The sequence below is a fragment of the Lipophrys pholis genome (assembly GCF_963383615.2).
Source record: "Lipophrys pholis genome assembly, chromosome: 10".
Taxonomy (NCBI): Eukaryota; Metazoa; Chordata; class Actinopteri; order Blenniiformes; family Blenniidae; genus Lipophrys; species Lipophrys pholis.
In genome coordinates this window covers 24,640,804-24,703,027 of record NC_137640.1, presented here as the reverse complement: position 1 = coordinate 24,703,027, position 62,224 = coordinate 24,640,804, and the positions used below count along the sequence as shown (strand labels likewise).

The window sequence follows — 62,224 nt, the reverse complement described above, 5'->3', positions numbered from 1 at the left end:
CTGCTGCCTACCCAAACCAGGGCTTGAATCTCTACCGCCTACCTGAACCATGGTTTGAATTCCTAACCCACACCCAAACCAGGGGTTGAATCCCTACATCCTACCCGAACCACGGTTTGAATCCCTACCCACCATCTGTCTGTCTGCCCTGTTTAGCCCATATTTCTTTATGTTCTCTAACCCCAACTGGAGGAGCACAAACTCTCCACCTCATCTGGTTCTGCAAAAAGCCTCTACCTCTTGGTCTGGTTGTTCTTCCTGTGATAAAAGTGAGCTTTCCCTTATGACCTTCACTTTTGCTTGGTCATGTGGAGTTGTTGGGTTCTTCTCTGTAAAGGTGCCTTGAAATGACTCTATTGTATTTGACGCTTTATTAATACAACTGAATTGAATTGGTGACTCTAATTTGCAACAAGGTGTGAATATGAGTATGTGTTACTGACTTATGAGATTACTGGGTAAACTGTTCAAGATGCCCCTTATTTTTCCGAAGGTTCGGCCTTCTGCGACTCCAGGCTGGATAACACTAACAATAATTTATTAGACCTTAATTTTACCAAGCAGTTGACAGAGGTGTAATTATCTCATTTACAAGCAAAACCTGGCCATGATGAATAGAAAAAATCCCCTAAATACTTAAATACATAAGTGATACATTAAAAAGAATTAAAAAGAATTTCGTTGGAATAAAATGTGATCATATCTAAAGCTTAAGGGTGCATTTAGCTATTCATAGACATAATGGAAATTAGAAGAGTGTCTAGGTCATCACAGCTGATACGAAATGATTCACTTGCCAAAATATGAGGAGGTTAACAATTCATTGTCTACAGTGCACACAAAGCCAACAAACTAGCTTTAACACAGAGGCATGCCTTCAGTGTTTTCAGCTGAGCAACATTCCAAATAAATCAAAACAATCAGATGAGGAGTGTCTGAATATTCATCCTTTAAGAATAGACAACAAGTACTTGAACACCTGAACAATACAAAAAGACAAGTGATTCTCAGCAGAGACAGATCCAGCCTTCAGGAAGACTCTGCTGTAAACTCCTGATCATCATGATGAAGCTGATCCTCTCTTTCGCTCTCCTGTGGGCATTCTCCAGCACAGGTAACCAAACTTGTTTTACAATACAACTACAATACAACTCTCTCTACAAGAAGGGCCAGAGCAGACTTCATCTGCTGCGGAGACTGAGGTCCTTTGGAGTGCAGGGAGCACTCCTGAGGACCTTTTATGACTCTGTGGTGGCATCAGCCATTTTCTATGGAGTGGTCTGCTGGAGCAGCAGCACTACGGCTGCAGACAGGAACAAACTGAACAAACTGGTGAGGAAGGCCAGCTCTGTCCTGGGCTGCCCCCTGGACCCTGTGGAGGTGGTGGGAGACAGGAGGATGTTGAAGAAGCTTTCATCCCTAATGGAGACCGTCTCCCACCCCCTACATGGTACCGTCACATCACTGGGCAGCTCCTTCAGTGACAGGCTTCGCCTGTCTGAAGCTGTCTGAAGGAGAGATACCGTCGGTCCTTCCTCCCTGCTGCAGTCAGACTCTTCAACCAAGCCTGCTCCCAGTAGACCACTGCACACCACCACCGGACAATATCACTCCACTCCAACTGTGCAATAAGTGGTGCTATAACTATAATAATGTATAAGAACGTATTTACTATGTAAAATACATCCACCCCCATATTCTGTACATGTCCACATTTATAGGCATATTTTTCGATTATATTGTATTTTTATCTGCTTTTTTTTTTAGTTCCTGCTATGTGTGCTTCTTTCTCTTTACTATCCTGTTGTACCACTGCAAATTTCTCCACATGCGAGATAAATAAAGGGATATCTTATATCTTATCTTATCTTATGCAGGTACAACACAACCTTATTTAATATTAACACAAAAATGCAATTTAGAAATTGTAAAAGAAAGTTTAATGATAATAATAATATTATAACATGTATCCATTAGTAAATCTGCTGAAGCTGTTAAGTTTTACTTTGATTTCTGGAATTAATGACGGATCAAAATAATAGATGAAACATAATTAGTTATTAATTCCTCTGAGAGATATTGAAATGTGACAGCACAGGGAAAAACCTCTGGAGATAGGAATTCAAGAACAAAAAGCTAAAATAAAACTGTGAAAGTAGTTATGTACATATGTATAAACCAGGATTAAAGCTCAATGTTAAATCTAAATGATATTCTGACAAAGGCTTCAGACATTCAGGATCTTCCGACATTTCACCGTTCACACATTTCTTTTCATAAAATATTATTTTTCTATGTTTGTTCCCATTACAGCTGGAGAAATCCAGTGTCACGTATGTACAGATGTCAATGATCTGAGCTGTACTTTCGGAGGGACAGTTGAATGTGCACCTGGAGAAATGTGTTTGAATGCCTTCATCACAGGTATTCTTTTCTTCATATCATCTTTTCCTTTTCACTGAACTATTGAAAAATTCAACATGTGTTCCATGAAATTCACAATGCTCTTTTTTTGACAACAGAAACCGATGGAACAGAGAGAATCTACAGGGACTGTGCAGGTCCCGCTGTTTGTCCAACCACAGGCACACAGACTATTGCAGCCAACCTGGGTGGGATACACACAGTTGCAAATGCTGATTGCTGTGATGATGAGAATGGATGCAACTTGAGGACCCTAAGCTGTAAGTATATTTGGATCAGAAGAATTGTGATGAAAAGAACAAACAACAAATATTTCAAAATACTTTTAAAGTTAAAAGGCTTAAATATTCACTCTGTGGTTTCATCTCTTTGGTTTCAGTCCCTGCTATTCCTGCAGTAAATGGAATACAATGCAATGGTTGTGATCCCAGCACTGATCAGTGTGACGCAGTAGTGAGTTGTAGAGGAGAGGAGGACACCTGCTTTCAGTCACAGAGTGAGTACTTTTATTGTACATTTAAAAAAAATCTCTGAATCATTTTTACTTCTGTTTAAACTTGTTTCATGAGTGTAAGGACTTAAAATCACTGCATGCCTTTGAACAGGAGAAAGATTGATATATATATTTCAAAGTCATCAAGAGGCAGTAAATACACTTTTTGTGACTCCTTCATACCACATAAATTGACAATATAAATTTGTAAGTGAAATTTAAATGATTTCAGCTTTCAAATGATTCTAAAAGACCTGCTCAAACAAGTTTTAAAATCCTGAGACAGCCTTTGCTCTCAGGATGTGGGCAGGTGATTGATAGCCATGCTGTAGCCATAACCAAAAATACAGTGACATTTTCATTGTCAGCAATGAATCATCACACTAACTTAGTAACGACAGTTATAATGTGTACACATACAACCATTGTTGATCAGCATGAGATTGTAGACATGTAATGATGGAAAAACAGTTTTTGCTACAGCTGCAGTATTCAGATCACTGTCTTTTCCCAACAGAAGCATTCGGTCTCTACAGATACAAAAGACTCTGAATCTGTTTTCTTCGTACTTTAATCATCGACATATATTTGTCTGTCATGACTAATGAAGAAGAAATTGTTTGACTCAAATTCAATCTTTTCATCCCCAGTCTTGAGAGATCGCCAACAGATCTCTGTTGCTGGATGTGGAACTTCAAATGTGTGTGACATCGCTGATGACATCAGAATTCTGCTTTTCATGGAAGAAGTGGGAACAGTTATTTTTACACCAACCTGTTTCCTTTTTACCACAACAACTACACCTGCCCCAACCACAACCACAACAACAACCACTCCTGAGCCGACTACAACTACAACGACTAGGGTGCCTACTACTGTTACTGAGGCAACAACAGTTTACACTCCGTCACAACAACTGATTTTCCACCAAGTACAAGGACTGCTGCATGGCCACCACCATCATCTGCTGCCCCACTACTACAGTTACCTGCTGCACCACCACGCCACATCTGTACAGTAGACATCCTTATGGAGTTTCACAGAAACTTGCCTTGTGTAATTAGTCTCACTTTTCCATTTTAATCAACTTTCTTTTACTATCTGATTTCTCATCTCGGGAAAAATTAATCAAATTATTGCCAATTACTTCAAATGGGTACAAATCAAGTTCAATGAATCAAGTTCAATCAGTCTTTTCTTAATGTTTTGATTTAGTCATCTATATGCTGCTGTCATTTCCTCAATCAATCAATAAATCTAAATTTGCAATTTGATGTGATTTCACTTTTTTCTGTTTCTCACTTTCACAAAGGCATGATCAAGGCCTTTTTTGTCCATCCATCCATCCATCCATCCATTTTCCTCCGCTTATCCGGGGCCGGGTCGCGGGGGCAGCAGTCTAAGCAAGGAAACCCAGACTTCCCTCACCCCAGACACTTCCTCCAGCTCTTCCGGTGGGACCCCAAGGCGTTCCCAGGCCAGCCGAAAGACATAGTCTCTCCAGCGTATCCTAGGTCTGCCCCGAGGCCTCCTACCGGAAGGACATGCCCGGAACACCTCCCGAGGGAGGCGTCCGGGGGTATCCGAAACAGATGCCCGAGCCACCTCAGCTGGCTCCTATCGATGCGGAGGAGCAGCGGCTCTACTCCGAGCTCCTCCCTGGTGACTGAGCTCCTCACCCTATCTCTAAGGGTGCGCCCAGCCACTCTACGGAGGAAACTCATTTCAGCCGCTTGTATCCGGGATCTCGTTCTTTGCTCATGACCATAGGTGAGGGTAGGAACGAAGATCGACTGGTAAATCGAGAGCCTCGCCTTTTGGCTTAGCTCCTTCTTCACCACGACGGACCGATACAGCGACCGCATAACTGCACCGATCCGCTGCACCGATCCGCTGCACCGATCCGCTGCACCGATCCGCTGCACCGATCCGCCTGTCGATCTCACGCTCCATCTTCCCCCGACTCGTGAACAAGACCCTGAGATACTTGAACTCTTCCACTTGGGACAAGGGCTCTCCACCGACCTGAAGGGGGCAAGCCACCTTTTTCCGGTCGAGAGCCATGGCCTCGGATTTGGAGGTGCTGATCCTCATCCCAGTTGCGTCACACTCGGCTGCGAACCGCGCCAGTGCACGCCGAAGGTCCAGGTTTGATGAAGCCACCAGGACCACATCGTCTGCAAAAAGCAGAGACGAGATCCTGTGGTCCCCAAACCGGACCCCCTCCGGTCCCTGGCTGTGCCTAGAAACTCTGTCCATAAAAGTTATGAACAGAACCGGTTACAAAGGACAGCCCTGCCGGGGGCCAACGTGCACTGGGAACAGGTCCGACTTACTGCCGGCAATGCAAACCAAACTCCTGCTCTGGGCTTACAGGGACCAGACAGCCCTTAGCAAAGGGTCCCGGACTCCATACTCCCGGAGCACCCCCCACAGGACGTCCCGAGGGACACAGTCGAACGCCTTCTCCAGGTCCACAAAACACATGTGGACTGATTGGGCGAACTCCCATGAACCCTCGAGTACCCGGTTGAGAGTATAGAGCTGGTCCAGTGTTCCGCGACCTGGACGAAAACTGCATTGTTCCTCTTGGATCCGAGGTTCGACTACCGGCCGGATCCTCCTCTCCAGTACCCTGGAATAAACTTTCCCAGGGAGGCTGAGGAGTGTGATCCCCCTGTAGTTGGAACACACCCTCCGATTCCCCTTCTTAAAAAGAGGGACCACCACCCCGGTCTGCCACTCCAGAGGCACTGTCCCCGACCCCCACGCAATGTTGCAGAGACGTGTCAGCCACGACAGTCCCTGCACATCCAGAGACTTAAGGAACTCAGGGCGAATCTCATCCACTCCCGGTGCCTTGCCACCGAGGAGCTTAGCAACTATCTCGGTGACTTCAGCCTGGGTAATGGACGAGTCTACCTCTGAGAACCCAGCCTCTGCTTCCTCAGCGGAAGACGTGATGGTGGGATTGAGGAGGTTCTCGAAGCATTCCTTCCACCGCCCGACGACATCTCCAGTTGAGGTGTGGAGGTGGGGAGCTGTTGCGCTGGACGGTTTGCCAGAATTTCCTCGGGGCCGACCGATAGTCCTCCTCCATGGCCTCCCCGAACTCCTCCCAGGCCCGAGTTTTTGCCTCCACCACGGCCCGGGCTGCGGCCCGCCTGGCCTGCCGGTACCCGTCAGCTGCCTCAGGAGTCCTATGAGCTAACAGCGCCCGATAGGACTCCTCCTTCAGCTTGACGACATCCCTTACTTCCGGTGTCCACCACCGGGTTCGGGGGTTGCCCCCACGACAGGCACCAGAGACCCTGCGACCACAGCTCCGAGTAGCAGCTTCAACAATGGAGGTGGAGAACATAGTCCACTCGGACTCAATGTCTCCAACCTCCCCCGGAATCCGTGAGAAGCTCTCCCGGAGGCGGGAGTTGAAGACTGCGCGGACAGAGGGCTCGACCAGGCGTTCCCAACAGACACTCGTGACACGTTTGGGCCTGCCGAGTCTGTCCGCCTTTCTCCCCGTCCAGCGCATCCAACTCACCACCAGGTGGTGATCAGTTGACAGCTCTGCCCCTCTCTTCACCCGAGTGTCCAAGACACGTGGCCGGAGATCAGATGACACGACCACAAAGTCTATCATCGACCTCCAGCCTAGGGTGTCCTGGTGCCAAGTGCACTTATGGACACCCCTGTGCTCGAACATGGTGTTCGTTATGGCCAAACTGTGACTAGCACAGAAGTCCAATAACAGAACACCGCTCGGGTTCAGATGGGGGAGGCCGTTCCTCCCAATCACCCCTTTCCAAGTCTCACTGTCGTTGCCCACGTGGGCATTGAAGTCCCCCAATAGAACAACGGAGTCCCCAGTTGGAGCACTATCCAGCACCCCTCCCAAGGACTCCAAGAAGGTCGGGTACTCTGTACTGCTGTTCGGTCCGTAGGCCGAGACAACAGTCAGGTTACGTTCCATGTCCCAAAAGCTAGGTTCCGTGTCCGGGGATCAGGTCGTGGCCCCTGCCGTCGACTGCCAACCCACCCAATCCACACTGCACCCAACCCCTACGGTCTGTGGGTGGTGGGCTCACAGGAGGAAGAGGAGGGACCCGCGTCATCCCTTCGGGCTGGGCCCGGCCGGGTCCCGCGGGCAAAGGCCCGGCCACCAGGCGCTCGCATGCGGGCCCCAACCCCAGGCTTGGCTCCAGGGTGAGGCCCGGGCTGCGCCTCGCCGGGCGACGTCACTTTCCTCTTTTGTTGTTTTGTCATAGAGGCTTGTTGAACAAGCCTCTATAAGCCTTTTTTGTGAAGAAAAAAAAAAAAGTTATTTATATGAGGACACAATGGATTATAGGTGGCAACAAATTTTAGACCAAGATTTGATGTGAAATTGAAGTTTCTTGATTTGAATTGTGGTTTGCTACCAGAGAATTTCAAACATAGTGAAATATTGGAAAGCAGAAAACTATGGTGCCCAAACTAGGAGCCAAAAGAAAATTTGCTGCCTCTGAGAAATTTTATTGATCTTAATCAATACATGAGACACTGATGATGCTGTGTTTTGTGTGTACAGTTGACAACATACCCTTTCAATTCTGTCAATAAGTGATACTTTAACAAAGATGTGGACAACAACAACAAAACAAACAGTATTGTCACTAACATGCACTGTAGAGAGTTCCCTTGGGAGATAGAAGGGTCTGCATCTTCTCAAAAATAGAAAAGAAACTATGCGTCTGGGCAGCAATGTCTCTCAATGACCACAGTCCGTGTGCACCAGCTGTTGTTTAGATACATACGCCAAGATACCTCGACTCATCCTACCAGAGTGTGATGTGCGGTCTGCCCAGTAGATGGCGTGGCCTGCTTGCTCCATGGCTGAATCTGAGACGCTCTCATGCAGCCATGTATCGGTTATCACATTTACACAGCTGTCAATGTAGTGGTTGGCAATCTGCAGCTTGATATCATCCATTTTGTTGATGAGAAAGTGGGCATTTGCAGGCTTTTGCTGGTGTGCTCATCTCCGGGATGGAGCTCCACCCTTCTGATACACGTTCAGAGCAGCATTCTCTCAGGTTGCGAAGCCCCAACACTAATTGTGCTAGAGCACCTAGCCACTGGTTCTGTACGTGCTGCCATCTTGGATAAAGCTTTGCGAGCATTTCAGCATTAACCAAAAATTTGAAGGGTTGGGTCAATGAGTTTCTATTAGGGCCAGTGGAACTTGAACCCAAAAGCTGACCCAGAAACAAAGTAGGTGAATGAAGGGTTTGTAATTTGAGTTTGGCGAGACTAATGAGGGAGGAGTGGACGGTGGCAAGGAGCAAGCAAGCAGCGAGAGCTGAGGATAGCTGAGCCTTCCACACAGAGAGCCGGATAGGAGAGGGAGCCGCAGTGAAGTCCAAACATGAGCACGGGGACACAGCTGGTAGTTATCAAGAGTCACAAAAAAATTGCTAAACTTCCTAAAGCGTGAGAGGCAAAATACCGCAAGGGGTAAAACAGACAAGCTGGCAATGAGCGGAGGAAGAACCTGTTGATTAAGATGGATCTCAGGTGTACAGCTCAGCCAGAGACTTGGTCCTGCAGACTCGGCCCACCACGGACAGAAAACAGGAGGGGAAGACATGCGAGAAACAGAAAAAGCATGGCAGATGCTGTGACAGGTTTGCTTTAATTTGCAGATATGAAATCTAAATAACAGACATTAGGTCTGCTTATAAATTATAAATAATTATTATTTTCATTTGAAGGAGGACGCAATCTGTAAATCACAACGTGCCATAAACCAACTCCTTAGCAGCTGTTAGCTTGCTAAGATCATGTAGCCATGCTATATTTTTAGAGTTCACTGCAAAAGTGTCTGAGTTGTCTGTAAGCGCCTTAAAAGGGTTTCTGTATTTAATAATTCTGGCACACACACAAAATTGTCAGCACATTCATTTGATTAGTTTTGGCGATAAGTGTTTCAAAATAATCCTCTATCATTTCTTGGTTTATATCATTGTATGTTTTATTTTGTTAAGATAATTCACTATGTACTGATGCTCCATTGAGATAGTAGTGAGGTCGGGGTGAACCTTTGTGTCATTGTGGGTGCTGTGGGGATGGTGAGGTGCTGAGATAAGGTGTAAACGTCTCATCTTTACACCTTGACATGCCTGCAATACTTTGGTCATTGGATCATTGCTGCACAGTAGAGGAGGTTCTGATTGAGCAAGGGCTTGGAGGATGCTTTTCCTTAAAAAAGACAGCACATACAAAATGAAATGAGGCTCACATCATGAACAACATCACAGCCACTGCCACCATAGACAAACTCAGGCCAGTGCTTGGAATCCATGGCTTGTCTTATAATCCTGTCACAGGTATTGGTCCCACATTTACAAGTGAGCTGTTGGAGGAGTTTATGCAGCAGAAGGGAATTCATCACATTCAAACAGCCCTATTTGCACCCAGTCTCAAATAGTTTGGCAGCGCAAGCAGTGCAAATGGTGAAGGAAAGCCTGAAATGAATGACGGGAAACTCTATGACATATGTTCTTAAAGTGCAGCCCGAGGGCCAATGGTGGGCCGCAGCAACATTTCTGGCACCCTGCAAGGAATTACAGTTAGTTTTAATACAGCTGTGCATTGCTTTGAAAGGATGACTCTCAGAAGTGCACGATGCAATGTTATTTTTCACCACTGGGATGCTGACGGCCTTTACGGGAGCGAGAGCGAGCACTGGAGCTGGGCCCCTCGAGAAAAGATGCTTTCGGGATAAGTGGACAAATGCTTACTTTGTCGTACCTCGTACCTCACGGATCAGATATACTCATGTGCTTGATCTGCAAGCAGGTTAATGCAATGCTCAATGGACTTTAACATAAAATGCCATTACAATACCAATCGTAAAACCTACAACAAATTCACCGGCGAGGAGCACACCAATAAGCTTGCACAACCTAAAAGCGGCTACACTGCACTTCATCAAATCTGGTGAAGCTATAACACGAATAGCTCGGCGGAGCAAGCCATTCAGTGGAGAATTGCGTGACTTTGAATGCCCTCAGCAAAAAACAAAACTCTGTGACATAAGTTTGTCAAAGGACACGGTGACACGACGACTCAAAGATCTGGCCAACGATCTCAAAGAGCAACTGGGACAATGTGTGGGCCTGGGAGAGGGAGACATTTCCACTTTTCACTGGATGAAAGCACAGACATCAGAGGAATCACAGCCAACCGAAAACAGCACCACAAATCCCAGGTCAATAAAAAAAAGTTCCCCTTCCTCTGTGTGTGTGTGTGTGTGTGTGTGTGTGTGTGTGTGTGTGTGTGTGTGTGTGTGTGTGTGTGTGTGTGTGTGTGTGTGTGTGTGTGTGTGTGTGTGTGTGTGACTGTGTGTGGTTTTCCTCTGGTGCTTGGTTGCTGGAATTAATAACTTGTGAGTCTCCAGATGTGCTGTGGAGGTCGTGACGCACGTGCAGACCTCTAGACACAGTGTTTGATTTTACAGCGACTTACTGACTTAGTTACTTACTTAATCATCTTGCAGATTGGGGTGTGGAGAGCCCACTCCAGTTGTCATGTTGTACAGTTGCCATGTGTTAAAAAACAAAACAATGTTGTTCCACGGGTCTTTAATGATGCCTTTTGAAGTTTGAAGATTAGGCACAAATTAAGTCCCACTTTTATGTTTGTGTTGCAATGAACTTTGAAATTCAAAGAAAAGGACGTGTAATAATGTAATAATATTCATCAGCTCGGTTGTTTTATAGGCAGTGTGAAGAATTTCCCACTAGATGTCAGTAGTGATGCAGACAGAATGTATTCATGCATGTTGCATGTGTGAGCGTGTATGTTCAGTACAGATGAATGGACTGTACACATTCCTATGCCACTTTGTGTAGCTTGCCTCTTTTCAATGCATCGACTTTCACTAACCTTATGATGTCCACACATATTGACTGTTTTGTCACTTGTAGTTACAGTAATAATGAGGGATGCCCACTTACTTTTCTCAATGGTGGAGAAATGGTTTCAGGCAGAAATTGATATTTTGGGTGTGGGTTAGGAGGGTGGTCTATTCAAAGAAAAGAAACAGGAAACAAAACAAAAGAAAGAAAATAGATAAAGATAGACCTTTAATTGTGCATGGTAATGCATTCTGGACAACTAAATACTACATTGTGACATGTAGATTTTGCTTCTTAACAGTAATATATTTCCTTTTCTCCCTGAGAATTTTGCTGATGCTTCTAATATCCTTTCTTGCTTTGTTAAAAACCTTTGTTTTTTTTGTTTAAGGTGATAGCTTCTTTTCATTGGTGATTGTTTTCATTTGTACCTGTACCTGTTGTGATGGCGAAGCACCCAAAAGCAGAGGCGGGTAATCGGAGGTAAAAAGGAACAGTTTATTCTCTCCGCAAAACACAAAGCGTGCCAGAGTACGGCTGAAAAACAAAACAGGAGTGCAAGCAACAAGCGTCGGCGACGGGAGGCGCCACCAGGCCCACTCAGGACGATCGACAATAATCCGGCAGCGCCCTTCGCTCAGCTGCCGGCTTAAGTACCATGCTGATCATGATCAGCCTCAGGTGTGTGTGCTTGTCCCTGGAGAGTGCAGCACTAAGAGAAGGGGAGAGAGAGAGAGGAGAGGTGCACAAAACAGGAAACACAGAACATCACACCTGTACCTGACTCACCTCACTTCTAACTTTGCTTCTTTCTGCACCCCTAAACTGAGCACATGGAGACTCTTAACTCTGAAGTTAGTTTCAATTATCCTCTTATTAGTTTTTAATTGAATATTAGATGTTTATTAGTTCTCTGCAGGCCTCCTATAGTGAGGTCCCAAGGCCTCAGTATGTCACAGTCACACAGAAATTGTTGATGGAACAAGCATGATTGTCAATACTTATATCGAAATCAGCATTTTCACAGCAAAGGATATTCTATACTTCAATGAAAAGCATGAATCATGTGCAGTCAACATTTTGGAAATGAATAATTCGATGGATCATAGATCCGATTCTGCAGATATAATTCCTCAGCATTTCGGAAAGAAAATTCATCCAAATTCCTCCCCTGTGCCAAAGCATCTGAACGCATCAGAATGAGTCAGAGAATCACAAACCAATCAGGCCGCCTTTCAAAACATTTATACTAGGGATGCACCGATACCACTTCTTTCCAAAATGAGTAGTGTATGAGTATTTGCATTTGAGTACTCTCCGATACTGATACCGAGTACTAAGCCAATACACACATTTATTTTTTTCCACAGATGTTATTTGAACAACATTCCTACATTGTGATGTACTGACATTCAAAATGAGTTATTTTATGGCACTGCCACCTATACTGTAAGAAACAATTTCAATAAAACTTTTGTTAGAGTGGGTTGTGTGCGTCAACTTTAACAGAAGCACTGTTCGCTTGACCAGTGTGCGTGAGCGAGCGAGTGTGCATATACTGAGCGTATCTAGCAAGAAGCTGTACATAAAAGTAATCCACCAATAAATGCAACAAGTGTTCATCTCAGAAACTGAGTTCCACGTCCTGCTTTCCACCGGCTGTGAGGCAAGGGAGTTAACCCCGAAGCCGAGGAAAGCATCGGCCCCGTAGTAGAAGTGGGTCACCCTTGCTTCCTCCGACCACGGTCTGGAGACCGGAGCAGGAAGGGTTAACACTTTGTCATAAACTGAGAACTATCATTTAACAAAAGTACTTTCAATAAAACTTTGTCAGAAACTGCAGGGTTACCTCTACATTCATTTAGGAGTGGCGAACCGCCCGGGGTGGGGTGGGGGGTGCGCTCGGTGGAACAGAGCTTTGAGCAAGCTGTGCACTCCTCACTCGCCGCCCGCACTTTGCAAGAAAGTGCTGTAAATCGCACGCTGCTGTATAGTGGTATCGGTGTAGTGGTATCGGTGGCAGTTGTATGAGTACTCATGCCTGGTATCGAACCGATACCCAATACTGGTATCGGTGCATCCCTAATTTATACCAAATGGTATCAATTTACCAAACACATTGCTCGTTACTGGGCGTAATACAGAACCAGAAGTCAGTTGCAAGCTGTGTACTCAAGCTGATAATTTGCTATATTTTGGCAAAAAAAGATGAATCCAGGCAAAATTAAACGGTGACAGGAAGTGATGGCCATTACGCACATATTTCAGACGCTTTGAGAAACCCGTCTGCTATTTTTTCGGCTGTCTTTTCCAAAAAATTGACCGTCCAAATGACGGCTGGACGGCTTGCTGCCCAAAACCATGGTTGGAGATCACCTTGGTTTGACAAAAGAAATTTTCAACGTGTGTCCTGTAGAAATTGTTAGACAACACTGACACTGCAGATCGTGTATCTAGTAGTAGAGGTGTGTTTTTGTATCCCAGTGTAACTGTATATTAACTGTATATCTTTTTTTTCACAGGATAAAGTTGGGTACGCTGAAACTGCTCCAAAAGGTTCCTCCTCATCATCAACTCCTCTGGAAACATTTCTCTCCATTTTCCCACACAGAGTTTAAGATGTCTCATTTCCTCTTCTGCAAGCTCGAGCTATGTGTCCACTTGTAGAACACTTCTCGTTCTTAAATCTGCAGTCACGCCCAGAGTGTTTTGCTCCACAACAATAGCATGCTTGCTGTAACCCAGGGTAGGTTTTACCCACTTCTGTTGTTTTTCTCTGTTGTATATTTGTTGTTTTGCGACTCCTTCCGTCCCTTTGGAATCACCATTTGAAAAAGGGGTTTTCCTGCTGAGGTCCACATTGTCCTGAGAACAGCATCATGCTCTTGCATATAACACCAACACCACCACCACCACCACCACCACTAATGACACCGACACCACCACCAATAACAATGACACCTCCACCGCAAATGACACCAACACCACCAATAATGACACCAACACCACCACCAATGACAATGACATTACCACCACCAATAATGACACCACCACCACCAATGACAATGACACCACCACCACCACCACCACCACCAATAATGACACCAACACCACCACCGCCAATGACAATGACACCACTACTGCCAATAATGATTCCACCACCACCACCAATGACAATGACACCACCACCACGACCACCACCAATAATGACACCAACGCCACCACCACCAATAACAATGACACACACACCACCACCGCCAATGACACTACCACTACCAATAACGACACCAACACCATCAACGCCAATGACACCAACACTAATGATGACACCACCACCACCAATAACTACACCACCACCACCAATGGCGACACCAACACCACCACTACCAATAACAATGACCCCAACACCACCACCATCACGACCACCACCAACACCGACAATCCATTAGATTTGGGGATTGAACAGCTCCTCGAGAGGTACGTTTTTTACTCCATTGTAGACACGCTGGAGATCCGCTATCAGCCATCCTTCAGGGCTGAAGCAAGAGGCCAACTTCAATCAGAACGTCAATGCATGCACCTCATCAGGACGCATCGAGTGCCGGATGCATGAGCATAGAGCACTCATATCGAACTATGCACTCAGTGTTGGTACTCACCACTGACTCGTCCATGTATTGTTTTGTCTTTCTACCTGTAGTAGATGTATTTCAATTAAGAATAATCACCACGATGTCTGCCTTACTCCGTTACTTTATTCACCATCTTGGATCCCGTGACGCCTCTGCCCTCGTCATCAACTCTCGCGGGATTTTAACAACAGTACAACGTGTACATAGTGCACCATCTAGTGGGCAGAATGAACTTAACACAATATGTTACAGTCCAAACCAGCATCTCCTTTAGAATCTCCTCTATCACTCTCAGCTACAACCACAGACTATCTCAAATCTTTTTGTTCCTTTGTTCCACCTGTAACAAGTCATTCTGCTGGTCATCCCCACAGTGCGAAGATTGAAAGATGCGTGAGATATATTTATGAGAACAAGAAGATCCCAACCACTCTTCCTGAGGAATTAAAATCCTGATTGAGTAACACTAATAATATTGGATACACCTACTTTTAACCTTGCTGCCAATACAGATGTAAGTGTTTCATAATCTGTATTCAGGAATGTAATAGGTCTTAGATTTCTTGATAATCATTTGTCTTTTCCTTTTTTGGGTGTCAATTTAATTATGGCTTGTTTCATTGTCGTAATTAATTCATTTAGAGTAATACATTATTGCCTCAAATAGCAATGTTTTAATTTCTTCCTATACATGTTTGTAGATGTTTGCAATTATTGAAATCTTCCTCACAAACATTTCTAAGGTTTTCATCAATTAGAGGAATCAGATCCTTTATCTCATTAAAAAGTAATTTGGCATTTCGTTTCGAAAAAGAAGATGTAAACAGTTTGCTGAAGAAATTCAAAATCTCTTTTGGGTTCTCATTATTCTACCCTATTCATCACGAGAGTGTGAATTGTATTTTTTTCAATCCCTTTGTATTTCATCGCTGCTGTTATAAAAAATACAAAATACAGCTATAAGAATAAAATACTGCAGACACACGCACACACACACACGCACACACGCACACACACAGTCCTCACAATATTAGCTGAAGTCAGACTAGTGTAGTCAGTCTCTGTATCTCATCTCAGAAAGCACCTTTGTCACTGTCAGTAATCAGCTCTACGACGGTGGTGTCATCTGCAAATTTGATGATTGCACTGGTGTGTTTGGACGGTGTGTAGTTATGTTTGTACAGGGAGAAGAGGAAGCATGTCAGCGCAGAACCTTGTGGAGCCGCAGCACTGAGTGAAAGAGTGGAGGGGTGGTGGAGACCCATTCTATTCTGTGAGAAACTCCTATTTCCACAAGCAGATGTCACACATGACCGTAATGTTGAGGTTGCACATCTTAGAAAAATGTGGTCCACACAAAGGAGCCGAGCAAATTGTCCTTGCAGTTCCAGGAGCGGAAGGCCGAAGTGTAGTGAAGATGGCTTCATTCTGACATCGATTTTTCCCGTGGTTGAGGCTGTGTGTGATGGTTGACCTGATGTTCATCAGTGTCAGTTTTTCCAGGTACGTCACAGGCACCAGCTTAGAGTCATTAAGGCAGGTGATTGCAGCATGCTTGGAGACTGGAACAATGATAAATGTCTTTAGACAATAAGGCACATTGCACTGTGGCAGGGAGTGGTTGAAGCAGACAGTTCCCCTGCCCAGTTCCTGAGGACAAATCCAGAAACACTATGAGAATGTTGATGGTCTGGATGGTATGACTCTAAAAGGGCCTGAGTTGTAAAAGTGGTTCTGAGTTCAAAGTTCAAAGTGACTTTATTGTTACTTGTTGGCAGATTTGTTCTGCAGTAGCAGGAGAGGGGATCCAATGAATCAGACATTTAATATACAGGGCAATAAAAACGGCCTGAAACACAGACATATGCTCACTGAACAGGTATACATGTGAAATGAATAAAAGAACCTAATCAATGCAAAAAGGACAACAAAGGTTTGTGTTTGTAAGTAACTAAAGACACCCTATAATTGATGGCACAAAAAGGTTAGGGAGAGCCCTAATTTAAACAGGTGTGGCAAACCTTAATAGCAAAGCACTGACTAAGAGAGACTTGTTTTTACTATCTTTGGAGTCCTAAAGATGCATCTTTGCACCTAGGTTGTGCATTAATACCATGACTACAGTAACCTGAAGACTGAAATCACATGACTTTCACCAATACATTTTCTTTCTATGTCATTCTTTTTTTTCCAATAATAAAAAAACTACCTACTGGGAGACAGAGTACAACAAAGAAAGATCATATCAACATGTTTCGCGCAACCTTTCAGAGAGAAAGAAGACAATGCTTTAATAGTATATAATTATAGACAACAATGAACTGGCAGTGGCGTCATTTGAACTAGTGCAGGTGTGGCAAAAAGCAAACACAACAATGGAGTGTTGATTGAAAAGTTGAATTCACATTGTGAAGTGTCTGAAGTGAATGTAATTGTTTTTTTTTTTTTTCTATTGAAGAAGCTTGTTTACTTGTTCTTTAAGCACGCAATAAGCATTCATTTTTGATTTTCACCTTTTTGTCACCGATTTGGACAGAAATCAGTGTTGTCATATTGAGAATCAACGTGTCTTCTGTGATGCCTGTCATTTTGATTGCAGGGGTAACCAAATTTTATGTCCAATAATTTCTGTTGCTTTTTTTTTTTCTCAATAAATTCTATGAGGTACAGTGTAACCACAGCTGAGCAAATTGAATTGATATGTGATTTTTGTGTGATGAAATACAGTTTGTGGTAAATATTATAGAGCACTCACACAATAACCTCAAAATGTTTCATCTTAAAGAAATAACATAATAATAATAATAATAATAATAATAATAATAATAATAATAATAATAATAATAACAATAATATAATAATAATAATAATAATAATAATAATAATAATAATAATGATAATAATAATGTTTGGGGAAATACATATAAAACACATACAAACCATACCATTAAACTCCAGAAAAGGACTATTAGAATAATAAATATAGCCTCCTTTCATAAAAAACACTAATAAACAATTCATAGACTCTTGCACCTTAAAATTCATAGATATTGTATACTTAAAAACATTAGACATACTATTTCGAGTGAAGAATAAAAGTCCTCCCACAGTTATTCAACTTTTTTTTTAATTAAGCAAAAAATATTTTAATTAAAGAGGATTGTGTTTATTTGAAAGAGGCAGTGCGAGAACCAATGTTAAATACAGATGTGTTTCCTTTCTGGGAGTCATTTTATGGAATGGACTTAGTGTCGACTTAAAATTGTTTAATCATGTGCTTCAAAAAAAACCCATTCAAAAGTAAAATAATAAATGGTTGCAATGAAAAATGATCTCTTTCACTTTTGCTTTGTTTTTCTCTTGTATTACTTTTGTTATACTCTGGGGAGCAGTGGAGCACGAAGCCCAGTCACCTGTGGTGAGTTTGGTCCTTGGGATGTAGAGGTATGATCAGACTGGAGGGAGCGTGTTGTGGTGAGCGGGGTGAGCACTTCCTTGAGTTAGGGGGGTGCATTAATGTGGATGCATTAGTTAGTGAGGAGGCAGATCTTGTATTGTATTCTGGCAGACATGGGGAGCCAATGGAGGGATTGCAAGACTGGTGTGATGTGATGTTTCTTGGTTCATGTGAGTATAATGGCAACGCTGTCCTGGAGGTATTGGACTTTCTGAAAGTTTTCGTTTGTGATGCCAAAAAAGTAGTGAATTGAAGTATTCAAACCTGGATGACATGAAGGCATGGACAAGTTTTTCAGTGTTGGGTGATGGACAGAGGCTTGTAATGTTTGTGAGGTCCTACAGAGCCTGATGGCGTGGAGGCGGTTGAGGAGGAGGGTGTGGCCAATGGTGTCAAATACTGTGGATAGATCAAGAAAGATAAGGACTGTGGATTTCTGGGTCCCTGTCAGGTTATTTTCAAAAGAGGCTTGATTATGGCACTTTTCAGTTGAGATAGAACAGAACAGCAGACTGGAGAGACTGACTAATCATAGTGATGATCAGAGGTACAATAGCTGTCTTGGCCAGGCCAGATGTAAAAGAGTCGAGGGTGCCCGTGGTGGGCTTCGTCTTTCTGACTACGTCCAGAATATCCTGCTGGGAAACAGGGAGGGAGGAGCAGAGAGGCTGGAAGATCCTGAGCTGTAGCTTGGTGGTCAGGTCAAGAGGACCAGGTGAAAAACACAGCGGATACTGTGGATTTTAATGTTGGAAAAGTCTAGGAATGTATTGTAGTTGTTGGGATTTATGGTTGGTTATTAGCATTAAATTACTGTAAGTAATAGATTACTGAAAGTAAGAAATCACTGGAAGTAATTTATGAAAAATTGAAATTATTAATGGGAGTAAACAGTCATTTACTCATTAACAACTCCTAAAGTAATTGAGTAATTACTTAAAAAAAAGAAAAGAATAAATTATCAAAAATAATTTATGAATAAAAAAATTATTAATTTGCATAAATTTGTTATTTATGTATTAATAATAAATTGGGGCACCACCAGATAAACTGGAAGTTGCCTTCAGAGGAGGAAATGGGCCTTGCGCCTCGCGGCGTCCTCAGGAAAACGTTCCCGGCTCGTGTCGCATCGCGGGTTTGTACGACTTTGGCTTCATGTGCTGCTTTTCTTTATTCCTAATTCTGCACAGAAGGTAGATTTGTACTGTAGTCTGGCAGCTTTACAGCCATTTATACGCATATCAAAGCATTTACTGAACATACTTGATGGCTTTTGTGTTGCTAATACCAAAATATCAGTCTCGTTTGTAAAAAGTTTATTTAAGTTAGTTAATATTTCTGCATAAAATATACCAATCTTAAATGAAAGGGGAGGTGTGAGATCCGAGCACAGACTGTTACAAACCAGTGAATTGTCAACAATAAATACACAAGAATCACCAAGAAGCGTTCAATTCAGCTAACAGGCGTTTATTAATAAAATGTATTAATTCATTAATAATTAAGAAATCATTCCATAAATCAACACATTCAAATAGCAAACGACATCTAACACGGAGATCTAATCTATTAAACAGCAAACACTATGTACAAAGAGTGTGTGTGTGTGGTCTGGAGTGATGAGTGTGAGTGGGTGTGGTGACCGTGACGACCACTAGGGGCGTGCGGCGGCGCGCAGAGGGAGAGCACAATGGCTTGATGTGTCCACCAGGTGGACGTCAAGAGGGATTGCGATGACCCACGTGACCACTAGAGGCGTTTGACTCGCTCTTTCTGGGGACGCGGCGATTGCTTAGCGGCCAGATAAACAAGACGTCCGTCGAGCGTGCATGCGCGAGGCCGGTCTCGCAGCGAGGCAGTCTACCGAGGGCGTAACGAACGGGCGGTTCCGTTGGCCTGGTTCTGAGCGCCGGAGTTCCTAAGTGGAGGTCGGGACCTGCAGTTAGAACTCTTGTGATCGAGGCAGATGTGCTCTTGCAGCAGATAACAGTTGGGTGTTACATGCAGATGTGTGTGTCTGTGAGCTTATCTGATCAGATAAGGGGGGCACAGGGCTGCGAGGAGATCCGGGTTAGTGGAGGAAGGGGGAGAATGAGAGAGGGTGAAGACAAGAGAAAGACAGAGAATTCTGGCGACGCTCGGTTCTGAACCCTGGTTCCTCCACCCAGAACTTCCAGTGGACTGGAGCTCACTTGGACCTCTGGTTCTGAGGTGGAAAACCCGATTCCCGGACATGGTTGGTGCGCATGAACGCGCGTACACAAACCTATGAGATGCTGTGGCCTTCTGAGTGGCACATTGAAACACACATCATGTTAGCTTCACGGTAATCAAACAATATATCTGCCCAGACAAAAGCTCTCACCGTCCGTGGTGCTGTGGAAACTGGTTGTTACCGGGTCTGAATTCAGCGTCCTGAATTCAGAGGCCTGGCTTCAGCTGCAGGAGTGGACTCTGGTCTCCAGGTCTCTGGCTTGCTCCCCTGCTGTTTTATGGCCTGTTCATTGTCCCTGGTGATTTTCCTCTGGGGGAGAAACTTCTTGGAGGAGTTCAATGGAATCTTCAGCCCAACACAGTGATCATCTGTACAGTTAGAATTTGAGGGTGTGTGTGGTCTGAGGAGATCGATTGCTGTAGATAAAAGCTCCTTGGAGATTCTTTGGCTGCTCTGGATGAGGTTTGAAAAATATAGAGATGTTGTATTTTTCAGGGATGTGGATGAGGCCTTTTGGTGTTCACAGTAGGCTTGGTAATGTAATGGACGTTGAGGCCTGAAGCTGTGAAATTCAGCTCAAGGGCACACCTCGCAGCTTTCATTTTTCGCGGCTCGCTGTTGAATCAAGGGACGGAACAAGAGAAGCTGACGGATCTGGCTCTGATGGGGGTATGGAAGTCCAAAAAACTACTCAGGGTTTTGTTGTAGAAGTTCACTAACTCATGGACTGAAGGCAGACTTGCAGAGAGATGATGGTTCACTCTTTTCTATGGTCCAAAATGAGATCTGACCATTGTCCCTGTGATGCGGGACAGACAGGAGAAACACCCAGGTCATACACTTGAAGGTATGGCCTGGGTATCTGCTGAACAGAAAGGAAAGATGCTCAGTGTATTTAAGGTCTATCAGCAGTCTAAACCTACAGCAGCAAAACCAAGGAACCCCCAATACGTCAGCATTCTGAGAACCACGTGTTCTGCAGGGGTAACATGGGACTGACAGCTCTTTACGATATGATGGATCCTTGGTTCTCAGAGCCTTATAACTTAAAAGATCAATTTTGAATACCTTTCTATACTCCACAGGAAGCCAGTGAAGAGAAACTAACACTGGCGTGATGTAGTCTCCCCTGCTAGTTCCTGTCAGTAGTCTTATGCGCATCCTCATAATAGGGAATTACAATAGTTTAGCAACAAATGCTTCTCAGTATCAGCTTGAGTCAGTACGTTGTAATTTTAGAGACATTACGCAGGTGAAAAAGGCAGCCCTGTAGACTTGTTTAATGTTGGCGTCAATGAGTAAGTCTCAGTCAGAAATAGCTCCCGGTTACGAAAGACGAAATAATTTTTTATATAGGGTTTCTGTAAAAAAAACAAATATGAATGGAAGAAATGACAAATAAATGAGGTGAAACTACGATGCTGGCTGCATCTCTTTGTAGCCATCAATGTGATGCTATTTCAAGATTCAGGGAGCGTCTAAATATTCATCGACATAATGGAAACTCTTAATTTCCATAACTGGAGAACAGTGTGTATGGTTTCACAGCGGACACACAACAATTCAATTGTCAAAAAAAAATATATATAAAGGGAGGTGGACAGTTCATTGTCCAAAGTGCACACAATGCCAACCAACTAATTTCAACAGAGAGGCATGCCGTCAGTGTTTTCAGCTGAGGAACATTTCAAATGACTAAAAAGGGTATGGTGATTGTTCACAAGAATCAAATCGGGAGTGTCTTAAAGATCATCCTGTAAGAATGGACAACACACCCAGTTATTAAGGTTGTTACGCACACATTTTTCAACAAGTACTTGAACACCTGAACATTATAAAAAGGCAAGTGATGCTCAGCAGAGACAGATCCAGCCTTCAGGAAGACTCCTGAAAACTCCTGATCATCATGATGAAGCTGATCCTCTCTTTCGCTCTCCTGTGGGCATTCTCCAGTGCAGGTAACCAAACTTATTTTACAATACAACTTATGCAGGTACAACACAAGTTCATTTATTATTAACACAGAAATACAATTTAGAAATTGTAAAAGAAAGTTTAATGATAATAATAATATTATAACATGTATCTATTAGTAAATCTGCTGAAGCTGTTAAGTTTTACTTTGATTTCTGGAATTAATGATGGATCAAAAATAATAGATGAAACATAATTAGTTATTAATTCCTATGAGAGATATTGAAATGTGACAGCACAGGGAAAAACCTCTGGAGATAGGAATTCAAGAACAAAAAGCTAAACTAAAACTGTGAAAGTAGTTATGTACATATGTATAAACCAGGATTAAAGCTCAATGTTAAATCTAAATGATATTCTGACAAAGACTTCAGACATTCAGGATCTTCAGACATTTCACCGTTCACACATTTCTTTTCATAAAATATTATTTTTCTTTGTTTGTTCCCATTACAGATGGAGAAATCCAGTGTCAAGTATGTACAGATGTCAATGATCTGAGCTGTGCTTTCGGAGTGACAGTTGAATGTGCGCCTGGAGAAATGTGTTTGAATGCCTTCATCACAGGTATTCTTTTCTTCATATCATCTTTTCCTTTTCACTGAACTATTGAAAAATTCAACATGTGTTCCATGAAATTCACAATGCTCTTTTTTTGACAACAGAAACCGATGGAACAGAGAGAATCTACAGGGACTGTGCAGGTCCCGCTGTTTGTCCAACCACAGGCACACAGACCATTGCAGCCAACCTGGGTGGGATACACACAGTTGCAAATGCTGAGTGCTGTGATGATGAGAATGAATGCAACTTGAGGACCCTAAGCTGTAAGTATATTTGGATCAGAAGAATTGTGATGAAAAGAACAAACAACAAATATTTCAAAATACTTTTAAAGATAAAAGGCTTAAATATTCACTCTGTGGTTTCATCTCGTTTGTTTCAGTCCCTGCTATTCCTGCAGTAAATGGAATACAATGCGATGGTTGTGATCCCAGCACTGATCAGTGTGACGCTGTAGTGAGTTGTAGAGGAGAGGAGGACACCTGCTTTCAGTCACAGAGTGAGTATTTTTATTGTACATTTAAAAAAAATCTCTGAATCATTTTTACTTCTGTTTAAACTTGTTTCATGAGTGTAAGGACTTAAAATCACTGCATGCCTTTGAACAAGAGAAAGATTGTTATATATTTATTTCAAAGTTATCATGAATACACTTTTTCTTTCTCTATACATACAGAAGACTCTGAATCTGTTTTCTTCGTACTTTAATCATCGACATATATTTGTCTGTCATGACTAATGAAGAAATTGTTTGACTCAAATTCAATCTTTTCATCCACAGTCTTGATAGATCGCCAACAGATCTCTGTTGCTGGATGTGGAACTTCAAATGTGTGTGACATCGCTAATGACATCAGAAATCTGCCTTTCCTGGAAGAAGTGGGAACAGTTATTTTTACACCAACCTGTTTCCTTTTTACCACAACAACTACACCTGCCCCAACCACAACTACAACCACTCCTGAGCCGACTACAACCACAACCACAACCACAACCACAACCACTCCTGAGCCGACTACAACCACAACCACTCCTGAACCTACTACAACCACTCCTGAGCCGACAACTACTGTTACTGAATCAACTACAGTTTACACTCCGTCACCTGAACTGTTAGCACAAATAAAAGCTCTGCTGCAGGAACTACAGCAACTGTCAGCCAAGATAAACCTTGAGCTGCTCCAGCAACATCAACTGGTGCTTTTCAACCTGCATCTACAGCTGCTTGAGTACCACCAACAACTGGTGCTCCAACAGGAAGAACTGCCAATCGACCACCATGACCAACTGTCACTGTTCTACCAGCAATGCATGCTGGTAAACCACCAGCAGCAGCTGCTCCATCAGATCCACCTTTCTCTCTGTGGGCAACAGCACCTCCTGCAGCTCTTCAAACAACAACAACTGATTTTCCACCAAGTACAAGGACTGCTGCATGGCCACCACCATCATCTGCTGCCCCACTACTACAGTTACCTGCTGCACCACCACGCCACATCTGTACAGTAGACATCCTTATGGAGTTTTACAGAAACGTGCCTTGTGTAATTAGTCTCACTTTTCCATTTTAATCAACTTTCTTTTACTATCTGGTTTCTCTTCTCGGGAAAAATTAATCAAATTATTGCCAATTACTTCAAATGGGTACAAATCAAGTTCAATCAGGCTTTTCTTAATGTTTTGATTTAGTCATCTATATGCTGCTGTCATTTCCTCAATCAATCAATAAAGCTACATTTGCAATTTGATGTGATTTCACTTTTTTCTGTTTCTCACTTTCACAAAGGCATGATCAAGGCCTTTTTTTTTTTGAAAAAAACAACAAAAAAAAAACAACAAAAAGTTATTTATATGAGGACACAATGGATTATAGGTGGCAACAAAATTTAGACCAAGATTTGATGTGCAATTGAAGTTTCTTGATTTGAATTGTGGTTTGCTACCAGAGAATTTCAAACATAGTGAAATATTGGAAAGCAGAAAACTATGGTGCCAAACTAGGAGCCAAAAGAAAATTTGCTGCCTCTGAGATATTTTATCAATCTTAATCAATGCATGAGACACTGATGGTGATGTGTTTTGTGTGTACAGTTGACAACATACCCTTTCAAGTCTGTCAATAAGTGATACTTTAACCAAGATGTGGACAACAACAACAAAACAAACAGTATTGTCACTAACACGCACTGTAGAGAGTTCCCTTGGGAGATAGAAGGGTCTGCATCTTCTCAAAAATAGAAAAGAAACTATACGTCTGGGCAGCAATGTCTCTCAATGACCACAGTCTGTGTTCACCAGCTGTTGTTTAGATACATACGAGATACCTCGACTCATCCTATCAGAGTGCGATGTGCGGTCTGCCCAGTAGATGGCGTGGCCTGCTAGCTCCATGGCTGAATCTGAGACGCGCTCATGCAGCCATGTATCGGTTATCACATTGACACAGCTGTCAATGTAGTGGTTGGCAATCTGCAGCTTGATATCATCCATTTTGTTGACGAGAAAGCGGGCATTTGCAGACTTATGCTGGTGCGCTCATCTCCGGGAGAGGCAAAATACCACAAGGGGTAAAACAGACAAGCTGGCAATCAGTGGAGGAAGAACCAGAGTTGGGAGTTGATTAAGATGGATCTCAGGTGTACAGCTCAGCCAGAGACTTGGTCCTGCAGACTCGGCCCACCACGGACAGAAAACAGGAGGGGAAGACATGCGAGAAACAGAAAAAGCATGGCAGATGCTGTGACAGGTTTGCTTTAATTTGCAGATATGAAATCTAAATAACAGACATTCGGTCTGCTTATTAATTATAAATAATTATTATTTTCATTTGAAGGAGGACGCAATCTGTAAATCATAACGTGCCATAAACCAACTCCTTAGCAGCTGTTAGCTTGCTAAGATCATGTAGCCATGCTATATTTTTAGAGTTCACTGCAAAAGTGTCTGAGTTGTCTGTAAGCGCCTTAAAAGGGTTTCTGTATTTAATAATTCTGGCACACACACAAAATTGTCAGCACATTCATTTGATTAGTTTTGGCGATAAGTGTTCAAAATAATCCTCTATCATTTCTTGGTTTATATCATTGTATGTTTTATTTTGTTAAGATAATTCACTATGTACTGATGCTCCATTGAGATTGTAGTGAGGTCGGGGTGAACCTTTATGTCATTGTGGGTGCTGTGGGGATGGTGAGGTGCTGAGATAAGGTGTAAACGTCTCATCTTTACACCTTGACATGCCTGCAATACCTTGGTCATTGGATCATTGCTGCACAGTAGAGGGGGTTCTGATTGAGCAAGGGCTTGGAGGATGCTTTTCCTTAAAAAAGACAGCACATACAAAATGAAATGAGGCTCACATCATGAACAACATCACAGCCACTGCCACCATAGACAAACTCAGGCCGTTGCTCGGAATCCATGGCTTGTCTTATAATCCTGTCACAGGTATTGGTCCCACATTTACAAGTGAGCTGTTGGATGAGTTTATGCAGCAGTAGGGAATTCATCACATTCAAACAGCCCTATTTGCACCCAGTCTCAAATAGTTTGGCAGCGCAAGCAGTGCAAATGGTGAAGGAAAGCCTGAAATGAATTCAATTCAATTCAATTCAATTTTATTTGTAAAGCGCTAAATCACATCACCAAACATCTCAAAGCGCTCTTACAATGATAGAGTACAACAGAACTCAACTAAACCCTTCCAAAGCAAGCAGGTGTAGCAAGCAACAGTGGCCAGGGAAAACTCCCTCGCATGGAGAAAAGTTCATAAGAACTCCCTCTTCAGGAAGAAAGCGTGGGGCGGACCCTAGACTCTGGAAGGGCGGCCATCCGCCTTGACCGGTTGGGGGGAGAAGTACATGGGATAGGACAGGGAGAGAGAGGAATAGAAGAGGGAGAGAAAGAGTGGCAGACAGGCGAGATAAGTACAAATACTAAGAAAAGTCTATGATGAGCGTTGGTCTGATGATGAACCAATCTCAGTCTGGAGTTTAAGGGCTGTGCCGTTGCGGTGGGGTCCCGGTGCTGTGGTGGGGTCGTATAGTAGGACTGTCGTAGATCCACTCTGTGAGTCTTGGGTCTAATCCCCTGGATCCTGCTCCCCTCCTGTCAGGGAGAAAAACAGACGGCGGCAGTATCTGGTGGCTACAGTAATGTTGTTACACAGAGAGAAAGAAAGAAAGACAAGAAACAGAACCTCCAAATGTAGAGTTTCTCCCTTTAACGGGAGAGAGAAAATCCCCTCAGCAGTCTAGGCCTAGAGCAGCTCAACTTAGTGCTCCTATTTTATTCCTAATGATAAGCTTTATCAAAGAGGAAGGTTTTTAGTCTACTCTTAAATAAACTAATGGTGTCGGCCCTTCGGACCGAGGCTGGTAGTTGATTCCAGAGTAAAGGAGCCATATGGCTGAAACTCCTGCCTCCTGTTTTACTTTTATGGACTTTAGGGATTACCAACAGTCCTGCATCCTCAGAGCGAAGGGCTCGTGGAGGGTGATAAACTTCTAGAAGTTTCTCAATATAGGACGGAGCCTTCTGATGAAGAGTTTTATATGTGATCAGAAGGATCTTGAATTCTATTCTAGATTTAATTGGAAGCCAGTGTAATGATGCTAAGACTGGGGAGATGTGCTCTCTTCTTCCAGTTCTGGTTAGTAAACGTGCAGCAGCGTTCTGCACTAGCTGGAAGATCCTAACAGAGGAGTTTGGACATCCTGACATTAGGGAGTTACAATAATCTAATCTTGAAGTCACAAAGGCATGAATATTTTTTTATGCATCTTTGAAGGACAAGAAGTTTCTAATTTTTGCAATATTCCTTAGATGGAAGAAGGCTGTCCTGGAGACATGTTTAACATGGGAAATAAAGGACAGATCCTGATCAAAAATAACACCCAGGTTCCTAATATCACTGTTAGAAGTTAAGGTAATATTATCTAAGGTAATCAGACTATCTGAAAAATTATCCCTGAGCTTTTTAGGACCTACGATTATAACCTCAGGCCTGGATGTGTTGAGCATTAAGAAGTTGATAGACATCCAGGACTTAACGTCCCTGAGGCAGGACTCTAGTTTAACAAGTTGGTCCGCCTGATTGGCTTTAATTGATAAATATAGCTGAGTATCATCTGCATAACAATGAAAGTTAATGTTGTGTTTCCTAATAATATTTCCGAATAGAAAACAGATAGAAGACCTCTGTCTGAGGCCATTAGAAGGTCATTAGTAACTTTTAGCAGTGCAGTCTTTGTACTGTGGTTCATTCTGAAACCGGACTGAAGGTCCTCTAACAGATTATTCTCGTGCAGATAATCGTTGAGTTGTTTAGCGACTACTTGCTCCAGAACCTTTGACAGGAAAGGAAGGTTGGAGATCGGCCTGTAGTTTGAGAGAAGGCTTGTGTCTAAGTTTGGCTTCTTAATGAGTGGTTTAATAACTGCTAGTTTAAAGGATTGTGGCACATAGGCTATTGTTAGAGACTGGTTAATAATTGCGAGTATAGAATTATTTATTAGTGGCAGTGCCTCTTTCAGAATTCTAGTAGGAATTTGGTCCAACAGGCTAGTAGTTGGTTTAGCAGAAGAAATAAGGGAATTTAGTTGGGCTAGTTGTATTTGCTAAAAGCATTCCAGATGACTGTTAGGTTTAACCAGTTCCTCTGTTATGGGGCTAACAGACGGTAAGGTTTGATGGATGTTATCCCTAAGCGTTGTAATTTTATTTTGAAAGAACTTCATGAAGTCCTCACTACATATATTGATAGGAATGGTGGGCTCAACGCTATTTTGGTTCTTGGTCAGTTTGGCTACAGTACTGAAAAGAAACCGAGGGTTGTTTTGGTTTTCCTCTATTAAGGATAAGTAGTAATTAGTTCTACTTTTACTCAGAGCTTTCTTATAAGTTTTGAAGCTGTCCTTCCAGGCTATATAATCTATGTCTGTTTTTGTTGAACGCCAAGTTCTTTCTAATCTACGGGAGCGTTGTTTAAGCTCGCGGGTTGATGAGTTAAACCATGGGGATGACTTTTCCTGTTTTTTCATTTTCATTTTTTGAGGAGCTATGTCGTCTAGTGTTGTTTTTAGCATATCTGTCAGACTGTTTGTTAGGTATTCAATGTCTGAGCTAGCAACAGTATATGGGTCAGTAAGATTCACTACTGATTCTATAGCAGTGGGAATTCTTTCCTTGAATTTAGTTACTATGTTATCAGAGAGAGACCTGGTTAACACGGCTTTAGCCGGAGGGTTATAACTATTTAGAACAAAGTCAAAGGTTATTAAGAAGTGATCTGACAGGAAATCATTGTGAGGAGAGATGGTCAGATGCTCTATACTCAAACCATAAGTTAGAATAAGGTCTAGGGTGTGTAGATGTTTATGGGTAGGCCCGTCTACTACCTGAGAGAAACCTAGAGAGTCAAGTGTAGATCTAAAGCTGGCACTGAAACTATCATTTTCTATGTCAACATGAACATTGAAGTCTCCTACCATGATAACTTTATCTTTAGTCAGGGCTAGATCTGACAACAATTCTGAGAATTCAGTTAAAAAAGTTGAATAAGGTCCAGGAGGACGATAAATAATTACAAATTCTACAGAATTTACTATTTTATTTGAAGGGTGTCGCATGGTCATGCTCAGACTCTCAAAAGAACTAAAGTTGGATTTTGGGTTAATATTAATTAGTAACTGAGAGTTATAGATGTCTGCCACGCCCCCTCCTCGACCACTTTCACAAGCTATTTGAGTGTTAATATGACTTGGAGGGGAGGCAACATACTCATCTTTACGTAGCCAGGTTTCTGTTAATCCAAAGAGATCAATGTTGTATTCGCTTATCAGATCATTGACTAGAAGAGCTTTGGATGATAAAGAAACCACATTTAATTTTTTTGTCTTGATTTTGTCTAGTTTCACACTTGATACGGATTAATTTTTTGTAGTCATTAGAAGTTGTTTTCCTAGGTTTAGATAGTTTTACACTTGTGGTGGTCCGAGGGATAGACACAGTCTCTATGGGACGTTTAACTAAGTTAGCTATGGTTGGTGACTGCCGAGAGGGTAACTCAGAGAGGCGTGTAGGACTGCGACTCTGTTGCCTGGTCCCCACTCTGGTGCGTCAGGATGGAGGAGCTAAGCTTTTAACTATGTTTCTAGATAAGAGGTACACTCCATCCAATGTGGGATGGATGCCGTCCCTCCTGATGAGACCAGGCTTGCCCCAGAAGGACTTCCAATTATTAATGAAGCCTACCGAGTTACTGGGACACCACCCTGACAGCCAGCAGTTAAAAGATGACGTGCGGCTAAACATCTCGTCACTGATGAGGTTTGGGAGGGGGCCTGAGAAAACTACTTCGTCTGAAATGGTCCGCACGTATGTGCACACTGACTCTACGTTAGCTTTGAGGACCTCAGATTTCTTCAGGCGAACGTCGTTTCCACCGCAGTGGATTACAATCCGTTTAAATCTCCGTTTACTCTTATTAGCTTTAGCTGGGACTCAATGTCGCCTGCTCTGGCCCCAGGAAGGCAGCTAACTGTGGCCGCTGGATGTCCTGGGTTAACGTGTCTCACTATAGAGGAGCCAATAACCAGCGTATCCTTCTCAACCAGCGTGCTGCTGAGTGGGGCAAACATATTGGAGACACTGACGGAGGCCTGCGGGGTGTAGCGGGGATGTCCGGTAGACTTCTTGCTGCTACGTTTACCCCTGGCAGTCACCCAACCGCCCTGTTCCCCCGGATGCTCGGGGGCCACTGAGGGGGGGCTAGAGTTAGCAGCTACCTGCGCTGCTAAGCTAGAACGCTCCGCTCCAGCTAAACCTGGCGGCTGCCTACTAGCTACAGGGCTAGCCCTAAGCTCGACAGAGAGGAGACGTTCCTCAAGCTGACTCAGCCTGGCCTCAAGTGCTACAATAAAGCTACACTTTTCACAGGTCCCTGTGTCAGTAACTGAGGTCAAGGTGTAGCTAAACATCTGAAATTTGGAGGAGGCGGGAAGCCATGACGAGACAGGTGCTAATAGGAGCTAAAACAGAGCACAGACAGAGAGAAACTGGAAGGTGTTGGGATTTATGGTTGGTTATTAGCATATAATTACTGTAAGTAATAGATTACTAAAAGTAATAAATCACTGGAAGTAATTTATGAAAAATTGAAATTATTAATGGAAGTAAACAGTCATTTACTCATTAACAACTCCTAAACTAATTGAGTAATTACTTTAAAAACAAAAAATGAATAAATTATCAAAAATTATTTATTAATGAAAAAATTATTAATTTGCATAAATTTGTTATTTATGTATTAATAATAAATCGGGGCACCACCAGATAAACTGGAAATAGCTAATACCAAAATATCAGTCTCGTTTGTAAAAAGTTTATTTAATTTAGTTAATATTTCTGCATAAAATATAACCATCTTAAATAGAATGGAAGGTGTGAGATCCGAGCACAGACTGTTACAAACCAGTGAATTGTCAACAATAAATACACAATAATACACCAAGAAGCATACAATTCAGCTAACAGGCGTTTATTAATAAAAATGTATTAATTCATAAATAATTCGGAAATCATCTCATAAATCAACACATTCAAATAACAAACGACATCTAACACGGAGATCTAATCTATTAAACAGCAAACACTATGTACAAAGAGTGTGTGTGTGTGTGTGTGTGTGTGTGTGTGTGTGTGTGTGTGTGTGTGTGTGTGTGTGTGTGTAGTAGAAGTGGGTCTCCCCTGCTTCCTCCGACCACGGTCTGGAGACCGGAGCAGGAAGGGTTAACACTTTGTCATAAACTGAGAACTATCATTTAACAAAAGTACTTTCAATAAAACTTTGTCAGAAACTGCAGGGTTACCTCTACATTCATTTAGGAGTGGCGAACCGCCCGGGGTGGGGTGGGGGGTGCGCTCGGTGGAACAGAGCTTTGAGCAAGCTGTGCACTCGTCACTCGCCGCCCGCACTTTGCAAGAAAGTGCTGTAAATCGCACGCTGCTGTATAGTGGTATCGGTGTAGTGGTATCGGTGGCAGTTGTATGAGTACTCATGCCTGGTATCGAACCGATACCCAATACTGGTATCGGTGCATCCCTAATTTATACCAAATGGTATCAATTTACCAATCACGTTGCTCGTTACTGGGCGTAATACAAAACCAGAAGTCAGTTGCAAGCTGTGTACTCAAGCTGATAATTTGCTATATTTTGGCAAAAAAAGATGAATCCAGGCAAAATTAAACGGTGACAGGAAGTGATGGCCATTACGCACATATTTCAGACGCTTTGAGAAACCCGTCTGCTATTTTTTCGGCTGTCTTTTCCAAAAATTGATCGTCCAAATGACGGCTGGACGGCTTGCTGCCCAAAACCATGGTTGGAGATCACCTTGGTTTGACAAAACCCATCAAGTTCCTTCTACAGTTTCCTTCAGGTCTTATGAAACTTGGCAAGCTTTGCAGAAGATTGGGGTGGTGTTGAGGCTTGTGTCGGATCTTTGCCTTGAACCCTTGAATGCAACTTTGATCCTCCATAAACACTGGCTGATGTCTAGGTATCACCTCTTTGATGCTTGTGCTCTACGGCGTTGCATTTATATTTGAAATTTGGTTCCCAGTTCTATTGTCGTCTCTTTAGCCATTTTTGGCCAAACGACGCTGACCAGAGGAAGAACAGCTTGCTCATTCTCATACTGTACTGGTATCATGATGTACCCTCAGCAATCCTTTGGCATAAATATGATTACAACTTTTGGCCAAGTGCTAGTTGTCAGAAGAAATTTTCAACGTGTGTCCTGTAGAAATTGTTAGACAACACTGACACTGCAGATCGTGTATCTAGTAGTAGAGGTGTGTTTTTGTATCCCAGTGTAACTGTATATTAACTGTATATCTTTTTTTCACAGGATAAAGTTGGGTACGCTGAAACTGCTCCAAAAGGTTCCTCCTCATCATCAACTCCTCTGGAAACATTTCTCTCCATTTTCCCACACAGAGTTTAAGATGTCTCATTTCCTCTTCTGCAAGCTCGAGCTATGTGTCCACTTGTAGAACACTTCTCGTTCTTAAATCTGCAGTCACGCCCAGAGTGTTTTGCTCCACAACAATAGCATGCTTGCTGTAACCCAGGGTAGGTTTTACCCACTTCTGTTGTTTTTCTCTGTTGTATATTTGTTGTTTTGCGACTCCTTCCGTCCCTTTGGAATCACCATTTGAAAAAGGGGTTTTCCTGCTGAGGTCCACATTGTCCTGAGAACAGCATCATGCTCTTGCATATAACACCAACACCACCACCACCACCACTAATGACACCGACACCACCACCAATAACAATGACACCTCCACCGCAAATGACACCAACACCACCAATAATGACACCAACACCACCACCAATGACAATGACATTACCACCACCAATAATGACACCACCACCACCACCAATGACAATGACACCACCACCACCACCACCACCAATAATGACACCAACACCACCACCGCCAATGACAATGACACCACTACTGCCAATAATGATTCCACCACCACCACCACCACCACCAATGACAATGACACCACCACCACCACCACCACCAATAATGACACCAACGCCACCACCACCAATAACAATGACACACACACCACCACCGCCAATGACACTACCACTACCAATAACGACACCAACACCACCAACGCCAATGACACCAACACTAATGATGACACCACCACCACCAATAACTACACCACCACCACCAATGGCGACACCAACACCACCACTACCAATAACAATGACCCCAACACCACCACCATCACGACCACCACCAACACCGACAATCCATTAGATTTGGGGATTGAACAGCTCCTCGAGAGGTACGTTTTTTACTCCATTGTAGACACGCTGGAGATCCGCTATCAGCCATCCTTCAGGGCTGAAGCAAGAGGCCAACTTCAATCAGAACGTCAATGCATGCACCTCATCAGGACGCATCGAGTGCCGGATGCATGAGCATAGAGCACTCATATCGAACTATGCACTCAGTGTTGGTACTCACCACTGACTCGTCCATGTATTGTTTTGTCTTTCTACCTGTAGTAGATGTATTTCAATTAAGAATAATCACCACGATGTCTGCCTTACTCCGTTACTTTATTCACCATCTTGGATCCCGTGACGCCTCTGCCCTCGTCATCAACTCTCGCGGGATTTTAACAACAGTACAACGTGTACATAGTGCACCATCTAGTGGGCAGAATGAACTTAACACAATATGTTACAGTCCAAACCAGCATCTCCTTTAGAATCTCCTCTATCACTCTCAGCTACAACCACAGACTATCTCAAATCTTTTTGTTCCTTTGTTCCACCTGTAACAAGTCATTCTGCTGGTCATCCCCACAGTGCGAAGATTGAAAGATGCGTGAGATATATTTATGAGAACAAGAAGATCCCAACCACTCTTCCTGAGGAATTAAAATCCTGATTGAGTAACACTAATAATATTGGATACACCTACTTTTAACCTTGCTGCCAATACAGATGTAAGTGTTTCATAATCTGTATTCAGGAATGTAATAGGTCTTAGATTTCTTGATAATCATTTGTCTTTTCCTTTTTTGGGTGTCAATTTAATTATGGCTTGTTTCATTGTCGTAATTAATTCATTTAGAGTAATACATTATTGCCTCAAATAGCAATGTTTTAATTTCTTCCTATACATGTTTGTAGATGTTTGCAATTATTGAAATCTTCCTCACAAACATTTCTAAGGTTTTCATCAATTAGAGGAATCAGATCCTTTATCTCATTAAAAAGTAATTTGGCATTTCGTTTCGAAAAAGAAGATGTAAACAGTTTGCTGAAGAAATTCAAAATCTCTTTTGGGTTCTCATTATTCTACCCTATTCATCACGAGAGTGTGAATTGTATTTTTTTCAATCCCTTTGTATTTCATCGCTGCTGTTATAAAAAATACAAAATACAGCTATAAGAATAAAATACTGCAGACACACGCACACACACACACGCACACACGCACACACACAGTCCTCACAATATTAGCTGAAGTCAGACTAGTGTAGTCAGTCTCTGTATCTCATCTCAGAAAGCACCTTTGTCACTGTCAGTAATCAGCTCTACGACGGTGGTGTCATCTGCAAATTTGATGATTGCACTGGTGTGTTTGGACGGTGTGTAGTTATGTTTGTACAGGGAGAAGAGGAAGCGTGTCAGCGCAGAACCTTGTGGAGCCGCAGCACTGAGTGAAAGAGTGGAGGGGTGGTGGAGACCCATTCTATTCTGTGAGAAACTCCTATTTCCACAAGCAGATGTCACACATGACCGTGATGTTGAGGTTGCACATCTTAGAAAAATGTGGTCCACACAAAGGAGCCGAGCAAATTGTCCTTGCGGTTCCAGGAGCGGAAGGCCGAAGTGTAGTGAAGATGGCTTCATTCTGATATCGATTTTTCCCGTGGTTGAGGCTGTGTGTGATGGTTGACCTGATGTTCATCAGTGTCAGTTTTTCCAGGTACGTCACAGGCACCAGCTTAGAGTCATTAAGGCAGGTGATTGCAGCATGCTTGGAGACTGGAACAATGATAAATGTCTTTAGACAATAAGGCACATTGCACTGTGGCAGGGAGTGGTTGAAGCAGACAGTTCCCCTGCCCAGTTCCCGAGGACAAATCCAGAAACACTATGAGAATGTTGATGGTCTGGATGGTATGACTCTAAAAGTGCCTGAGTTGTAAAAGTGGTTCTGAGTTCAAAGTTCAAAGTGACTTTATTGTTACTTGTTGGCAGATTTGTTCTGCAGTAGCAGGAGAGGGGATCCAATGAATCAGACATTTAATATACAGGGCAATAAAAACGGCCTGAAACACAGACATATGCTCACTGAACAGGTATACATGTGAAATGAATAAAAGAACCGAATCAATGCAAAAAGGACAACAAAGGTTTGTGTTTGTGAGTAACTAAAGACACCCTATAATTGATGGCACAAAAAGGTTAGGGAGAGCCCTAATTTAAACAGGTGTGGCAAACCTTAATAGCAAAGCACTGACTAAGAGAGACTTGTTTTTACTGTCTTTGGATTCCTAAAAATGCATCTTTGCACCTAGGTTGTGCATTAATACCATGACTACAGTAACTTGAAGACTTAAATCACATGACTTTCACCAATACATTTTCTTTCTATGTCATTCTTTTTTTTCCAATAATAAAAAAATAACACTACCTATTGGGAGACAGAGTACAACAAAGAAAGGTCATATCAACATATGCAACCTTTCAGAGAGAAAGAAGACAACAATGAACTGGCAGTGGCGTCATTTGAACTAGTGCTGGTGTGGCAAAAAACAAACACAACAATGGAGTGTTGATTGAAAAGTTGAATCCACATTGTGAAGTGTCTCGGAATGTAATTTTATTATTTTTTTAAAGTCATTGACATTGAAATGATTAGATGTCTTTAAGAAATGAACAAACTGATAATAAGCAGTGCCAAGTGAGGTAATCCTCCGATGGCTGTGAATCATTTGTACTCATTTGCTTCCTCAGCTGAATCATGGGAAGCTAGATTTGACCGCATCACAAAGAACTGTTGAGAAGAAATACTGGTTCTAACCCAGTGATAACAAAAAGACACACAGTCATATCCTTCTATTGAAGAAGCTTGTTTACTTGTTCTTTAAGCAGGCAATAAGCATACATTTTTGATTTTCACCTTTTTTGTCCCCGTTTCGGACAGAAATCAGTGTTGTCGTATTGAGAATCAACGTGTCTTCTGTGATGCCTGTCATTTTGGTTGCAGGGGTAACCAAATCTTATGTCCAGAAATTTCTGTTGCTTTTTTTTTTTCTCAATAAATTCTATGAGGCACAGTGTAACCACAGCTGAGCAAATTGAATTGATATGTGATTTTTGTGTGATGAAATACAGTTTGTGGTACATATTATGGAGCACTCACACAATAACCTCAAAATGTTTCATCTTAAAGAAATAACATAATAATACTAATAATACTAATAATACTAATACTACTACTACTACTACTACTACTACTACTACTAATAATAATAATAATAATGTTTGGGGAAATAGATATAAAACACATACAAACCATACCATTAAACTCCAGAAAAGAACTATTAGAATAATAAATATAGCCTCCTTTCGAGAAAACACTAATAAACAATTCATAGACTCTTGCACCTTAAAATTCATAGATATTGTATACTTAAAAACATTAGACATACTATTTCGAGTGAAGAATAAAAGTCCTCCCACTGTTATTCAACTTTTTTTTTAAATAAGAGAAAAATATTTTAATTAAAGAGGATTGTGTGTATTTGAAAGAGGCAGTGCGAGAACCAATGTTAAATACAGATGTGTTTCCTTTCTGGGAGACATTTTATGGAATGGACTTAGTGTCGACTTAAAATTGTGTAAATCATGTTGTGCTTCAAAAAAAACCCATTCAAAAGTAAAATAATAAATGGTTGCAATGAAAAATGATCTCTTTCACTTTTGCTTTGTTTTTCTCTTGTATTACTTTTGTTATACTCTGGGGAGCAGTGGAGCACGAAGCCCAGTCACCTGTGGTGAGTTTGGTCCTTGGGATGTAGAGGTATGATCAGACTGGAGGGAGCGTGTTGTGGTGAGCGGGGTGAGCACTTCCTTGAGTTAGGGGGGTGCATTACTGTGGATGCATTAGTTAGTGAGGAGGCAGATCTTGTATTGTATTCTGGCAGACATGGGGAGCCAATGGAGGGATTGCAAGACTGGTGTGATGTGATGTTTCTTGGTTCATGTGAGTATAATGGCAATGCTGTCCTGGAGGTATTGGACTTTCTGAAAGTTTTCGTTTGTGATGCCAAAAAAGTAGTGAATTGAAGTATTCAAACCTGGATGACATGAAGGCATGGACAAGTTTTTCAGTGTTGGGTGATGGACAGAGGCTTGTAATGTTTGTGAGGTCCTACAGAGCCTGATGGCGTGGAGGCGGCTGAGGAGGAGGGTGTGGCCAATGGTGTCAAATACTCTGGATAGATCAAGAAAGATAAGGACTGTGGATTTCTGGGTCCCTGTCAGGTTATTGTCAAAAGAGGCTTGATTATGGCACTTTTCAGTTGAGATAGAACAGAACAGCAGACTGGAGAGACTGACTAATCATAGTGATGATCAGAGGTACAATAGCTGTCTTGGCCAGGCCAGATGTAAAAGAGTCGAGGGTGCCCGTGGTGGGCTTCGTCTTTCTGACTACGTCCAGAATATCCTGCTGGGAAACAGGGAGGGAGGAGCAGAGAGGCTGGAAGATCCTGAGCTGTAGCTTGGTGGTCAGGTCAAGAGGACCAGGTGAAAAACACAGCGGATACTGTGGATTTTAATGTTGGAAAAGTCTAGGAATGTATTGCCACGTGACCACTAGAGGCGTTTGACTCGCTCTTTCTGGGGACGCGGCGATTGCTTAGCGGCCAGATAAACAAGACGTCCGTCGAGCGTGCATGCGCGAGGCCGGTCTCGCAGCGAGGCAGTCTACCGAGGGCGTAACGAACGGGCGGTTCCGTTGGCCTGGTTCTGAGCGCCGGAGTTCCTAAGTGGAGGTCGGGACCTGCAGTTAGAACTCTTGTGATCGAGGCAGATGTGCTCTTGCAGCAGATAACAGTTGGGTGTTACATGCAGATGTGTGTGTCTGTGAGCTTATCTGATCAGATAAGGGGGGCACAGGGCTGCGAGGAGATCCGGGTTAGTGGAGGAAGGGGGAGAATGAGAGAGGGTGAAGACAAGAGAAAGACAGAGAATTCTGGCGACGCTCGGTTCTGAACCCTGGTTCCTCCACCCAGAACTTCCAGTGGACTGGAGCTCACTTGGACCTCTGGTTCTGAGGTGGAAAACCCGATTCCCGGACATGGTTGGTGCGCATGAACGCGCGTACACAAACCTATGAGATGCTGTGGCCTTCTGAGTGGCACATTGAAACACACATCATGTTAGCTTCACGGTAATCAAACAATATATCTGCCCAGACAAAAGCTCTCACCGTCCGTGGTGCTGTGGAAACTGGTTGTTACCGGGTCTGAATTCAGCGTCCTGAATTCAGAGGCCTGGCTTCAGCTGCAGGAGTGGACTCTGGTCTCCAGGTCTCTGGCTTGCTCCCCTGCTGTTTTATGGCCTGTTCATTGTCCCTGGTGATTTTCCTCTGGGGGAGAAACTTCTTGGAGGAGTTCAATGGAATCTTCAGCCCAACACAGTGATCATCTGTACAGTTAGAATTTGAGGGTGTGTGTGGTCTGAGGAGATCGATTGCTGTAGATAAAAGCTCCTTGGAGATTCTTTGGCTGCTCTGGATGAGGTTTGAAAAATATAGAGATGTTGTATTTTTCAGGGATGTGGATGAGGCCTTTTGGTGTTCACAGTAGGCTTGGTAATGTAATGGACGTTGAGGCCTGAAGCTGTGAAATTCAGCTCAAGGGCACACCTCGCAGCTTTCATTTTTCGCGGCTCGCTGTTGAATCAAGGGACGGAACAAGAGAAGCTGACGGATCTGGCTCTGATGGGGGTATGGAAGTCCAAAAAACTACTCAGGGTTTTGTTGTAGAAGTTCACTAACTCATGGACTGAAGGCAGACTTGCAGAGAGATGATGGTTCACTCTTTTCTATGGTCCAAAATGAGATCTGACCATTGTCCCTGTGATGCGGGACAGACAGGAGAAACACCCAGGTCATACACTTGAAGGTATGGCCTGGGTATCTGCTGAACAGAAAGGAAAGATGCTCAGTGTATTTAAGGTCTATCAGCAGTCTAAACCTACAGCAGCAAAACCAAGGAACCCCCAATACGTCAGCATTCTGAGAACCACGTGTTCTGCAGGGGTAACATGGGACTGACAGCTCTTTACGATATGATGGATCCTTGGTTCTCAGAGCCTTATAACTTAAAAGATCAATTTTGAATACCTTTCTATACTCCACAGGAAGCCAGTGAAGAGAAACTAACACTGGCGTGATGTAGTCTCCCCTGCTAGTTCCTGTCAGTAGTCTTATGCGCATCCTCATAATAGGGAATTACAATAGTTTAGCAACAAATGCTTCTCAGTATCAGCTTGAGTCAGTACGTTGTAATTTTAGAGACATTACGCAGGTGAAAAAGGCAGCCCTGTAGACTTGTTTAATGTTGGCGTCAATGAGTAAGTCTCAGTCAGAAATAGCTCCCGGTTACGAAAGACGAAATAATTTTTTATATAGGGTTTCTGTAAAAAAAACAAATATGAATGGAAGAAATGACAAATAAATGAGGTGAAACTACGATGCTGGCTGCATCTCTTTGTAGCCATCAATGTGATGCTATTTCAAGATTCAGGGAGCGTCTAAATATTCATCGACATAATGGAAACTCTTAATTTCCATAACTGGAGAACAGTGTGTATGGTTTCACAGCGGACACACAACAATTCAATTGTCAAAAAAAAATATATATAAAGGGAGGTGGACAGTTCATTGTCCAAAGTGCACACAATGCCAACCAACTAATTTCAACAGAGAGGCATGCCGTCAGTGTTTTCAGCTGAGGAACATTTCAAATGACTAAAAAGGGTATGGTGATTGTTCACAAGAATCAAATCGGGAGTGTCTTAAAGATCATCCTGTAAGAATGGACAACACACCCAGTTATTAAGGTTGTTACGCACACATTTTTCAACAAGTACTTGAACACCTGAACATTATAAAAAGGCAAGTGATGCTCAGCAGAGACAGATCCAGCCTTCAGGAAGACTCCTGAAAACTCCTGATCATCATGATGAAGCTGATCCTCTCTTTCGCTCTCCTGTGGGCATTCTCCAGTGCAGGTAACCAAACTTATTTTACAATACAACTTATGCAGGTACAACACAAGTTCATTTATTATTAACACAGAAATACAATTTAGAAATTGTAAAAGAAAGTTTAATGATAATAATAATATTATAACATGTATCTATTAGTAAATCTGCTGAAGCTGTTAAGTTTTACTTTGATTTCTGGAATTAATGATGGATCAAAAATAATAGATGAAACATAATTAGTTATTAATTCCTATGAGAGATATTGAAATGTGACAGCACAGGGAAAAACCTCTGGAGATAGGAATTCAAGAACAAAAAGCTAAACTAAAACTGTGAAAGTAGTTATGTACATATGTATAAACCAGGATTAAAGCTCAATGTTAAATCTAAATGATATTCTGACAAAGACTTCAGACATTCAGGATCTTCAGACATTTCACCGTTCACACATTTCTTTTCATAAAATATTATTTTTCTTTGTTTGTTCCCATTACAGATGGAGAAATCCAGTGTCAAGTATGTACAGATGTCAATGATCTGAGCTGTGCTTTCGGAGTGACAGTTGAATGTGCGCCTGGAGAAATGTGTTTGAATGCCTTCATCACAGGTATTCTTTTCTTCATATCATCTTTTCCTTTTCACTGAACTATTGAAAAATTCAACATGTGTTCCATGAAATTCACAATGCTCTTTTTTTGACAACAGAAACCGATGGAACAGAGAGAATCTACAGGGACTGTGCAGGTCCCGCTGTTTGTCCAACCACAGGCACACAGACCATTGCAGCCAACCTGGGTGGGATACACACAGTTGCAAATGCTGAGTGCTGTGATGATGAGAATGAATGCAACTTGAGGACCCTAAGCTGTAAGTATATTTGGATCAGAAGAATTGTGATGAAAAGAACAAACAACAAATATTTCAAAATACTTTTAAAGATAAAAGGCTTAAATATTCACTCTGTGGTTTCATCTCGTTTGTTTCAGTCCCTGCTATTCCTGCAGTAAATGGAATACAATGCGATGGTTGTGATCCCAGCACTGATCAGTGTGACGCTGTAGTGAGTTGTAGAGGAGAGGAGGACACCTGCTTTCAGTCACAGAGTGAGTATTTTTATTGTACATTTAAAAAAAATCTCTGAATCATTTTTACTTCTGTTTAAACTTGTTTCATGAGTGTAAGGACTTAAAATCACTGCATGCCTTTGAACAAGAGAAAGATTGTTATATATTTATTTCAAAGTTATCATGAATACACTTTTTCTTTCTCTATACATACAGAAGACTCTGAATCTGTTTTCTTCGTACTTTAATCATCGACATATATTTGTCTGTCATGACTAATGAAGAAATTGTTTGACTCAAATTCAATCTTTTCATCCACAGTCTTGATAGATCGCCAACAGATCTCTGTTGCTGGATGTGGAACTTCAAATGTGTGTGACATCGCTAATGACATCAGAAATCTGCCTTTCCTGGAAGAAGTGGGAACAGTTATTTTTACACCAACCTGTTTCCTTTTTACCACAACAACTACACCTGCCCCAACCACAACTACAACCACTCCTGAGCCGACTACAACCACAACCACAACCACAACCACAACCACTCCTGAGCCGACTACAACCACAACCACTCCTGAACCTACTACAACCACTCCTGAGCCGACAACTACTGTTACTGAATCAACTACAGTTTACACTCCGTCACCTGAACTGTTAGCACAAATAAAAGCTCTGCTGCAGGAACTACAGCAACTGTCAGCCAAGATAAACCTTGAGCTGCTCCAGCAACATCAACTGGTGCTTTTCAACCTGCATCTACAGCTGCTTGAGTACCACCAACAACTGGTGCTCCAACAGGAAGAACTGCCAATCGACCACCATGACCAACTGTCACTGTTCTACCAGCAATGCATGCTGGTAAACCACCAGCAGCAGCTGCTCCATCAGATCCACCTTTCTCTCTGTGGGCAACAGCACCTCCTGCAGCTCTTCAAACAACAACAACTGATTTTCCACCAAGTACAAGGACTGCTGCATGGCCACCACCATCATCTGCTGCCCCACTACTACAGTTACCTGCTGCACCACCACGCCACATCTGTACAGTAGACATCCTTATGGAGTTTTACAGAAACGTGCCTTGTGTAATTAGTCTCACTTTTCCATTTTAATCAACTTTCTTTTACTATCTGGTTTCTCTTCTCGGGAAAAATTAATCAAATTATTGCCAATTACTTCAAATGGGTACAAATCAAGTTCAATCAGGCTTTTCTTAATGTTTTGATTTAGTCATCTATATGCTGCTGTCATTTCCTCAATCAATCAATAAAGCTACATTTGCAATTTGATGTGATTTCACTTTTTTCTGTTTCTCACTTTCACAAAGGCATGATCAAGGCCTTTTTTTTTTTGAAAAAAACAACAAAAAAAAAACAACAAAAAGTTATTTATATGAGGACACAATGGATTATAGGTGGCAACAAAATTTAGACCAAGATTTGATGTGCAATTGAAGTTTCTTGATTTGAATTGTGGTTTGCTACCAGAGAATTTCAAACATAGTGAAATATTGGAAAGCAGAAAACTATGGTGCCAAACTAGGAGCCAAAAGAAAATTTGCTGCCTCTGAGATATTTTATCAATCTTAATCAATGCATGAGACACTGATGGTGATGTGTTTTGTGTGTACAGTTGACAACATACCCTTTCAAGTCTGTCAATAAGTGATACTTTAACCAAGATGTGGACAACAACAACAAAACAAACAGTATTGTCACTAACACGCACTGTAGAGAGTTCCCTTGGGAGATAGAAGGGTCTGCATCTTCTCAAAAATAGAAAAGAAACTATACGTCTGGGCAGCAATGTCTCTCAATGACCACAGTCTGTGTTCACCAGCTGTTGTTTAGATACATACGAGATACCTCGACTCATCCTATCAGAGTGCGATGTGCGGTCTGCCCAGTAGATGGCGTGGCCTGCTAGCTCCATGGCTGAATCTGAGACGCGCTCATGCAGCCATGTATCGGTTATCACATTGACACAGCTGTCAATGTAGTGGTTGGCAATCTGCAGCTTGATATCATCCATTTTGTTGACGAGAAAGCGGGCATTTGCAGACTTATGCTGGTGCGCTCATCTCCGGGAGAGGCAAAATACCACAAGGGGTAAAACAGACAAACTGGCAATCAGTGGAGGAAGAACCAGAGTTGGGAGTTGATTAAGATGGATCTCAGGTGTACAGCTCAGCCAGAGACTTGGTCCTGCAGACTCGGCCCACCACGGACAGAAAACAGGAGGGGAAGACATGCGAGAAACAGAAAAAGCATGGCAGATGCTGTGACAGGTTTGCTTTAATTTGCAGATATGAAATCTAAATAACAGACATTCGGTCTGCTTATTAATTATAAATAATTATTATTTTCATTTGAAGGAGGACGCAATCTGTAAATCATAACGTGCCATAAACCAACTCCTTAGCAGCTGTTAGCTTGCTAAGATCATGTAGCCATGCTATATTTTTAGAGTTCACTGCAAAAGTGTCTGAGTTGTCTGTAAGCGCCTTAAAAGGGTTTCTGTATTTAATAATTCTGGCACACACACAAAATTGTCAGCACATTCATTTGATTAGTTTTGGCGATAAGTGTTCAAAATAATCCTCTATCATTTCTTGGTTTATATCATTGTATGTTTTATTTTGTTAAGATAATTCACTATGTACTGATGCTCCATTGAGATTGTAGTGAGGTCGGGGTGAACCTTTATGTCATTGTGGGTGCTGTGGGGATGGTGAGGTGCTGAGATAAGGTGTAAACGTCTCATCTTTACACCTTGACATGCCTGCAATACCTTGGTCATTGGATCATTGCTGCACAGTAGAGGGGGTTCTGATTGAGCAAGGGCTTGGAGGATGCTTTTCCTTAAAAAAGACAGCACATACAAAATGAAATGAGGCTCACATCATGAACAACATCACAGCCACTGCCACCATAGACAAACTCAGGCCGTTGCTCGGAATCCATGGCTTGTCTTATAATCCTGTCACAGGTATTGGTCCCACATTTACAAGTGAGCTGTTGGATGAGTTTATGCAGCAGTAGGGAATTCATCACATTCAAACAGCCCTATTTGCACCCAGTCTCAAATAGTTTGGCAGCGCAAGCAGTGCAAATGGTGAAGGAAAGCCTGAAATGAATTCAATTCAATTCAATTCAATTTTATTTGTAAAGCGCTAAATCACATCACCAAACATCTCAAAGCGCTCTTACAATGATAGAGTACAACAGAACTCAACTAAACCCTTCCAAAGCAAGCAGGTGTAGCAAGCAACAGTGGCCAGGGAAAACTCCCTCGCATGGAGAAAAGTTCATAAGAACTCCCTCTTCAGGAAGAAAGCGTGGGGCGGACCCTAGACTCTGGAAGGGCGGCCATCCGCCTTGACCGGTTGGGGGGAGAAGTACATGGGATAGGACAGGGAGAGAGAGGAATAGAAGAGGGAGAGAAAGAGTGGCAGACAGGCGAGATAAGTACAAATACTAAGAAAAGTCTATGATGAGCGTTGGTCTGATGATGAACCAATCTCAGTCTGGAGTTTAAGGGCTGTGCCGTTGCGGTGGGGTCCCGGTGCTGTGGTGGGGTCGTATAGTAGGACTGTCGTAGATCCACTCTGTGAGTCTTGGGTCTAATCCCCTGGATCCTGCTCCCCTCCTGTCAGGGAGAAAAACAGACGGCGGCAGTATCTGGTGGCTACAGTAATGTTGTTACACAGAGAGAAAGAAAGAAAGACAAGAAACAGAACCTCCAAATGTAGAGTTTCTCCCTTTAACGGGAGAGAGAAAATCCCCTCAGCAGTCTAGGCCTAGAGCAGCTCAACTTAGTGCTCCTATTTTATTCCTAATGATAAGCTTTATCAAAGAGGAAGGTTTTTAGTCTACTCTTAAATAAACTAATGGTGTCGGCCCTTCGGACCGAGGCTGGTAGTTGATTCCAGAGTAAAGGAGCCATATGGCTGAAACTCCTGCCTCCTGTTTTACTTTTATGGACTTTAGGGATTACCAACAGTCCTGCATCCTCAGAGCGAAGGGCTCGTGGAGGGTGATAAACTTCTAGAAGTTTCTCAATATAGGACGGAGCCTTCTGATGAAGAGTTTTATATGTGATCAGAAGGATCTTGAATTCTATTCTAGATTTAATTGGAAGCCAGTGTAATGATGCTAAGACTGGGGAGATGTGCTCTCTTCTTCCAGTTCTGGTTAGTAAACGTGCAGCAGCGTTCTGCACTAGCTGGAAGATCCTAACAGAGGAGTTTGGACATCCTGACATTAGGGAGTTACAATAATCTAATCTTGAAGTCACAAAGGCATGAATATTTTTTTATGCATCTTTGAAGGACAAGAAGTTTCTAATTTTTGCAATATTCCTTAGATGGAAGAAGGCTGTCCTGGAGACATGTTTAACATGGGAAATAAAGGACAGATCCTGATCAAAAATAACACCCAGGTTCCTAATATCACTGTTAGAAGTTAAGGTAATATTATCTAAGGTAATCAGACTATCTGAAAAATTATCCCTGAGCTTTTTAGGACCTACGATTATAACCTCAGGCCTGGATGTGTTGAGCATTAAGAAGTTGATAGACATCCAGGACTTAACGTCCCTGAGGCAGGACTCTAGTTTAACAAGTTGGTCCGCCTGATTGGCTTTAATTGATAAATATAGCTGAGTATCATCTGCATAACAATGAAAGTTAATGTTGTGTTTCCTAATAATATTTCCGAATAGAAAACAGATAGAAGACCTCTGTCTGAGGCCATTAGAAGGTCATTAGTAACTTTTAGCAGTGCAGTCTTTGTACTGTGGTTCATTCTGAAACCGGACTGAAGGTCCTCTAACAGATTATTCTCGTGCAGATAATCGTTGAGTTGTTTAGCGACTACTTGCTCCAGAACCTTTGACAGGAAAGGAAGGTTGGAGATCGGCCTGTAGTTTGAGAGAAGGCTTGTGTCTAAGTTTGGCTTCTTAATGAGTGGTTTAATAACTGCTAGTTTAAAGGATTGTGGCACATAGGCTATTGTTAGAGACTGGTTAATAATTGCGAGTATAGAATTATTTATTAGTGGCAGTGCCTCTTTCAGAATTCTAGTAGGAATTTGGTCCAACAGGCTAGTAGTTGGTTTAGCAGAAGAAATAAGGGAATTTAGTTGGGCTAGTTGTATTTGCTAAAAGCATTCCAGATGACTGTTAGGTTTAACCAGTTCCTCTGTTATGGGGCTAACAGACGGTAAGGTTTGATGGATGTTATCCCTAAGCGTTGTAATTTTATTTTGAAAGAACTTCATGAAGTCCTCACTACATATATTGATAGGAATGGTGGGCTCAACGCTATTTTGGTTCTTGGTCAGTTTGGCTACAGTACTGAAAAGAAACCGAGGGTTGTTTTGGTTTTCCTCTATTAAGGATAAGTAGTAATTAGTTCTACTTTTACTCAGAGCTTTCTTATAAGTTTTGAAGCTGTCCTTCCAGGCTATATAATCTATGTCTGTTTTTGTTGAACGCCAAGTTCTTTCTAATCTACGGGAGCGTTGTTTAAGCTCGCGGGTTGATGAGTTAAACCATGGGGATGACTTTTCCTGTTTTTTCATTTTCATTTTTTGAGGAGCTATGTCGTCTAGTGTTGTTTTTAGCATATCTGTCAGACTGTTTGTTAGGTATTCAATGTCTGAGCTAGCAACAGTATATGGGTCAGTAAGATTCACTACTGATTCTATAGCAGTGGGAATTCTTTCCTTGAATTTAGTTACTATGTTATCAGAGAGAGACCTGGTTAACACGGCTTTAGCCGGAGGGTTATAACTATTTAGAACAAAGTCAAAGGTTATTAAGAAGTGATCTGACAGGAAATCATTGTGAGGAGAGATGGTCAGATGCTCTATACTCAAACCATAAGTTAGAATAAGGTCTAGGGTGTGTAGATGTTTATGGGTAGGCCCGTCTACTACCTGAGAGAAACCTAGAGAGTCAAGTGTAGATCTAAAGCTGGCACTGAAACTATCATTTTCTATGTCAACATGAACATTGAAGTCTCCTACCATGATAACTTTATCTTTAGTCAGGGCTAGATCTGACAACAATTCTGAGAATTCAGTTAAAAAAGTTGAATAAGGTCCAGGAGGACGATAAATAATTACAAATTCTACAGAATTTACTATTTTATTTGAAGGGTGTCGCATGGTCATGCTCAGACTCTCAAAAGAACTAAAGTTGGATTTTGGGTTAATATTAATTAGTAACTGAGAGTTATAGATGTCTGCCACGCCCCCTCCTCGACCACTTTCACAAGCTATTTGAGTGTTAATATGACTTGGAGGGGAGGCAACATACTCATCTTTACGTAGCCAGGTTTCTGTTAATCCAAAGAGATCAATGTTGTATTCGCTTATCAGATCATTGACTAGAAGAGCTTTGGATGATAAAGAAACCACATTTAATTTTTTTGTCTTGATTTTGTCTAGTTTCACACTTGATACGGATTAATTTTTTGTAGTCATTAGAAGTTGTTTTCCTAGGTTTAGATAGTTTTACACTTGTGGTGGTCCGAGGGATAGACACAGTCTCTATGGGACGTTTAACTAAGTTAGCTATGGTTGGTGACTGCCGAGAGGGTAACTCAGAGAGGCGTGTAGGACTGCGACTCTGTTGCCTGGTCCCCACTCTGGTGCGTCAGGATGGAGGAGCTAAGCTTTTAACTATGTTTCTAGATAAGAGGTACACTCCATCCAATGTGGGATGGATGCCGTCCCTCCTGATGAGACCAGGCTTGCCCCAGAAGGACTTCCAATTATTAATGAAGCCTACCGAGTTACTGGGACACCACCCTGACAGCCAGCAGTTAAAAGATGACGTGCGGCTAAACATCTCGTCACTGATGAGGTTTGGGAGGGGGCCTGAGAAAACTACTTCGTCTGAAATGGTCCGCACGTATGTGCACACTGACTCTACGTTAGCTTTGAGGACCTCAGATTTCTTCAGGCGAACGTCGTTTCCACCGCAGTGGATTACAATCCGTTTAAATCTCCGTTTACTCTTATTAGCTTTAGCTGGGACTCAATGTCGCCTGCTCTGGCCCCAGGAAGGCAGCTAACTGTGGCCGCTGGATGTCCTGGGTTAACGTGTCTCACTATAGAGGAGCCAATAACCAGCGTATCCTTCTCAACCAGCGTGCTGCTGAGTGGGGCAAACATATTGGAGACACTGACGGAGGCCTGCGGGGTGTAGCGGGGATGTCCGGTAGACTTCTTGCTGCTACGTTTACCCCTGGCAGTCACCCAACCGCCCTGTTCCCCCGGATGCTCGGGGGCCACTGAGGGGGGGCTAGAGTTAGCAGCTACCTGCGCTGCTAAGCTAGAACGCTCCGCTCCAGCTAAACCTGGCGGCTGCCTACTAGCTACAGGGCTAGCCCTAAGCTCGACAGAGAGGAGACGTTCCTCAAGCTGACTCAGCCTGGCCTCAAGTGCTACAATAAAGCTACACTTTTCACAGGTCCCTGTGTCAGTAACTGAGGTCAAGGTGTAGCTAAACATCTGAAATTTGGAGGAGGCGGGAAGCCATGACGAGACAGGTGCTAATAGGAGCTAAAACAGAGCACAGACAGAGAGAAACTGGAAGGTGTTGGGATTTATGGTTGGTTATTAGCATATAATTACTGTAAGTAATAGATTACTAAAAGTAATAAATCACTGGAAGTAATTTATGAAAAATTGAAATTATTAATGGAAGTAAACAGTCATTTACTCATTAACAACTCCTAAACTAATTGAGTAATTACTTTAAAAACAAAAAATGAATAAATTATCAAAAATTATTTATTAATGAAAAAATTATTAATTTGCATAAATTTGTTATTTATGTATTAATAATAAATCGGGGCACCACCAGATAAACTGGAAATAGCTAATACCAAAATATCAGTCTCGTTTGTAAAAAGTTTATTTAATTTAGTTAATATTTCTGCATAAAATATAACCATCTTAAATAGAATGGAAGGTGTGAGATCCGAGCACAGACTGTTACAAACCAGTGAATTGTCAACAATAAATACACAATAATACACCAAGAAGCATACAATTCAGCTAACAGGCGTTTATTAATAAAAATGTATTAATTCATAAATAATTCGGAAATCATCTCATAAATCAACACATTCAAATAACAAACGACATCTAACACGGAGATCTAATCTATTAAACAGCAAACACTATGTACAAAGAGTGTGTGTGTGTGTGTGTGTGTGTGTGTGTGTGTGTGTGTGTGTGTGTGTGTGTGTGTGTGTGTAGTAGAAGTGGGTCTCCCCTGCTTCCTCCGACCACGGTCTGGAGACCGGAGCAGGAAGGGTTAACACTTTGTCATAAACTGAGAACTATCATTTAACAAAAGTACTTTCAATAAAACTTTGTCAGAAACTGCAGGGTTACCTCTACATTCATTTAGGAGTGGCGAACCGCCCGGGGTGGGGTGGGGGGTGCGCTCGGTGGAACAGAGCTTTGAGCAAGCTGTGCACTCGTCACTCGCCGCCCGCACTTTGCAAGAAAGTGCTGTAAATCGCACGCTGCTGTATAGTGGTATCGGTGTAGTGGTATCGGTGGCAGTTGTATGAGTACTCATGCCTGGTATCGAACCGATACCCAATACTGGTATCGGTGCATCCCTAATTTATACCAAATGGTATCAATTTACCAATCACGTTGCTCGTTACTGGGCGTAATACAAAACCAGAAGTCAGTTGCAAGCTGTGTACTCAAGCTGATAATTTGCTATATTTTGGCAAAAAAAGATGAATCCAGGCAAAATTAAACGGTGACAGGAAGTGATGGCCATTACGCACATATTTCAGACGCTTTGAGAAACCCGTCTGCTATTTTTTCGGCTGTCTTTTCCAAAAATTGATCGTCCAAATGACGGCTGGACGGCTTGCTGCCCAAAACCATGGTTGGAGATCACCTTGGTTTGACAAAACCCATCAAGTTCCTTCTACAGTTTCCTTCAGGTCTTATGAAACTTGGCAAGCTTTGCAGAAGATTGGGGTGGTGTTGAGGCTTGTGTCGGATCTTTGCCTTGAACCCTTGAATGCAACTTTGATCCTCCATAAACACTGGCTGATGTCTAGGTATCACCTCTTTGATGCTTGTGCTCTACGGCGTTGCATTTATATTTGAAATTTGGTTCCCAGTTCTATTGTCGTCTCTTTAGCCATTTTTGGCCAAACGACGCTGACCAGAGGAAGAACAGCTTGCTCATTCTCATACTGTACTGGTATCATGATGTACCCTCAGCAATCCTTTGGCATAAATATGATTACAACTTTTGGCCAAGTGCTAGTTGTCAGAAGAAATTTTCAACGTGTGTCCTGTAGAAATTGTTAGACAACACTGACACTGCAGATCGTGTATCTAGTAGTAGAGGTGTGTTTTTGTATCCCAGTGTAACTGTATATTAACTGTATATCTTTTTTTCACAGGATAAAGTTGGGTACGCTGAAACTGCTCCAAAAGGTTCCTCCTCATCATCAACTCCTCTGGAAACATTTCTCTCCATTTTCCCACACAGAGTTTAAGATGTCTCATTTCCTCTTCTGCAAGCTCGAGCTATGTGTCCACTTGTAGAACACTTCTCGTTCTTAAATCTGCAGTCACGCCCAGAGTGTTTTGCTCCACAACAATAGCATGCTTGCTGTAACCCAGGGTAGGTTTTACCCACTTCTGTTGTTTTTCTCTGTTGTATATTTGTTGTTTTGCGACTCCTTCCGTCCCTTTGGAATCACCATTTGAAAAAGGGGTTTTCCTGCTGAGGTCCACATTGTCCTGAGAACAGCATCATGCTCTTGCATATAACACCAACACCACCACCACCACCACTAATGACACCGACACCACCACCAATAACAATGACACCTCCACCGCAAATGACACCAACACCACCAATAATGACACCAACACCACCACCAATGACAATGACATTACCACCACCAATAATGACACCACCACCACCACCAATGACAATGACACCACCACCACCACCACCACCAATAATGACACCAACACCACCACCGCCAATGACAATGACACCACTACTGCCAATAATGATTCCACCACCACCACCACCACCACCAATGACAATGACACCACCACCACCACCACCACCAATAATGACACCAACGCCACCACCACCAATAACAATGACACACACACCACCACCGCCAATGACACTACCACTACCAATAACGACACCAACACCACCAACGCCAATGACACCAACACTAATGATGACACCACCACCACCAATAACTACACCACCACCACCAATGGCGACACCAACACCACCACTACCAATAACAATGACCCCAACACCACCACCATCACGACCACCACCAACACCGACAATCCATTAGATTTGGGGATTGAACAGCTCCTCGAGAGGTACGTTTTTTACTCCATTGTAGACACGCTGGAGATCCGCTATCAGCCATCCTTCAGGGCTGAAGCAAGAGGCCAACTTCAATCAGAACGTCAATGCATGCACCTCATCAGGACGCATCGAGTGCCGGATGCATGAGCATAGAGCACTCATATCGAACTATGCACTCAGTGTTGGTACTCACCACTGACTCGTCCATGTATTGTTTTGTCTTTCTACCTGTAGTAGATGTATTTCAATTAAGAATAATCACCACGATGTCTGCCTTACTCCGTTACTTTATTCACCATCTTGGATCCCGTGACGCCTCTGCCCTCGTCATCAACTCTCGCGGGATTTTAACAACAGTACAACGTGTACATAGTGCACCATCTAGTGGGCAGAATGAACTTAACACAATATGTTACAGTCCAAACCAGCATCTCCTTTAGAATCTCCTCTATCACTCTCAGCTACAACCACAGACTATCTCAAATCTTTTTGTTCCTTTGTTCCACCTGTAACAAGTCATTCTGCTGGTCATCCCCACAGTGCGAAGATTGAAAGATGCGTGAGATATATTTATGAGAACAAGAAGATCCCAACCACTCTTCCTGAGGAATTAAAATCCTGATTGAGTAACACTAATAATATTGGATACACCTACTTTTAACCTTGCTGCCAATACAGATGTAAGTGTTTCATAATCTGTATTCAGGAATGTAATAGGTCTTAGATTTCTTGATAATCATTTGTCTTTTCCTTTTTTGGGTGTCAATTTAATTATGGCTTGTTTCATTGTCGTAATTAATTCATTTAGAGTAATACATTATTGCCTCAAATAGCAATGTTTTAATTTCTTCCTATACATGTTTGTAGATGTTTGCAATTATTGAAATCTTCCTCACAAACATTTCTAAGGTTTTCATCAATTAGAGGAATCAGATCCTTTATCTCATTAAAAAGTAATTTGGCATTTCGTTTCGAAAAAGAAGATGTAAACAGTTTGCTGAAGAAATTCAAAATCTCTTTTGGGTTCTCATTATTCTACCCTATTCATCACGAGAGTGTGAATTGTATTTTTTTCAATCCCTTTGTATTTCATCGCTGCTGTTATAAAAAATACAAAATACAGCTATAAGAATAAAATACTGCAGACACACGCACACACACACACGCACACACGCACACACACAGTCCTCACAATATTAGCTGAAGTCAGACTAGTGTAGTCAGTCTCTGTATCTCATCTCAGAAAGCACCTTTGTCACTGTCAGTAATCAGCTCTACGACGGTGGTGTCATCTGCAAATTTGATGATTGCACTGGTGTGTTTGGACGGTGTGTAGTTATGTTTGTACAGGGAGAAGAGGAAGCGTGTCAGCGCAGAACCTTGTGGAGCCGCAGCACTGAGTGAAAGAGTGGAGGGGTGGTGGAGACCCATTCTATTCTGTGAGAAACTCCTATTTCCACAAGCAGATGTCACACATGACCGTGATGTTGAGGTTGCACATCTTAGAAAAATGTGGTCCACACAAAGGAGCCGAGCAAATTGTCCTTGCGGTTCCAGGAGCGGAAGGCCGAAGTGTAGTGAAGATGGCTTCATTCTGATATCGATTTTTCCCGTGGTTGAGGCTGTGTGTGATGGTTGACCTGATGTTCATCAGTGTCAGTTTTTCCAGGTACGTCACAGGCACCAGCTTAGAGTCATTAAGGCAGGTGATTGCAGCATGCTTGGAGACTGGAACAATGATAAATGTCTTTAGACAATAAGGCACATTGCACTGTGGCAGGGAGTGGTTGAAGCAGACAGTTCCCCTGCCCAGTTCCCGAGGACAAATCCAGAAACACTATGAGAATGTTGATGGTCTGGATGGTATGACTCTAAAAGTGCCTGAGTTGTAAAAGTGGTTCTGAGTTCAAAGTTCAAAGTGACTTTATTGTTACTTGTTGGCAGATTTGTTCTGCAGTAGCAGGAGAGGGGATCCAATGAATCAGACATTTAATATACAGGGCAATAAAAACGGCCTGAAACACAGACATATGCTCACTGAACAGGTATACATGTGAAATGAATAAAAGAACCGAATCAATGCAAAAAGGACAACAAAGGTTTGTGTTTGTGAGTAACTAAAGACACCCTATAATTGATGGCACAAAAAGGTTAGGGAGAGCCCTAATTTAAACAGGTGTGGCAAACCTTAATAGCAAAGCACTGACTAAGAGAGACTTGTTTTTACTGTCTTTGGATTCCTAAAAATGCATCTTTGCACCTAGGTTGTGCATTAATACCATGACTACAGTAACTTGAAGACTTAAATCACATGACTTTCACCAATACATTTTCTTTCTATGTCATTCTTTTTTTTCCAATAATAAAAAAATAACACTACCTATTGGGAGACAGAGTACAACAAAGAAAGGTCATATCAACATATGCAACCTTTCAGAGAGAAAGAAGACAACAATGAACTGGCAGTGGCGTCATTTGAACTAGTGCTGGTGTGGCAAAAAACAAACACAACAATGGAGTGTTGATTGAAAAGTTGAATCCACATTGTGAAGTGTCTCGGAATGTAATTTTATTATTTTTTTAAAGTCATTGACATTGAAATGATTAGATGTCTTTAAGAAATGAACAAACTGATAATAAGCAGTGCCAAGTGAGGTAATCCTCCGATGGCTGTGAATCATTTGTACTCATTTGCTTCCTCAGCTGAATCATGGGAAGCTAGATTTGACCGCATCACAAAGAACTGTTGAGAAGAAATACTGGTTCTAACCCAGTGATAACAAAAAGACACACAGTCATATCCTTCTATTGAAGAAGCTTGTTTACTTGTTCTTTAAGCAGGCAATAAGCATACATTTTTGATTTTCACCTTTTTTGTCCCCGTTTCGGACAGAAATCAGTGTTGTCGTATTGAGAATCAACGTGTCTTCTGTGATGCCTGTCATTTTGGTTGCAGGGGTAACCAAATCTTATGTCCAGAAATTTCTGTTGCTTTTTTTTTTTCTCAATAAATTCTATGAGGCACAGTGTAACCACAGCTGAGCAAATTGAATTGATATGTGATTTTTGTGTGATGAAATACAGTTTGTGGTACATATTATGGAGCACTCACACAATAACCTCAAAATGTTTCATCTTAAAGAAATAACATAATAATACTAATAATACTAATAATACTAATACTACTACTACTACTACTACTACTACTACTACTAATAATAATAATAATAATGTTTGGGGAAATAGATATAAAACACATACAAACCATACCATTAAACTCCAGAAAAGAACTATTAGAATAATAAATATAGCCTCCTTTCGAGAAAACACTAATAAACAATTCATAGACTCTTGCACCTTAAAATTCATAGATATTGTATACTTAAAAACATTAGACATACTATTTCGAGTGAAGAATAAAAGTCCTCCCACTGTTATTCAACTTTTTTTTTAAATAAGAGAAAAATATTTTAATTAAAGAGGATTGTGTGTATTTGAAAGAGGCAGTGCGAGAACCAATGTTAAATACAGATGTGTTTCCTTTCTGGGAGACATTTTATGGAATGGACTTAGTGTCGACTTAAAATTGTGTAAATCATGTTGTGCTTCAAAAAAAACCCATTCAAAAGTAAAATAATAAATGGTTGCAATGAAAAATGATCTCTTTCACTTTTGCTTTGTTTTTCTCTTGTATTACTTTTGTTATACTCTGGGGAGCAGTGGAGCACGAAGCCCAGTCACCTGTGGTGAGTTTGGTCCTTGGGATGTAGAGGTATGATCAGACTGGAGGGAGCGTGTTGTGGTGAGCGGGGTGAGCACTTCCTTGAGTTAGGGGGGTGCATTACTGTGGATGCATTAGTTAGTGAGGAGGCAGATCTTGTATTGTATTCTGGCAGACATGGGGAGCCAATGGAGGGATTGCAAGACTGGTGTGATGTGATGTTTCTTGGTTCATGTGAGTATAATGGCAATGCTGTCCTGGAGGTATTGGACTTTCTGAAAGTTTTCGTTTGTGATGCCAAAAAAGTAGTGAATTGAAGTATTCAAACCTGGATGACATGAAGGCATGGACAAGTTTTTCAGTGTTGGGTGATGGACAGAGGCTTGTAATGTTTGTGAGGTCCTACAGAGCCTGATGGCGTGGAGGCGGCTGAGGAGGAGGGTGTGGCCAATGGTGTCAAATACTCTGGATAGATCAAGAAAGATAAGGACTGTGGATTTCTGGGTCCCTGTCAGGTTATTGTCAAAAGAGGCTTGATTATGGCACTTTTCAGTTGAGATAGAACAGAACAGCAGACTGGAGAGACTGACTAATCATAGTGATGATCAGAGGTACAATAGCTGTCTTGGCCAGGCCAGATGTAAAAGAGTCGAGGGTGCCCGTGGTGGGCTTCGTCTTTCTGACTACGTCCAGAATATCCTGCTGGGAAACAGGGAGGGAGGAGCAGAGAGGCTGGAAGATCCTGAGCTGTAGCTTGGTGGTCAGGTCAAGAGGACCAGGTGAAAAACACAGCGGATACTGTGGATTTTAATGTTGGAAAAGTCTAGGAATGTATTGCCACGTGACCACTAGAGGCGTTTGACTCGCTCTTTCTGGGGACGCGGCGATTGCTTAGCGGCCAGATAAACAAGACGTCCGTCGAGCGTGCATGCGCGAGGCCGGTCTCGCAGCGAGGCAGTCTACCGAGGGCGTAACGAACGGGCGGTTCCGTTGGCCTGGTTCTGAGCGCCGGAGTTCCTAAGTGGAGGTCGGGACCTGCAGTTAGAACTCTTGTGATCGAGGCAGATGTGCTCTTGCAGCAGATAACAGTTGGGTGTTACATGCAGATGTGTGTGTCTGTGAGCTTATCTGATCAGATAAGGGGGGCACAGGGCTGCGAGAAGATCCGGGTTAGTGGAGGAAGGGGGAGAATGAGAGAGGGTGAAGACAAGAGAAAGACAGAGAATTCTGGCGACGCTCGGTTCTGAACCCTGGTTCCTCCACCCAGAACTTCCAGTGGACTGGAGCTCACTTGGACCTCTGGTTCTGAGGTGGAAAACCCGATTCCCGGACATGGTTGGTGCGCATGAACGCGCGTACACAAACCTATGAGATGCTGTGGCCTTCTGAGTGGCACATTGAAACACACATCATGTTAGCTTCACGGTAATCAAACAATATATCTGCCCAGACAAAAGCTCTCACCGTCCGTGGTGCTGTGGAAACTGGTTGTTACCGGGTCTGAATTCAGCGTCCTGAATTCAGAGGCCTGGCTTCAGCTGCAGGAGTGGACTCTGGTCTCCAGGTCTCTGGCTTGCTCCCCTGCTGTTTTATGGCCTGTTCATTGTCCCTGGTGATTTTCCTCTGGGGGAGAAACTTCTTGGAGGAGTTCAATGGAATCTTCAGCCCAACACAGTGATCATCTGTACAGTTAGAATTTGAGGGTGTGTGTGGTCTGAGGAGATCGATTGCTGTAGATAAAAGCTCCTTGGAGATTCTTTGGCTGCTCTGGATGAGGTTTGAAAAATATAGAGATGTTGTATTTTTCAGGGATGTGGATGAGGCCTTTTGGTGTTCACAGTAGGCTTGGTAATGTAATGGACGTTGAGGCCTGAAGCTGTGAAATTCAGCTCAAGGGCACACCTCGCAGCTTTCATTTTTCGCGGCTCGCTGTTGAATCAAGGGACGGAACAAGAGAAGCTGACGGATCTGGCTCTGATGGGGGTATGGAAGTCCAAAAAACTACTCAGGGTTTTGTTGTAGAAGTTCACTAACTCATGGACTGAAGGCAGACTTGCAGAGAGATGATGGTTCACTCTTTTCTATGGTCCAAAATGAGATCTGACCATTGTCCCTGTGATGCGGGACAGACAGGAGAAACACCCAGGTCATACACTTGAAGGTATGGCCTGGGTATCTGCTGAACAGAAAGGAAAGATGCTCAGTGTATTTAAGGTCTATCAGCAGTCTAAACCTACAGCAGCAAAACCAAGGAACCCCCAATACGTCAGCATTCTGAGAACCACGTGTTCTGCAGGGGTAACATGGGACTGACAGCTCTTTACGATATGATGGATCCTTGGTTCTCAGAGCCTTATAACTTAAAAGATCAATTTTGAATACCTTTCTATACTCCACAGGAAGCCAGTGAAGAGAAACTAACACTGGCGTGATGTAGTCTCCCCTGCTAGTTCCTGTCAGTAGTCTTATGCGCATCCTCATAATAGGGAATTACAATAGTTTAGCAACAAATGCTTCTCAGTATCAGCTTGAGTCAGTACGTTGTAATTTTAGAGACATTACGCAGGTGAAAAAGGCAGCCCTGTAGACTTGTTTAATGTTGGCGTCAATGAGTAAGTCTCAGTCAGAAATAGCTCCCGGTTACGAAAGACGAAATAATTTTTTATATAGGGTTTCTGTAAAAAAAACAAATATGAATGGAAGAAATGACAAATAAATGAGGTGAAACTACGATGCTGGCTGCATCTCTTTGTAGCCATCAATGTGATGCTATTTCAAGATTCAGGGAGCGTCTAAATATTCATCGACATAATGGAAACTCTTAATTTCCATAACTGGTGAACAGTGTGTATGGTTTCACAGCTGACACACTACAATTCAATTGTCAAAAAAAATATATATAAAGGGAGGTGGACAGTTCATTGTCCAAAGTGCACACAAAGCCAACCAACTAATTTCAACAGAGAGGCATGCCGTCAGTGTTTTCAGCTGAGGAACATTTCAAATGACTAAAAAGGGTATGGTGATTGTTCACAAGAATCAAATCGGGAGTGTCTTAAAGATCATCCTGTAAGAATGGACAACACACCCAGTAATTAAGGTTGTTACGCACACATTTTTCAACAAGTACTTGAACACCTGAACAATATAAAAAGGCAAGTGATGCTCAGCAGAGACAGATCCAGCCTTCAGGAAGACTCCTGAAAACTCCTGATCATCATGATGAAGCTGATCCTCTCTTTCGCTCTCCTGTGGGCATTCTCCAGCGCAGGTAACCAAACTTATTTTACAATACAATTTATGCAGGTACAACACATGTTCATTTATTATAAACACAGAAATACAATTTAGAAATTGTAAAAGAAAGTTTAATGATAATAATAATATTATAACATGTATCTATTAGTAAATCTGCTGAAGCTGTTAAGTTTTACTTTGATTTCTGGAATTAATGACGGATCAAAATAATAGATGAAACATAATTAGTTATTAATTCCTATGAGAGATATTGAAATGTGACAGCACAGGGAAAAACCTCTGGAGATAGGAATTCAAGAACAAAAAACTAAACTAAAACTGTTGAAGTAGTTATGTACATATGTATAAACCAGGATTAAAGCTCAATGTTAAATCTAAATGATATTCTGACAAAGGCTTCAGACATTCAGGATCTTCAGACATTTCACCGTTCACACATTTCTTTTCATAAAATATTATTTTTCTTTGTTTGTTCCCATTACAGATGGAGAAATCCAGTGTCACGTATGTACAGATGTCAATGATCTGAACTGTGCTTTCGGAGTGACAGTTGAATGTGCGCCTGGAGAAATGTGTTTGAATGCCTTCATCACAGGTATTCTTTTCTTCATATCATCTTTTCCTTTTCACTGAACTATTGAAAAATTCAACATGTGTTCCATGAAATTCACAATGCTCTTTTTTTGACAACAGAAACCGATGGAACAGAGAGAATCTACAGGGACTGTGCAGGTCCCGCTGTTTGTCCAACCACAGGCACACAGACTATTGCAGCCAACCTGGGTGGGATACACACAGTTGCAAATGCTGAGTGCTGTGATGATGAGAATGAATGCAACTTGAGGACCCTAAGCTGTAAGTATATTTGGATCAGAAGAATTGTGATGAAAAGAAGAAACAACAAATATTTCAAAATACTTTTAAAGTTAAAAGGCTTAAATATTCACTCTGTGGTTTCATCTCTTTTGTTTCAGTCCCTGCTATTCCTGCAGTAAATGGAATAGAATGCAGTGGTTGTGATCCCAGCACTGACCAGTGTGACGCAGTAGTGAGTTGTAGAGGAGAGGAGGACACCTGCTTTCAGTCAGATAGTGAGTATTTTTATTGTACATTTAAAAAATAATCTCTGAATCATTTTTACTTCTGTTTAAACTTGTTTCATGAGTGAAAGGACTTAAAAGCACTGCATGCCTTTGAACAGGAGAAAGATTGATATATATATTTCAAAGTTATCATGAATACACTTTTTCTTTCTCTATACATACAGAAGACTGTGAATCTGTTTTCTTCGTACTTTAATCATCGACATATATTTGTCTGTCATGACTAATGAAGAAATTGTTTGACTCAAATTCAATTTTTTCATCCACAGTCTTGATAGATCGCCAACAGATCTCTGTTGCTGGATGTGGAACTTCAAATGTGTGTGACATCGCTAATGACATCAGAAATCTGCCTTTCCTGGAAGAAGTGGGAACAGTTATTTTTACACCAACCTGTTTCCTTTTTACCACAACAACTACACCTGCCCCAACCACAACCACAACTACAACTACTTCTGAGCCGACTACAACCACAACCACTCCTGAACCTACTACAATCACTCCTGAGCCGACAACTACTGTTACTGAATCAACTACAGTTTACACTCCGTCACCTGAACTGTTAGCACAAATAAAAGCTCTGCTGCAGGAACTACAGCAACTGTCAGCCAAGATAAACCTTGAGCTGCTCCAGCAACATCAACTGGTGCTTTTCAACCAACATCTACAGCTGCTTGAGTACCACCAACAACTGGTGCTCCAACAGGAAGAACTGCCAATCGACCACCATGACCAACTGTCTCTGTACTACCAGCAATGCATGCTGGTAAACCACCAGCAGCAGCTGCTCCATCAGATCCACCTTTCTCTCTGTGGGCAACAGCACCTCCTGCAGCTCTTCAAACAACAACAACTGATTTTCCACCAAGTACAAGGACTGCTGCATGGCCACCACCATCATCTGCTGCCCCACTACTACAGTTACCTGCTGCACCACCACGCCACATCTGTACAGTAGACATCCTTATGGAGTTTTACAGAAACTTGCCTTGTGTAATTAGTCTCACTTTTCCATTTTAATCAACTTTCTTTTACTATCTGATTTCTCTTCTCAAAAAAAGAAAATCTAATCATTACCAATTACGTCAAATGGGTACAAATCAAGTTCAATCAGTCTTTTCTTAATGTTTTGATTTAGTCATCTATATGCTGCTGTCATTTCCTCAATCAATCAATAAAGCTACTTTTGCAATTTCATATGATTTCCCCTTTTTCTGTTTCTCACTTTCAAAAAGGCATGATCAAGGCCTTTTCTGTATAAGGACACAATGGAATATAGGTGGCAACAATTTTTAGACCAAGATCTAATGTCGAAGTGAAGCTTCTTGATTTGAATTGTGGTTTGCTACCAGAGAATTTCTAATATAGTGAAAGATTGGAAAGCAGAAAACTATTGTGGCAAAACTCTGAGCCAAAAGCAGAGCTGCTGCCTTTCAGATATTTGGTCAGACTTTATAAATGCATACGACACTGGTAGTGATGTGTACAATGTGTACACAACATGCTTATTCAGGTCTGTAACTGAGTAATAGTTTAAGCAAGATGTCAATGACAGAACCTTCTTTCTTTTGGACTACAGTAGTGGTCTGTTGGATCCATACCTTCATCTCCATGGATTGCTGCATCCATGACCCACTGACATCACCACCGTTCTCTTCTTTCCCTGACCATAACACTTGGTCTCTCCAGCAGTTTGAATGCTGCTCTACCCAGGGTTGATAATAACAGTAATAATAGATGAACCAATAACAAATAAACAGACAATCTTTTCACTGAAATCTTTGACACTGAATGAACAAATAAATGTTGGAGAGGGTTAGGGTTGATATGCCTTTAAAACTAAAAGAAATGTTCCTAGTCTCTATCACTGTTATCACCATTATTATTATTCGTGAGCCAACGTTGCTTAGCATATCCCGCCTGTCTTTTTACCTACACCTTCAAGATTAGTGATGTAGTTGTTGATGAAGGGAGTAGGCCAACTCATTCGCTAAGAGCATGTCGCTGTGCATTACTGTTACTGAGGTCACTGCAAGAGTTTTTGAGTTTTCTGAAAGTGCCTTCAAAGGGTTTCTGTGTTATGCTGGTGCTGATAACATTAAGGAACCTGACTAGAATTAATGTGTAATTCGGACTTGTACTGCTCTCTCTCTGCATGACCGTTCCCCTACAGATGATGAGGACTAGATATA

General features: G+C 42.2%; 3 protein-coding genes across 3 annotated transcripts; all 3 read left to right on the top strand.

Annotated features, from left to right (window-relative positions):
• The first annotated feature begins 21,890 nt into the window (after positions 1-21,890).
• LOC308116158 (uncharacterized protein) lies at positions 21,891-24,409 on the top strand. The gene is made up of 5 exons (XM_080474178.1): positions 21,891-22,077; positions 22,550-22,660; positions 22,759-22,920; positions 23,040-23,156; positions 23,439-24,409. The coding sequence occupies exons 1-5, from the start codon at positions 22,026-22,028 to the stop codon at positions 24,164-24,166; spliced, it is 1,170 nt and encodes a 389-aa protein (XP_080330304.1). The 5' UTR covers positions 21,891-22,025; the 3' UTR covers positions 24,167-24,409.
• Positions 24,410-40,323: 15,914 nt separating this feature from the next.
• On the top strand, positions 40,324-42,842 carry LOC308116055 (uncharacterized protein). Its single transcript, XM_080474025.1, has 5 exons — positions 40,324-40,510; positions 40,983-41,093; positions 41,192-41,353; positions 41,473-41,589; positions 41,872-42,842. Exons 1-5 carry the CDS (start codon positions 40,459-40,461, stop codon positions 42,597-42,599), a joined length of 1,170 nt encoding a protein of 389 aa, XP_080330151.1. The 5' UTR covers positions 40,324-40,458; the 3' UTR covers positions 42,600-42,842.
• Positions 42,843-58,815: 15,973 nt separating this feature from the next.
• LOC308115378 (uncharacterized protein) lies at positions 58,816-61,229 on the top strand. Its single transcript, XM_080472830.1, has 5 exons — positions 58,816-58,942; positions 59,414-59,524; positions 59,623-59,784; positions 59,904-60,020; positions 60,302-61,229. Exons 1-5 carry the CDS (start codon positions 58,891-58,893, stop codon positions 60,988-60,990), a joined length of 1,131 nt encoding a protein of 376 aa, XP_080328956.1. The 5' UTR covers positions 58,816-58,890; the 3' UTR covers positions 60,991-61,229.
• The last annotated feature ends 995 nt before the right edge of the window (positions 61,230-62,224 follow it).

Coding starts and splice junctions, on each gene's coding strand:
- LOC308116158 (XM_080474178.1), top strand. CDS start 22,026: ATGATGAAGCTGATCCTCTCTTTCGCTCTCCTGTGGGCATTCTCCAGT. Junction 22,661..22,758: donor TTTGAATGCCTTCATCACAG/GTATTCTTTTCT, acceptor TTTTGACAACAG/AAACCGATGGAACAGAGAGA. Junction 22,921..23,039: donor CAACTTGAGGACCCTAAGCT/GTAAGTATATTT, acceptor CGTTTGTTTCAG/TCCCTGCTATTCCTGCAGTA.
- LOC308116055 (XM_080474025.1), top strand. CDS start 40,459: ATGATGAAGCTGATCCTCTCTTTCGCTCTCCTGTGGGCATTCTCCAGT. Junction 41,094..41,191: donor TTTGAATGCCTTCATCACAG/GTATTCTTTTCT, acceptor TTTTGACAACAG/AAACCGATGGAACAGAGAGA. Junction 41,590..41,871: donor CACCTGCTTTCAGTCACAGA/GTGAGTATTTTT, acceptor TTTCATCCACAG/TCTTGATAGATCGCCAACAG.
- LOC308115378 (XM_080472830.1), top strand. CDS start 58,891: ATGATGAAGCTGATCCTCTCTTTCGCTCTCCTGTGGGCATTCTCCAGC. Junction 58,943..59,413: donor GTGGGCATTCTCCAGCGCAG/GTAACCAAACTT, acceptor TTCCCATTACAG/ATGGAGAAATCCAGTGTCAC. Junction 59,785..59,903: donor CAACTTGAGGACCCTAAGCT/GTAAGTATATTT, acceptor CTTTTGTTTCAG/TCCCTGCTATTCCTGCAGTA.